Source organism: Nicotiana tomentosiformis, chromosome 2 (assembly GCF_000390325.3).
Source record: "Nicotiana tomentosiformis chromosome 2, ASM39032v3, whole genome shotgun sequence".
In the NCBI taxonomy this organism is placed as follows: Eukaryota; Viridiplantae; Streptophyta; class Magnoliopsida; order Solanales; family Solanaceae; genus Nicotiana; species Nicotiana tomentosiformis.
In genome coordinates this window covers 2239145-2311233 of record NC_090813.1, presented here as the reverse complement: position 1 = coordinate 2311233, position 72089 = coordinate 2239145, and the positions used below count along the sequence as shown (strand labels likewise).

General features: G+C 35.8%; 4 protein-coding genes across 11 annotated transcripts; 2 read left to right on the top strand and 2 right to left on the bottom strand.

Moving 5' to 3' along the window:
• The first annotated feature begins 14894 nt into the window (after positions 1–14894).
• Positions 14895–23607, top strand: LOC104100981 (condensin-1 complex subunit CAP-D2). The gene is made up of 16 exons (XM_009608366.4): positions 14895–15177; positions 15610–15959; positions 16341–16501; positions 16592–17780; positions 17890–18081; positions 19014–19655; positions 19751–19927; positions 20407–20474; positions 20566–20788; positions 20871–20970; positions 21140–21255; positions 21332–21389; positions 22112–22263; positions 22372–22573; positions 23083–23241; positions 23316–23607. Exons 1-16 carry the CDS (start codon positions 15030–15032, stop codon positions 23414–23416), a joined length of 4038 nt encoding a protein of 1345 aa, XP_009606661.1. The 5' UTR covers positions 14895–15029; the 3' UTR covers positions 23417–23607.
• A 1190-nt stretch (positions 23608–24797) lies between these two features.
• LOC104100982 (cystathionine beta-lyase, chloroplastic) lies at positions 24798–33371 on the top strand. 2 transcript variants are annotated; one of them, XM_009608368.4, is made up of 13 exons: positions 24798–24956; positions 25662–25824; positions 25922–26070; positions 26541–26611; positions 26697–26788; positions 27045–27132; positions 27209–27320; positions 27441–27537; positions 27624–27705; positions 28325–28442; positions 29880–29987; positions 30105–30207; positions 32998–33371. In XM_009608368.4, exons 1-13 carry the CDS (start codon positions 24894–24896, stop codon positions 33171–33173), a joined length of 1422 nt encoding a protein of 473 aa, XP_009606663.1. In that variant the 5' UTR covers positions 24798–24893; the 3' UTR covers positions 33174–33371. The 2 variants fall into 2 exon arrangements, with proteins under 2 accessions (XP_009606663.1, XP_009606665.1); XM_009608370.4 differs by having other exon boundaries at positions 24953–25054.
• A 241-nt stretch (positions 33372–33612) lies between these two features.
• Positions 33613–39754, bottom strand: LOC104100983 (uncharacterized). Of its 6 annotated transcripts, none has more exons than XM_009608371.4 (8): positions 39620–39754; positions 38777–38896; positions 36934–37039; positions 36302–36475; positions 34381–34869; positions 34215–34301; positions 34063–34142; positions 33613–33873 (listed from the first exon to the last, which is right to left on the bottom strand). In XM_009608371.4, the coding sequence occupies exons 2-7, from the start codon at positions 38822–38824 to the stop codon at positions 34078–34080; spliced, it is 969 nt and encodes a 322-aa protein (XP_009606666.1). In that variant the 5' UTR covers positions 38825–38896; positions 39620–39754; the 3' UTR covers positions 33613–33873; positions 34063–34077. The 6 variants fall into 6 exon arrangements, with proteins under 6 accessions (XP_009606666.1, XP_009606669.1, XP_009606670.1 ...); XM_009608374.4 differs by having other exon boundaries at positions 34063–34139; XM_009608375.4 differs by having other exon boundaries at positions 34063–34139; positions 34233–34301.
• Positions 39755–44576: 4822 nt separating this feature from the next.
• On the bottom strand, positions 44577–46813 carry LOC104100984 (two-component response regulator ORR9). Of its 2 annotated transcripts, none has more exons than XM_070194900.1 (5): positions 46355–46813; positions 46154–46230; positions 45963–46040; positions 45593–45663; positions 44577–45482 (listed from the first exon to the last, which is right to left on the bottom strand). In XM_070194900.1, the coding sequence occupies exons 1-5, from the start codon at positions 46458–46460 to the stop codon at positions 45158–45160; spliced, it is 657 nt and encodes a 218-aa protein (XP_070051001.1). In that variant the 5' UTR covers positions 46461–46813; the 3' UTR covers positions 44577–45157. The 2 variants fall into 2 exon arrangements, with proteins under 2 accessions (XP_070051001.1, XP_070051000.1); XM_070194899.1 differs by having other exon boundaries at positions 46154–46242; positions 46355–46812.
• Positions 46814–72089: the final 25276 nt, after the last annotated feature.

Here is a 72089-nt window from a genome sequence, read left to right as displayed (position 1 = left end):
ACTTGCCTTACGATAACCCTTATGTACCAGGGATAATTTAATTTCTTACACACAAAGGTGACACCTAGTGTAACTGGCACACTTAGTCCCTTAAGCTTAACTCTGCTCACAATGCTTGTTTTAGGGAAACGTCTTTCTGAATGTCCTTTAAAAGTTATTCTTCTGTTGTCCATTCAATTATCGCCCGGAACGCGATCTCTGAAATTCTCACGATGCCAACTATTATCAAATCCTTCGGTCCCAAATTCATGTTCAGTTTATATTATTCACTCGGCCATACTAATTTCTATTACTACGGGGGTCTAACTTTTCCTTATGGTAATCATGTATGAGTCACCAACTCATTTATCGAAATAGAGACATGACTTTATATCCTATACTCTTTTATTGTATCAAGGCCTGTAACTTCTTGTATTTTACTTCACTTGACTATATAATATATATAGATGTACCGTTATCATCCATTTATCACATCTTAATCATAATGCTTCATTTACTTTCTTCTTATTCTCCTGTTAATATTTCCGTCAATCACCTTATTATGAAAACTTCTTCAAAACATTCTTTCATTTTAGCCCCCTTGATTCAACTCATTGGCTCTTCGGGTCGCCTAACACTCTATCTTTACTAGGGACGAGAGCCATACAAAGGTAAATATTTATCCCTTATAGGATTCCAATGCTAATCTTCTGAAATTTCTGAACATTCTAGTATTCATATCTGATTGTACTATTCTAGAGTGCACCATCTGGGTGTCTCACAAGGAGAACCATTACCACATTTATAGTATTCCTCGAAAATGTAAGCTAATGATAACAATCCATCCACAATTTTAGGTTACTCTAACCCCAGCTGGATGCTGATATCCCATCCTTCTCTTAAATTATATTTGTTAGCTTCCGCAGGGCATAACTGAAATGGGTGTTGTCAAGTCAATATATCTTTGTTATTGTTGAAAGTAACTCAGAATGCTTATATTTCTCTGCCTGAATTGTAAATACAGATAATCTTCACTAACTGGGTACCTCGTATCCTTCTTCACCTAGCTTCTTTTACTTGTTGAAACTTGTATCTACCTTCTGATTCTCTCGTTGCTTTTTACCATAGGGGTAGATAGATATTCATGCCTTAGGGCTCCTTATCAACATGCTCACACGTCGTAGTACACACATATCTACTGAATGCCTTACGTTTACTCATCATAAGTATGACACAAAATCGAGTTCCTCTCACTCAACTCTTCCACAACCACACTCAATCTCTTACCAACTGTCTTTTAGATGTAGATGTAGTTGTATAACAAATAAAATAGAATTAGGAGTTTGAATTTCTTACAACTGAGCTCTATCACACGATATAGAGTAAGAATAAAGAGTGACAGTCCTAAATGCCCTATAGCCTCCTACTTATAAGTGTGGTGCACAACACACCTATAAACAAGACTCTACTAGACACGACTGGTAGACTCCCTAGGATAGAACTGCTCTGATACCACTTCTGTCACGACCCAAACTGATGGGCCATAACGGGCACCCGGTACCTTACTCAACTAAGTACCAGCGTAACGTATCTTTCGTATCATACTATCATAGGTAAAAGAGCCGGAGAGGTTGTCGTGAGATAAGTAGGATAAAACATGAGGAAATACTCAATATAGAGTGACCCAACTTGATATACCGACTTATACATATGATGTACTGGCCTATAAGGCCATACCAGTATCCGTGTACATGACATATGTCTACAAGCCTCTAAGAGTACATAAATATCATAAAGGTTGGGACAGAGCCCCGCCATACCAATCAATACATATTCAAATTATACTAACCAAATAGGCAACTCCGGAGCAAGTGGAGTGCACAAACACCTTTTGCTGAGCTGATAGCCTACTAGGAGAACTATCAACCTATCTATCGGGACCTGCGGGCATGAAACGCAATGTCCCCAGGCAAATACGTCAGTACAAATAAAGTACCGAGTATGTAAGGCATGACACTAGTATATAAAAGACATGAAAGAAACATGGAGTAAAGAACTCAACCTGTAATTCTAATAGCTGTGTGAATCATGAAAATTTATAATGTCATGTATGTGCATACAAATTCCATACCATGCATAGGTATATACGTACATAACATTATCAAGCCTCCGAGGGCATCCCATCATACATCTCAGCCACTGTGGGCAAAATCATCAACGCATACCAGTTGATCAGGTGGTGGTGTGTATATAACGCCATAACCTTTTCCCATATCCCATATACATATAATATACACGTATATAACGCCATCTGGTCAGGGGTCAATGTACATGTGTACATGAATGAAATGCATAAGAAGTACATTAATAAGATTTCTCAAAATGTCATAAGATCATTATGTCTTTGATTAATATCATGAAATAAAATTTATCAACTTGCGTATTTTTATGAGACCTATGAACATATGATAGAATAATAAGACACATGAAGAATCAAGAATATAAACATCCCTAGTATTTCTATGAATAGAGTCATTTATGAAAGTTGCGTATTTGCTCGTTTCGTTTATATCGTACGGATCATGCCAAAAGGAAATAAGGGATAGCCTTAACATACCTTAACTCCGGTGAGTCCTTAATACCTTCCAATAAATTCTTCAAATAACTCAACCCAATATACCACATCATAAGGAGATTCAAAATTAGTGCTGATTAAAGACTAAGTCCGCAACTTAAACTAGTAGCTCGTTCACGTAAATTTGGACAACATCTCCCCCGTAACTAGGCCCTCCTCCAATACCATATACCAACAACAACAATAACAACATGTAAGCATCATTTTCCAACCTTATCTCCATCACAATATACCACAAAACAGCCCACACACCCTAATCACTTCATACATAAAACGACAACTAAAGTAGTGTCAAACAACTAAAAAGAAATGTAATGACGAATGACCAGCCCACCATTCCATCATTATGTGGTGTTTATCCATACCATTTGTCCTCCAAACCTCCATCAAACAGTAGAAAGATATACAGCCCAAAGGCAATACGAAACAACCCACAAAACAGTTCACTACAAGTCAAATAACTCGAACTCACGGTTTTCGATCACCGTCCCGTGAGTTCTAACTATTAGGAAACGAATTTATCAACATTCATTGATATTTAAACACTTAAATACAGAAAGTACACATTTTCTTAACTATGAAGTACCTTCCAAAACTCAAACTACAAAGAAAAAGAGAGGTGATATAGCGATACTTACGTCATAGGGATCGTTTTAATGTTAATGCTTCTTGATTCCGTGCCCGGGATGATAATCTTGTTTGAAGCTCTAACAGAGAGCTTGAGCGTAAAGTTAGGGGTGTTATTTGGGTGTGTTCTCTAGGAAAATGGAGAAAGAGACGAGATGGGATGTAAATATCCCATTTTTTTAAAAAGTCAAAAAGGTGCTACTTGGCATGCTGTGATTGGCCCTTTTTCCAACGCTTATAACCTTTTATCCGAGTGTCGTATGAATGAACGATTAAGAGAGTTGGAAACTACATTCCAAGACATTCAATTTGGTATATAATATGTCCCAAAAATACTTCATATAGCACACAAAATATATTTCTCAAAAAGTTCTGTTACAAGGCAAATCCTTAGTAGGTTTTTCCGCAACTTTAATCCAATTTTTCCTAAACTTCATATTTTCTATCCAAGCATCATATATAGCTATATTATGACTTTAAAATTATTTAAATCATGATTAACAAGTCTCATATTCATTACGTCACCCTGAGACACACAAGGTGTAATAATAGGCAATCTATTAGAACTGTAAAATTGACTAACAACGAGGCCGAGTATGATGCCATGATTGTAGGTCTTGAACTGGCTAAAAGCCTAGTGGCCGATATGGAAAAAGACGCAAATGAGTTCGTGCGAAAATGCGACGAATGTCAGAGGCATGCTCCGATGAATCATTAGTTCGGGGTGCTACTGCATTCGGTCTTGTCACCCTGGCCGTTCATGAAATAGGGAATGAACATCGTTGGTCCCCTGCCCTGGGCGCCCGGTAAGGCTCAATTTATCTTATTTATGACTGATTATTTTCTAGGTGGGTGGAAGCCTAGGTATTTGAGAAAGTCAGGGAGAATAAAGTTACCGATTTCATATGGGACCACATAATATGCCGATTCGGAATGCCGGCCGAGATCGTGCGATAATGGGAAGCAGTTCATCGGAAACAAAGTGAGAAAGTTTTTAGAGGACCATAAGATCAAAAGGATCCTATCAATGCCCTATCACCCTAGTGAAAACGGGCAAACAGAGTCCACGAACAAAAACATACTCTAATACCTCAAAAAGAGGTTGACCGACACCAAAGAGAAATGGAAGAAAATCTTGCCTGAAGTCCTATGGGCATATCGTACGACCTCAAAATCCAGTATCGGGGCCACCCCGTTCTCATTGGTCTACGGAGTTGAAGCTCTTATACCGGTCGAAGTAGGAGAATCGAGTCCTATGTTTCGATATGTGACCGAAGAATCAAACGACAAGACCATGAGTACGAACCTAGAACTGTTAGACGAAAGGCGTGAGGCCTCCCTCGTCCGGTTGACCGCCCAAAAACAACGGATCGAAAGATATTACAATTGGAGAGCCAATCTTCGACACTTTAATATCAGAGACATGGTGTTAAGAAATGTGACATTGAACACCCGAAACCCGAACAAAGGGAATATGGGACTGAATCGGGAAGGTCCATATCGAATTATAGAGATCACCGGAAAAGGATCGTACAAGCTCGAAACAGTGAACGGTGAGCGGCTACCGAATAACTGGAATATAACCCACTTAAAATGATACTACTGCTAAGGTACGACCCCATTCATTACCTTTCTTTAAATATATTACGGATGGGACTAACACTTGCAGGTAACAACCAAGGAATGATGCAACTATTAGACCTAAAAGCACGCGTTACACCCTTTTCCACTTGAACCAATTTTTGTCCTAAATGGGTTTTCCGGCAAGGTTTTTAACGAGACAACAATGGATCGTACTAACTTATAATTGAAGACTAACTATGAACCAGAGTCATGGTTCGCATCAACCATGACTCTCTGTGACCATTGTTCGAGCCTCCGAACAATACCTACTTATTACGTGCTAAGGCATACAAAATCTCTGCGATCGTAAAGAAACAAGCAAAAGAAACAAGCTTGAAATTTGTCGAAGGGAAAAAGCCTTGTATATATACATAAACTTTTACAAAGGCCAAATGGCCTCAAAAAAATACAAAAGTACAAAAGAAAAGAAAAATTTACAAGGCACCTAAGAAGCCTGATCTTCGCCGGAGCCCGCCTCGTCACCGGAACCATCGGGGTCTTACCCGTCCTCGGATCCGCACAAACTCTCGGAATCTTCCTCTTCCTAGGGGTACGCTAACCTTTTGTCCCCGACCTCGAGCCTCTTAACATTTTCAATCTCGACCGATTAGAATCATCGAGAATTATCGAGAATTACCCGGTTCAGTGCCTGTTGTACTTCATTGAACAACTATGACACGTTTACCTCATTCATTTTGGCATGTTCTTCTTCGATTACCAAACACCGGAGGTAACTGGCAATCCCTACGGGGTAAGAAAGGATCCGAGCATTCTCGGGAACGGTGATAATGACAGTCTGCTTCAACTAAGATCCATGCTCGGAGCGGGGAACCAATTGGTTAATCTCGGGCTCGAGCTCGACCCGCCGGCAGCCGAAGGTGGACTTTTCTTCGGCACATCTAAGTCACCCAACCCGGTAAAATCCTCCGGGGCGGATGTGTCTATTTCGTAAAAAAAAACTCGAAATGGATCATCCGCTCTATGGACCTCCTCATGGTATCGCTCCTTCATTAGTCGGGCTTTATCGAACATTGTTTCTGTGAACGAAGGCGATCCCAAAATATTTAGAACTCTTAGTGTGTCAGGACCGACATCTCGAGAGTCGTTTCGCCCTCGGCTGCCACCCATTCCTTGGGGACAGATGGCTCATGGACCAGGAAAATATCATCCTCCTCGGGCTCGTCTCTAAGTCAGATGAGTGATTCCGAGTCAAGCACTCGGGAGCTAGAGGTTTCTTTTGGCTTACGAACCAGCCTCCTTTTCGTTTTCTTTTTCTCCAAGCTCGGTGAACTCGAGACCTTTTTTCTTTTCTTCTCCCCTGTTGTGGCCCCGAGCTATCCCGAAGTAGAAGAATCGATAGGTAAGTCCTCGTCCCCAACCGAGGGCCTAAGTTCGACGGTCTTAGGCAAACCTGCAAAAGAGAAGTAAAGAAAAAATAATAAGAATGTGATGAAAAGAAGCCTAACACAAACTACTCGGGAAAGAAATCTTACCATGGGAACGGGCCTCCCAATGACCCTTCGAAAGTTTGCGCCACGAGCGCTCGGAGTAGGGCATCTGTGAGACAATACCTTCGACCCACTCCTTGAGCCGATGGACATTATTTGGGACTCGAGCAATAGCTGCACCACCATGAATACTAATGAGAAAAAATGAGATGAACATGAAATCAACATTCGAGGGAAAGTTTTACTTACATGATACATTCCACTTCTCGGGGAATGGTCTGAATTTGGCTGGGATCAAATCTGAGGTCCTCGTCAAATCTGACGACCCTACCAGCCTCGATCCCGGTCCTCGTCGATACTCAAAAATAGGGCTTTGTTGGCATGGTGTACAAGCTTTATCAGTCCCCCCCGAAATATTCGGAGACTGTATAAACGGAGCATATGATCGATGGTGAAGGGTGAATTTGGCCGAGGCATACGTTATACCTCTTGCAGAAGTCCAAGATGACCAGATCCACCAAGCTTAATATAAAGGGATAAGTGTAAACACTCAAATATCCCTCGACATGGGTGGTAGTGGCTTTTTCGGAGTCGGGGACCACAATGTCTTTGTCGGCCCAGTTGCAGTCTTTTCGGACCGTAGGGAGGTCCTCTTCGGCGATTGCGCAAATGTATCTCGAGGCATCTTCTCGCCGACCTTGTACCAAATAAGTCTTCTCGACCTTGAAGTCGTCAGCGATCGAATAACCTCCGGGAATGAACATCTTCAAGGAAGGTTCAAGAGTCGGTTCATCGATAGCCACGTTAGCAGCAGGTCTCCCGAGGTCGACCACATCAGAAGTAGTTTCGGAAGTCGTTTGGGAAGTAGAAGTGACCTTTTGGGGAACAAATTTTGAGATTTTTTCCATTGTTACAGGGGAAAGCTTGAAAGAGATAGAGAAAGGTTGAAAGCTGGAAGCTCAGATGTGTTTGCTAAAATGAATGATGAGTAAACATTTCAAAGGAATCTCGAAAAACGAAGGTAAAAATGCTAGAATGTAAAAATGAGTAGTGAAATCCTAAGGGTACGAGGGTAGATGGTTCAATGTAAAGTTAAAAATAAACGAAATATGGGTTATTTATAGTGGTTCCGCGACGCCTCGCCTCCAGGGATAGCCGACCGGTGGATGGAATACATTTAATGCCAATATGACATGAATGACGAGACGTTTCAGGTTTTTTATTGTTTATGAAATGACGTATTGGAGAAGGAATCAGGATTCTCATGTTGTTTCTCGTCAGCTCGCTTTCCGAAAAATGAGGGGACTATCTGTATACGGGTAAAACTCAGGCTCGCACTACACTCCGGTCTCCATTAGGGTAGAACGGGCTAAAAAGTGATTGTGAAGGATCGGGATCTAAGTAAAGGTCTTATCAAGTTAGAATCCGGGGGTACGTTGTCTGCCATCGGAAATACCGGGGTCATGAGTCGAGATCGATCCAAATCCTGGAAGACTTTGGGTAATCGAACACGACCAACAGAAGGCCGTAATATCCACGACCGACCGAATATCACGGCGTGGATCTCGGCTCATAGCGATGAAGAACTGCAATAAGTTAAACAAAAGATTTTTTTACCTTTTATAGAGTTATACTTAGAATAGGATTCCCCTACTATATAAATGGGGTCTGATAATTCATGAGACATGGTAACACGCATTCCAAAGCAATATACTACTATTTTCACTGTTATTGTAAGCTTTTTCTCTCGTTCATCAAAGTTGTCCACTGTGAGCCCGGATCGAGGGTGAATGTTTCACTAAGGCTGGAATCATCATCCTTACATGGTTTGAATTTACTGTATCTTTACTTGTCCATATTAACTTAATTTATCGTTTTATATCAAATTAATCTACATATCCTTAAAATCTGTGATGGCACCTAACATTTTACTTGCTAGGCAAGCCAACGTTAGAATAATATTACCCATTTTTAAAACACTCTTTAAACTTATTAATAACAAAGAACAATTGCGGAAGTAAATTCTGAAATATAGTGAATAATCCATAAAATAACGGTGTCTAAATACCATCCCAAAATTGGTGTCACAAGTCCACGAGTTTCTAGAATAAACACAAATAAAGGTCTGAATAAAATAAAGTTGTCTAGAAACAAACACACAGCTAAAGTAAAATAGATATGGACTTCAAAATTGCGAACGATGTGCAGTTATGCCTCAAGTCTCCTCCGAGTAGCTGAAATCCGAGCAAGTCTATGGTACGCCGCTGGGACCAACTTCGAAATCTGCACAAGAAGTGCTGAGTGTAGTATCAGTACAACCGACCTCATGTACTGGTAAATGCTGAGCCTAACCTCGACGAAATAGTGACGAGGCTAAGGCTGGTCACATACATTAACTTGTACGCAATATTAGTAACAACAACAAATAATAGAAATAAATCAGGTAACTCATTTATAATAATTAAAGTCAACTCATCATTCATAACCAATTATCATTTCTATCAATTTCCGTTGCATCGTGCAACCCGCTCTCACAATATATTCACATTCAATTCTGTTGCGGCGTGCAACCCGCTCCTCCAATATATTCCTTTTAATCAAGTCTATTACGGCGTGCAACCTGATCCCCCATATATATATATATATATATATATATATATATATATAGATCCCCCAATATATATATATATGTATGTCAACTTTTAAATAAGTCTGTTGCGGCGTGCAACCCGATCCTCCAATATGGACTTTTAATAAGTCTGTTGCAGCGTGCAACCCGATCCTCCAATATATCAATTTACCAATTCTTATAGAAGAAATTTCTCCAATAAATGCAACAATTAATATAAAATTATAAGACAACAAGCATACAATGGTTATGGTTTAATTATGAAACAAACAATGACAAATAACAAATTATTATGGAAATCAGGAAGAAAATAGGCAGTTTAATATTTAATATGCTAAATGTCGAATAGCAATTAATACATATAATTCAAATAGCATGTAACAATTAATGCAGGAATTCAAAAATTAATATTTGACAAAGAATAGGAGAGAAATAATTAATTCATGATTTAAAACGATTTATGATTTTTTAAGTAATTATGCAAACAATTAATTTGACGATGTATAGACACTCGTCACCTCGCCTATACGTCGTTCACATATATTTCACATAACAAATAGTTTAAGGGTTCTATTCCCTCAAGTCAAGGTTAACCACGACACTTACCTCACTTTGCAAATTCCAATTAATTATTCGACCACTGCTTTTCCTTTTAAATTTGTCTCCAAAAAGCTTCAAATCTATTCATAAACAATTCAATATTCTCAATATGAATCATAGGAATTAATTCCATCTGAATTTACTAATTTTCCGGATAAAAATCCAAAATTTATTAAAATATTCGACAATGGGACCCACGTCTCAAATCACGGAAAACCTTACGAAATCCGAACACCCGTTCTGATACAAGTTCAACCATACAAAATTTATCCAATTCCGATATCAAATGAACTTTCAAATCTTAAATTTTCGTTTTTGGAAGATTTTATAAAAATTCCTATTTGTTCCATCTAAATCCGAAATAAATGATGAATATAGACTTTGATTTATGAAATACAATCACTATATGATAAAAAACATTTACCCAGTTCGAAATCGTGAAAAACTCCTTTGAAATCGCCCATAAACCGAGTTCTAATTGAGGGTATGTGAAAAATGGGAAAATCCCATTTTGGTTCTGTTTTAAGTCACAGGCGTCAGGCCTTCTTCGTGTTCGCGAATGGCCTGTAGCATTCGCTATGAGTAGCAGCCCGTGACTTTCGCATTAGCGAGTCCTCCTTCGCGTTCGCGAAGGCTTTTTCCCCCTTGGCCTTCACGCTCGCGTAGAAGGACGACTGGCCCCTCCTCCAGGCCTCTAAAGCTTCGCGTTCGTGTTGAGCTGGTCGCGTTCGCGAAGGGTAAAGTCCCCATAACTTCGCTTTCGCGACCCAATCTTCACGTTCGCGAGGAAGGAAAATTCACCCAACCCAGTTTGCTCTTTGCGTTCGCAAGAGTACATTCGCGAACGCGATGGAGGAAATACTAGAAGCTTGAAGTTGCAGAAAATCAGATTTTCTAAGTTCAAAATCATCCCGTATCCTATCCGAAACTCACCCGAGCCCTCGGGGCTCCAAACCAAACATGCACACAAGTCCTAAAAGATCATACGAACTTGCTCGCATGATAAAATTGACAAAATAACACCTAGAACTACGAATCAGACGCCAAATCAAAGAAAAAATTCAAGAAAACTTTAAAACTTATATTTTTACAACCGGACGTCCGAATCACGTCAAATTAACTCTGTTTCTCTCCAAATTAGGCAGACAAGTTATAAATATTATAGTGGACCTATACCGAGTTCCAAAACTAAAATACGGATCCAGTGTCAATAAATCCAACACTAGTAAATTCTTAAAAATCATTAAGCTTTCAACCTTTTAACTTTTCATCAAAATTCCATATCTCGGGTTAGGGACCTCAGAATTTGATTGCGGGCATACATCCAAGTCTCAAATCACGATACGGACCTACCAAAATTTTCAAAATATTGATCCGGGTCCGTTTGCTCAAAATGTTGACCAAAGTCAACTCAATTGAGTTTTAAAGCTATATTTCATATTTTAATCCATTTTTCACATAAGAACTTTCAAAAAATTGTACGGATTGTGCACGCAAGTCGAAAAATGATAAATGATACTTTTCGAGGTCTTAGAACCCAGAATTACTTATTAAATTTAAAGATGACATTTCGGGTCATCACAAAACTACTTACAAATTTAATTGTTATCTGGTTCTAAGGGTAAACATTTTGGACTCATAATTTGAATGAAGTTGTATATCATGCAATATTTGTAATAAAAAGATCAATCGTGGCAATACTATTAGGGCTGTTCATTTGGACCGGATATCCGAAATCTGAATTGATCCGCTCAATTTCGGATATTTGGATTGGATATGGATTATGTTTTATAAAATTTTGGATTTTCGGATTGGTATACTTTTATTCCGATCCGATCCAAAATCCGAAATTATATGGACCTATATACTAAAACTTTAGAGTTAGGGAATGTTTTATTTTTCCACAACCCACTAGTCCAGCCCACTGCCCTCTTGGGTTAGGTTATAACTTATAACTTATAAGTTATATCGAACTACTCTCTCTCAAATTTCTATGTTTCGGCTTCCGCCTCTCTTCTACAAGAACAAGAGTCCAACACTCTCCAACTCCTTGTTCGACTTATGCCTCCAAGAGTCCAACTCCCTGCTCGACTTCCGCCTCCCTTTTTAGTCAAGACCAAACTACTCGGCGCGACGGTAAGACACTCCTTGTTTTGTGTTTTTTTTTATTTTTTTTTTCATGCTGTCTTTTCCAAATTTTCTGTGTATCTGTATGTATCGATTTGGCTTTGCCACTAGTATCTTCGGATCGAGTCTTTGCTTGTCAATGAATTACTTTTTAGCTGTAATTTGCAAAAATTATGGAAAATTTACTATCTTATTTCTTTTATTACTTGTGTTTAATGTATATTTTATTTGTATATTTATTCAGATTACTTCTAAACTAATTTATTGTGTTACTATCTTATTCTACAAAACTTATTAATATGGGAAGAAAGCCTTGCATTGTCGACATATAGTGATTTTTCATTTGTCATGTACAAGCTTAGGTATTTCATTATCTCAAGTACACATGCTTCTTGTTTTGTTGTATGTTTCTAGAATCTGGATAGCTTAAACTCTGTCTTACTTCTTCTTTTTCTGAAATGCTCTTTGAATTGTTTGAAATTGCAGATTCTTAACTGGTTGTCTCACAGTCCTACTGAGATTGAGAGCTACATTAGGTCTGGTTGTGTTGTGTTAATAGTATATCTGCGGCTTCCTGAAAGTTGGAACTTGGAACTCTTTTGTGTAATCTGTTAAAGAATTCTTATTGATTCAGTTTATTAGATAACTGCAGGGATTTTGGTTTGTTTTATTTTGCTATGAAGATTGTGTTTTGTTTATTACAATTAAAGACAATTGTTGCCTTTCAATGTAATTCATATTGTGATTTGAAACGTTAAGCTGCATTTGAAACGATAAGCAGCATTCCTATGCTTTTATTGATAAACACCAATCTTAGAGCCCGTTTGGGCATAAGAAAAATTTCACTTTTTTTCGAAATTAGTGTTTGGTCATAAATTTTGAAATTTTCATTTGAAGATGAATTTTGAATTTTTTTGAAAATTTGAAAAACTCCAAAAAGTTATTTTTCAAAATTTTCACTCAGATCACTCACAAAACTTCAAAAACAACCTAAAATTATATCCATGTCCAAACACAATTATAGTTTTCAAATATTATTTTTATTTTTATTTTTTACTTTTTTCCGGAATTATACAATTCTTATGTCCAAACGCCCACTTAGTGGCAAGAAACAGAGAGCATTACGAAAGAGTGAGTATGATTGGCAATAAGCCATAATAATGCGGACAATCCGATCTGACAATCCAAAATATTTATCCGATTCAAAGTATAAAATTCGATCCGATCCAATGTTAATTCGGATCGTATTCGGATTGCATATTTTAGAATCCGAAATCCAAATTCGAAATGTGCTAAATCCTATCCGTGCACAACCCTATTATACTATCTACTTTTGTAAAGGTTGCAATATAAAATGTAAATATCCAATTGTTAGGTAAAAAATTGTATAAGGTCCATTTGATTGTCGCGGATAAGACATCTTCATTATCATTCATTTTGTTCAATTTGGAAGTGCAAAGATTATTGGCTTCATCTGCTTCTAAATTGCTGAATAAGCAGTCGGGGTGATTAGACAACTCATACAATTGTTTATTTGTTATCTGATTTCGTCAATGAAAAAAATCTGAATGATTCTCCGCCAGCTGATGTAATTGATCAACCATATCTGATTTCGACAACAACAAAGCTAATTAAAAAAAAAGGCGCAATGCTTTGTCGTCCAGAGAAATTTTTAGAAAAAAACAAATAAGAGGACTAACGTCTCTAAATTTATTTATGTGTAATATAGTTATTAACATCTATATATTATATTTGTCTTACTGAATATATTTGTTTTTACCTGCACTCACATTACGTACACATATTTAATGTGATGGAATTTTTTTTGACTTATTATGACCCCAAACGACGTACTTTTGACTAAAAATACGTTGTTTAATCCATTCCTCATCAACCATTTGGTATACACAAATTGAATCGGAAAATTGAACCAAATCGAAAAATCAAACCAAATCGATTAAAAATTCGACTAGGTTTGGCATTGAGTAAAAATATTCAAACCAAACCGACATATAAATAATATATATATATAAGACTTTATATTGAGTTTTCTTTAAAAAATGTAGAAATATTTGGAATTTTCTCATGTGTTAACCTTTAAAGCGTACATTGGCGAAAAATTATTGATAGACGAAAGTAACTATCATGTGTTACTAACAAAATTCTCCAATTGGAATATTTTAATAGATCATATGTTTGTCAATTTTTTTAATATTTACTAAACATATATTCACTTATTAAAAGTTTATCTATAACTTTAACAAAATAAGATTCAAATAATATTCATGTAACAAAAAAATCTGAAAAACCCGACAAAACCGAACCAATCCAAACTGATATAGTTGATTTGGTTTGGTTTTGATAAAATCGAACCAACCCGGTCCATGTACACCCCTGCCAAATTGTATTGAATTTCGGGCCTTCCAATTATAAAACTTGGCCCAATTTCACTTGAACCCTACAAAACAGGCCTATCACCTTAATTTCTCTTCTACCACTAATTAATTCTAAAAATACACAAATAAAAAGAAAAATCTTTTGGTATATTATTACTATTAATTTTAAGATATAAGCTAAAATACATATGTAAAAGAAAACATTTTTTTGGACTTTTTTCAATTAATGATGCAACCAAAATACAATAAGTCAAGAAAAATAGCTAAAATTTGGCAACAAATGTATACTTTAGGAGAAATTAAATATGTTCAAAATTAGATGTTTGCAATATAAATAACCAAACGGCGGATAAATATAATTCTGAATTTATGTAACTGAACGACCCCTAAAGGGTGGGGGAGGGCGAGCATAAAAGACGTAAAATTATTTAGTTATAGACGACTAGACGTAACACTTAGTTAGGAGTATTGTGGGAAAATAGAGATGTTTGGTTTGCGAAAATTATTAATTATAATGTAAACTTATAATTCGAGATTAAATAATAACGAAATTACGTGGTAAATATGCCTCTCTATTTGATTGTTTTGTTCAAAGATAAGTTAATTCAAAAAATATTATTTCATGCTGAATATGATATGAAAATATTAAAAAAATAATTATGGTACAAATAATTTCAAAACTAATTGTATCGAAAAAAAGGCAATATGGTATACTAAACTCTCATTATGCGTGAGGTCCGGAGAAAGGCCGGACCACAAAAAATGAACAAATAATTAGTCCATTTTGAGTAAAAGCTCGAATAATTTTGTGCCTTTCTTCTTCCCGCTCTCATACACTCACATTTTCCATTTCAAACTCCCTCACCCCTCTCTCATCTTTCTGTGAGAACTTTCTCAGTTCAAAAACAGATCAGGAAATCCAACCTTCTTTCTCTACTCAGAAATCTTCAATCCCTCACTCTTAAATGGCTCCATCTTTCATATTTCCCCAAAATTTACATTCTCTGGAAGAGGAAATGGAAGACTCCGACACTGATAGCAATCGCCTCATTGTTCAAAATCCCACTTCACTCACCACTTTCTCTCCTTCTCAATTAGAAGAGTTCGTCAAAGGTCAGTTTTTCTCCATATTGGATACTAAATTTTCGTTCGTTTTTCCAATTTTTCCTATTGTGTTTTTTTTTTTGAATTTTACAATTGAGGGTTCTCATTTCCCACTTCAATTTTTTTTTTTTAATTTCAAATGGGTTCTCATTGGTTTCTCCATTCTTTCAACTCGTTTCTCATTCTTGTTTCAAATTTTCAACTGGATTCTCATCTTTTTTTCAAACTTTTTCAACTGGGTTCTCATGTTTTTTTTTTCTAACTGGGTTCTCATTCTTTTTCTATTTCCCGACTTGTTTCTCTAAATCTTCAATTTTTTTTAAAAAGAAAATCAAATTGTTTTTGACATGACATGAGTTGCGCTTAAATGGAGAAGTTAGGAATTATATAGCTGACCCCAACTTGTTTGGGACTGAGTTGTTGTTGTTTTTGTGTAAACAGACGTCTCCTTCGACCTATCTGACAAAGAGCTATTCTGCGTGGAGGAGCAGGAAGTGTTTGATCGCGTGTATTCATTGGTGAAGGAGTTTGCTTGCCTTACTCCTGGTTGTAAGCTCAATCTGGTGGAGTCTCTTAGGTCCAATCTCAGCGTACTGCTCCCTACTGTGGATTCACTCTTGAGGGTGTCTCAGCAAAAGGATGGAAATGCTAATGAAATTGAGGAGGAGGATGAGCGTTCACTTGCTGATCGAGTGGCATCATATCGAAATGCTTTCAAGATTTACACTTTCTTCCTCATTCATATTTTGCTCATTGAAGAGTCCAACTCTAGTTCTAACAACAAAATAAAAGTAAACTCCTTTCTTTATCTTATTGTGTGTGTATGTTTGATGCATGTAGCATGTTCACGAGGGTGGACTATTTTGATTTAGTTGTGATGAATTTACTGATTTTACAACCGCATGTATGAGTGTTTCTTCTTGCTTGTAATGGAATATTGGAATTTGCATGTGTAGTTGATAGGAGTATAAATGATTGAAGTGAGGCTGTTATATTGATGGTTGTAACTTAGGTGATTTCTCAAGGGACTCTAGTAGAATTTGAGCATAGTTGATTTTGTGATGTCCTGTGTGTATTTATTTCCATTATAGCCCTTCTTTGGAAGTATATGTTCCTTTTTTGTATTATACTGAAATTTGGAGGGCAATTGAGAGTACGGTTGGTTGGTTTAGGTTGTTGCTAGTAGTCGGAAGAAGCAACTTGTCAGTACGTGGAATTGGGAGCCACAAAGGGCAAGGATACTGAATTTGGTTGCAAATTCATTAGAGATCAACCTCTCATTGCTCTTTGGATCATCAGACCCTGATGAAAATTACTTGTCCTTCATTGTGAGGTAAGGGCTTTAGTTTTTGTTTTTGTTTTTTTGTGATTCTCTATTGGTGGATCAAATACTAACCAAATCTGATGATGTGGTTTGCTGTAGAAATGCTTTTTCGATATTTGAGAATGTGGCAGTCTTAAAAGATTCAGATGCAAAAGATGCCTTGACTCGCATAATTGGGACATGTGCTACCAAATACCACTATGCTGCACAATCATGTGCTTCAATTTTGCACCTGGTTCACAAATATGATTTTGCAGTTTCTCATTTGGCTGATGCAGTTGCTTGGGCTGAGAAGAAGTATGCTGATGGTAGCGTGGCTTCTTCTCTTATCAGAGAGATAGGGAGGACAAGCCCGAAAGATTATGTGAAGGATACTGTAGGGTCTGAAAATGTTGGGCGCTTTCTTGTAGAGCTCGCTGATAAAATGCCTAAGTTGGTCTCAACTAATATTGGCTTATTAATCCCACATTTTGGAGGTGAATCTTATAAAATAAGAAATGCTCTTGTTGGGGTGTTGGGTAAGTTGGTCATGAAGGCTTTTGATGACACTGAATTTGAAGTGAGTTCTAAATCCATTCGTCTCCGAACTAAACAGGCCATGTTAGAAATCTTGTTGGAACGTTGCAGGGATGTGTCAGCCTATACAAGGAGTCGAGTGCTTCAGGTCTGGGCTGAATTATGTGAAGAGCATTCAGTTTCGATAGGCATGTGGAATGAGGTTGCAGCAGTAGCTGCTGGGAGGTTAGAGGATAAGAGTGCAATTGTCAGAAAATCTGCACTCAATCTACTTATTATAATGTTGCAGCACAATCCCTTTGGACCCCAGCTTCGAGCAGCATCTTTTGAAGCAACCTTAAAACAATACAAGAAAAAGTTAGATGACCTAGGACCGAAGGCTCAGTCAACAAGTGTTTTGGATGGATTGCCTTCCTTTGATGAAACTAGTAATGGAGATGGCGAGGTCCACAATGTGGATGAAGGGATGAACAAGGAACAGGATAATAGTCTGACCGACAGCTTCTTGCCTCCTGAGGAAGATCTGATAGGCCAGAAGGATGATGATTCTGTCCCAGATGTTGGGAATTTGGAGCAAACGAGGACCTTGGTTGCATCGCTGGAGGCAGGTTTGAGATTTTCCAATTGTGTGTCTGCCACAATGCCAACCCTTGTCCAATTAATGGCCTCATCTTCTGCCACTGATGTGGAGAACACAATTCTTCTGCTGATGAGATGCAGACAGTTCCAAATAGATGGTTCCGAAGCCTGCCTCCAGAAAATGTTGCCACTGGTAATGCTAACTTTGTATGATTGGAGCACGGCCAATTCCAATATCCTTTATTGTATGCTTTTTTAATGAGCTTTATTAAAATATTTGACCTAATAAAGCACACCTGCAGGTTTTTTCACAAGACAAAGCAATTTATGAAGCTGTTGAGAATGCTTTCATTACAATATATGTTAGGAAGCATCCAGAGGAAACTGCTAAGAATCTCTTGAATCTTGCTATAGATTCAAATATCGGAGATCTTGCTGCATTGGAATTCCTAATTGGAGCCTTAATGTCCAAGGGCGACTTAACGACTAGCGCAGTATGTAATCTCAAATCTGTAAAATCATTCCAATCTTTTTCATTTTTTGAATTTCTAAATCAGAAATCTAGTAATGCGTGACTCAAGAAGTTGTAAGATTTGTTTTTTAAATGGTTGCCTTTATTACTTTGAGGAGCTTCTTTGGAGGGAAAATGCCATAATTTAATTCTCTTGATTTTTTTTTTTCTAGGAAATGGAAATCAAAATGTATATTTTACTGGATGATAATTGCTGATTTAGTCGCCTTAGAAATTGTTGTTAAATATAAGCTAGAGAGACATGGGCTAAGTGTTGTAATATGCATTCATGGGCTAAAGAGTATCATTATTTTCCGAAAAGTGTTATTTATCCTTCTATCCAGGTTTAATAGATTTAATCACCTAAACAATGATCTGCTATTGGACTATACGTGGTTATTTCACACATTTAAACCGAAATCATTGCTGACTGGCTGGAACGGTTATGTCTTTTGTGGCAATGTGAGATTATTTGACGGTATAACAAATTAAGGATTTGAGAAGGAATCATCTTTTCATATAATTTGAAACTTGATACTGATAAAGAGCTCGGTTATCTAACAATTTATCATAGACTTGACACAGGCTTTATAATTTATTGTATTAGAAAAATTTGCAACCTGACAAAAATGGCAAGTGAGTCATCTTTTCTCATTCATACAAGGAGTAGTTAATGTCTTAGAAGCTCCTTCATTTACCAACATGGTGCTATAAGCTTAATATCTCTGTGAAGTGTCAACTCTGTTGATTTCAATAAGCTATATTGCCTTTCCTCAACTCACTTTGATTTAATGTGAATTAACCCATCCTCATAATAAATGGATAAGCTTTACTTATCTGATACCTCACCCATTTATTTATTTTTTGCTTAAAGCTTAAGGGAAAAATTTAACAGTGATTCGTTTAATATTGCAGTTGTCAGCATTATGGGATTTCTTCTGTTTCAATATCGCTGGAACAACTGCAGAACAAAGTCGTGGTGCTTTATCTATTTTATGCATGGCAGCAAAAACATCAAATGCTGTTCTCAGTTCTCACTTACAAGACATCATTGACATAGGCTTTGGGCGTTGGGCAAAAGTGGAACCTTTACTTGCTAGGACAGCATGTCTTGCTATTCAGAGGCTGTCTGAAGAGGATAGGACAAAATTGTTATCCACTAACGGAAGTCGCGTATTTAGTATCTTAGAAAGCTTAGTTACTGGCTTTTGGCTTCCTGAACATATATGGTATGCTGCTGCAGATAGAGCAATAGCTTCTATATATACTATCCATCCGTGTCCTGACAAAATGGCTGCTGATCTGGTGAAGAAATCTCTTAGTTCTGTATTTGATTCTAGTGGAGGGGATGAGCTGCAAAATGGTAGCTCCAATATGCTAACCACAGTTCAAGTGACAAAACTCAGTAGGTTTCTTTTTGTCGTAAGCCATGTAGCTATGAACCAATTGGTTTACATTGAGTTTTCGGTCCGCAAGATTCAGAAAGAAAAAGCAAAAAGAGAGAAGATGGCTACTGAGGATAAGAGTGATTGCACAGATAATACTGGTGCACAGAAGGTGAAAAGGATCTTAAGGCACATTGATCTTTTTGATGAAGTCTGCAGCCATTTTCAACTTTAAATACATTATAATATTTCTTCTTCTTGTTGCAGGATAATGGTATCAATGCAGAGTTAGGTTTTGCAGCTTCTGAAGATGCATTCTTCGATACACTATCTGAAAGAGCAGAGAAAGAAATTGTATCTGGTGGTTCCTGTGAAAGAAACTTGATTGGCTATTGCGCACCTTTTCTTTCTAAACTCTGTAGGAATTACAGTATGATGCAGAAGGTGATTGTTACACCTACACTTTCTATGTTTTTATGCTTTCAAACACCGGAACAATATCAACCCTTTTGATTTTTGTTCCTTATTTAACTCACAAGAATCTCCATAATCAGATGGACCAGTATGAATCTTTAAGGTAGTTCGACTGACTGTGAAGCTATGTTGCTCGGAATTCCGCGCAACATAGCTGTGAAGGATGTACTTTTGTTCAGATTAAGTTAATAATCTTTAAGTCGCATTAGAGATCAAATGTGAAATGTTTGTTTCATGTACTATCAATGTGTTACTTGGATGCCCTGGCTTTGGATTTTATATGTTATCAAGCACTTAAAGAGCAGCACAAGTTTCAATAATCTAAGGAAAAAATAGAACCTTCCAAGCTCTATTCATATACCCAAGGACAGTTTACTTCATTGTTTAATCAGTATTCTCAATCCAGCATCATTTAGTGGATACTGATATATCTTCTATATCTCTTCCAGTACCCTGAACTGCAAGCATCCGGAATGCTTGCATTATGTCGATTTATGATAATTGATGCAGCCTTCTGGTTAGCTTTTTTCTCAATTCCTGTTTTCTTGTTTTATTACTTAAGTTTGTGGAAAAGAAATTCTAAAACATGTGTCTATGTAACTTCCTAGTGATGCAAATCTCCAGCTTCTTTTCACTGTTGTGGAGAATGCACCTTCTGAAACTGTTCGATCAAATTGCACTGTTGCTCTTGGAGATCTGGCAGTTCGTTTTCCTAATCTGTTAGAGCCATGGACAGAGCACATGTATGCAAGATTAAGAGATCCATCAGTTTCTGTGAGAAAGAATGCTGTATTGGTTCTTTCTCATCTGATACTGAATGACATGATGAAGGTTTGGCTGGATTATCATACATGTGCATTTAGCTTTCTTGTTATAGTTTTTCAGCGCCTTGATTTGTGCGTATCATCTCTAGGTGAAAGGTTACATAAATGAAATGGCCATCTGTTTGGAAGATGAAGATGAAAGAATTTCAAATCTAGCCAAACTTTTCTTTCATGAGTTGTCAAAGAAAGGTAGTATATCCACCCAACTTTTCTATCATCAGTTGCTAACAAAGAAGTTAATCTATCTAATCTCTTTTCTAGTCTTTCTACTGTTGAGCTTATTTTGCTCTGCTGTAGCATGTTGTGTGTGTACACATCAAATAATACTGTTTTTTTTCCTTTAAACTTCTGTTTACAGGGAACAATCCTATTTATAACCTGCTTCCAGATATCCTTGGCAAGTTATCTAGTCAGAACTTGAAAGAAGAATCATTCTGCAACATTATGCAATTTTTAATTGGTTCAATTAAGAAGGTACCATGAATCTGACTTGCTTCTTTGGGCTCTTTTTCGTAATGGGATTGATTAAAATGTTCATTTGTATTTTTAGGACAAGCAAATGGAAGCTCTTGTCGAAAAGCTTTGCCATAGATTTAGTGGAGTTACGGGTATGTAATCTGAACATTGTTTTGACTTGTCACCAAGAATTTATGTACTTTGATCTGATATAAACTTGTCAATTATAGATCAACCATGTAGAAGAATAGAGAAAATGTAGCGGGTATTTGTATTTTGCAAGAATAGTGTTGTCTGCTCTCTAAATTTACATTGTTTACACTGTGCTAAACTGAAGAAGTTAGTTAGAATTAGTCTACTTCTGCCCTGGGTTTGGTCTGTTCACATATACTTGCTTATATATATATATATATATATATATATATATATATATATATAGTCACGACGCCAGCTTGCACTTGCTATTGCTAGGCAAGTCGTCCCATTGATTGTTAGAATTTACAGACTTTACTCGATAATCCCTGCTTGCTCTGCTTTTCAACGATAAGACGGTTGTCTAGTTTGAGTTGGGTTTCTGCGAGCTTCAAAGAGGCTGATATACTTATTTGAGATTGATTGAGGAGTTGCCAGTCATTCAGTATTTGGTACCACTACTTTGTGGGTGCGTCATTTGATATTTGCCTTCGTAATCAGCTCTCTATGCTGTTACAGCGGGCTTGCTTACTAAATTATGATTGCCTTTACAAGAATTTAAAAGAAAATTATAATTAGGAGAGCCTTAAAATGGAGAGATTTAGTGGATAGATAGCTTTTAATTACTATTTCAATTATCACTTGAGAAACTTTTGCATGCTGACATCCTTTTTTTATGCAGATGTTAGGCTATGCGAATACATCTCCTATTGCCTCTCTCAGCTATCATACACTGACAAGAGCATGCGAAAGCTGATAGAGTTGTTTAAGATGTATGAACATTCCTTATCTGAAGACTCTGTGATGGATAATTTTCGAACTATTATCAGCAAGGTAAGATTTGCTGTAGCATCACAAGGCTTAGACTAGTATTTGGCAGTTATTCGGAATGCATTTCACTGTGTTAAACCATTATTTGCCTGTTTGAATGTGTTCAATTAGGGGAAGAAGTTTGCTAAACCTGAACTCAAATCATGCATTGATGAGTTTGCGGAAAAGCTGAATAAGTTCCACATAGAGAGGAAGGAACAAGAACTTACTGCCAAAAATGCTCAAAGCCATCAACAGAAAGTGGAGAGCTTGGAGAGCATCGTGGTGACTGAAACCAAAGAAGATGAAATCGGTGAATCTGAAATTACTGAAGGTAGACTTCTTCAAATCTATTTCCTGTTCATTCAGTTATTACTTTTTCTTGTTTTATTTACAAGGTTCTTATTTCCAATTCAACTTTTTTACGGAGGAGGGCACCAGAGCTTCATGCTTGTCTCTTTAATTATATACAGGTCATTTATGTTTTTATTCCTCGAAAGAACTTAAAAACAATGTAGAGGAGGTAGTAGCTCTGATACTTTATATAAATAGCTGATCCTTCACTTGTAACTTTTTACAATCTAATTTAAAATTTATGATGAGAGTTTCCAGAATTTGATATATCTATTATGTAGATGCTTGTGAAAAAGCTTTAAAGTAATTTTGGCAAGAAAACTGGAGCTATAGGAGTGGGGAGGGGTATATGTAAAATGAACGAAGCTAACATGGTCCAGGATCGTCGTATCTGTTCCATTTCTGATGATCTATGATGGGAAGGGGCAACAATGCCTTATTTCATTCTCTTGAATTTTCTGTGACTTAGTTTTCTTAATCATGGAACAGATTCTGAAGTCACTGATCCATCAACGGAAGGGCAAACAGAATGTTCACCTTCAGAACCAATATCTGCTGAGTCGGAAGCAAATTCTCATGCTTCCAGTGAGGTGACTGATTCAGCAATTGATGAAAATGAAGTTCAATCTCCTATAAGTCGCCCCCGAGGTCCCTCACATGCCCTATGTCCTTTCACAACTTTTTTTCCGACGTGGTGAAAACTAACACTTGAACATTTGCAGGTGCTTATAGATCCAGGGCCAAAAACAGCAGTAAAAGTGATCAAAACCTTGAAACTTATACTTCCACTAGAAGAATCACGAGGTCCAGCCGTAGGAGCTAATCCACCCTCTTAGAATTAGACTCTTCTGTGCAATTTCATTTTATTCAGGGCAGTTGACATTCCTGACACATGTTCTTATGCTAACTTTGTTGATAGTAAATGTCTTTCTCTTTGCCCTTGTCTGTGAGCCTAACCATATTTTGGATCATTTTCCTGATAAATATGCAATATTCAGTTTGTGGCTTGTGTTCTATGGAGACTCTGAGGCAATTCTATGCATCATATGCAGACTCAATTCTCCATTGTTTGATAACTTGCTTTTCCACATATGTTAGTCATTCTTTTGCTTTCTCACTAAAAGAATAATACTTGCAAGAAATTTCTTGCTCTAGCAAAGCGAAAACTTATTTATATGCGGTGTTTGTACCAAACGATATCAATTTATTATGGCTAGTGATAGAAGTAAGGTGAGAATGCGCATTAATTGAGTTGGTGTAAATATTCGGTGTCCAAATATTTTTTCTTCTGGAACTATGAACTTGAGCTCTGCCAGAAAACTTAAGACATTGAGCACAAAAAGAAATGGTCATTCTAAAGATACCTAATTGACATTTGGAAGACGTGTAGTGTAGTGTATTCATGCTTGAGTTAGATCTATTTAAGTGGAAATTTTAAAGATATTCCTAATAGACCATCAAAAAGGTTAATGTTTACTCATAGAATATGAGAAATTATTTTTCTTTTTATCTTATAGAAAGAATTATGAAACTTGTTCAAAATTTCAATTTAGGGTATCTTTTATCACAAGATAGTCAAGTGTAAAAAAAGAAAAAAATTATTCCTACTAGTCGATCATAGTTAATAAAATAAAATAAAAGATCATTAGCTAAATCATTTATTGTGCCAAATAATATAGCATAGTATGACACAATCATTGAAAAGTATTTATTTTCCATGTATAAATGGAAAAAAAATAGTAGAGAAGTATAATAATTTGTTCAAAATCAGGGCAGTTGCCTAGTATATATCATCATTTATGTTCCGTGTAAAACAAAAGTAACTTAAGATCATGATCATCAATGATAAATTACAATAAATTTAAAACTTAATTGTAAGATCGAAAAATGAGAATCACAATATTTTCTTAAAAAAATAAGTTTCACTAATGTGATTGTACCCTTCTTTATTCGAACTTTTTCTTTGTGTGTGTGGGTGGGTGGGGGGTAGTTTACCACATTGAACAAATAACTTACTACTCTATCTAACTCATTTGACACGAATTTTATCAATATTGAGTCAAACAAAGAAATTTGTTTAAATTTTTAAATGCAAAAAGTATATGATTTATAGTACTTCTCAAGAAAATATTAAATACAAAATTTTCTTTAAAACTAAAAATATTCACACACCGAGAGATCATGAAGAAGAAAAAATAAAGCTCCTGTAATGACTAACAAAAGTTTTGGCATATATATTAGCAAAAGTTACATTTTTTCAGTCCTTAACTCCTTATTGAGAAAGAAGACAATTTTTGAAAATGTCATATTCTGTGTCTCTCAAGCAGCCCTTCACCGCTCTGCCTACCTACCAAAATACCCATGTAAGTGCCTGCCACTGCCCCTGTTACCCAAAATCTTTTTTCCATTTTTGGTGGAAAAATCATTGGCAGAAAGAATAATTAGACAAATCTAGAACTGGGTTGTTTTCTACACTCAATTTAGGCTTCAGAAATTGAATAAAGTTGTTAATTTTATTAAGTTTTTATGCTTCTAGAGCTTCACATAATTGTTTTGCTTATTGGGGATCCATAATTTTCCTCCGGGAAGCATAAACAATGTATAAAGTAGAGAAATTTAAACTTGAGAAATTGAAAAGTTAATATCTTTATGATTCTATGCGCTTCACATAATTTTTTATGCTTATTGGGGCTCTCTAATTTTCTTGTGGGAACATAAAGAAGAGCAATTTTAGCCTGAGAAAGTGAAAAGTTATTATCTTTATGCTTCTATGAGCTTCATACAACTGTTTTGCTTTTTTGGGCCTTTCTAATTTTTCTTCTGGGAAACATAAAGAATGTGTAATATAAAGCAATTTCAAAATATTTTCTTTCTCTTTTTCCTGAGATATTTTTGGGTCAAAGTAAAGCACTTGTTTAAGCTAAGGCATCATCTTCTTGTTGTTTTTGAACCTTTACCCCGCCAAACTTAGATGACGAAATGTAGTAGATTGCTCTTTCTCATATTTGTTGAGCAGCCAAGCAAGTGGCAAAATTTTGCTTCTTATGGAAGGTTGTGCTATTGTGTAGGGTAAATTACCTGGAAATTTTGAAGTGGCATTTGGGTGCAAAGCAATCTTCAATGTGAAGGGAACTCTAATGGAAAAGAAATTCGAATTGAATTGCTCGATAGACAAAGAGATGGATCTCACTGCATCAACTTTGGTTGACAGTGTTGCTGAATGCTTTGATGGTTTGTAACAAATCAATTTGTATACGAGGGTAAATGAGTTTTGTTTATTTGGTTAGTACAATTTTAGAACTAAATTGTGCATATTGATTTATGGCAGAGAATGGGGTAGTGGAACTGCCTCCTCGAGTGGAGGCTAGGGAAGCAAAAGAGCCAAGTGTTTCAACAATGTTGATGAACTTCAGTAACGAGTTTGATCCTTATGGTGCCTTAAGTACCCCCTTGTATCAAACGTCTACGTTTAAGCAAGTAAGTTTGAAGATACCTTGGTAGTGGAATGCAATTTCATACTACATTGTGAAGCTGCATTATTTTGTACAGCAACTTCCTTCGGAAGAATTTTGACAGTGCAATCTTGCTAACAATGTTCCTTAGTTACTTGTTTTAACTATCTTTATCTGATGTGTAATTATCGTCACAACATTTGGTGGTTTTGTCCGATATACTGGATCAAGACATGTAGCAATTTGCAAATATTATCACATGAAAATAAGAATGGAAAGCTAGTATTACATGCTTTGTGTTGCTTCCATTGTGTAGAATATCTGTCGCAAACTTCGTGTTGCTTCAATTGTCTCATCACATTGGTTAGTTGATTCAGCCTTCAGCAAGAGAGTTCAGCCTCTAATCAACAACCTTAAAGTTAAAGTTCTTTGCTTCATAGGCATAGGTAACAAAAAGCTTGTCTCAACCCTAATTATCTCTACATCCTTCTGCAGCCTTCGGCAACTGAAAATGGTCAATATGATTATACTCGGAGTGGAAATCCAACAAGGGATGTATTGGAAAAGTATGTCAAACTGTGTGCATACTGCTATTAATTGGAAGTTAACATTATTGTTATCATTACCATTACCACCTTTAAAAATTTTCAGGCTACTTGCAAAGCTTGAGAAAGCAGATCGAGCATTTTGCTTTACCAGTGGAATGGCCGCCTTGGCTGCTGTAACTCGTCTTCTTCAAACTGGTATACATAAAAATCATACACGCGAAGCATTTGCATAAAAATGACCGAGCATGTGTATGTCAGATAAATTATGCAACAAACTTCATTAGCACCTCTTCTTCTTAGTTTGTTGTACTCATTGGATATGGTTATACTTTCTTGTTGGTTGAGACATTGTATCTTCATTTGTTTCATGCTAGTATTTTCTTTCTTGACATCTCTGCTAGCTAATGATAGTTTGCAAAAGAATATCTTGAAATCTGTTGATGTGTTATAGGTGAGGAGATTGTTGCCGGGGATGACATATATGGTGGTTCGGACCGGCTGCTGTCACAAGTAGTTCCAAGAGCCGGGATTCTGGTCAAGTTGGTATCTCTTTTCTTGAGGTAGCTTAGTTTTCAATTAGGTTGTTATAATTTTGATTGTCACCTTATTGTACAGGCGAGTGGATACAACTAATGTAGATGAGGTTGCCTCTGCAATTAAACCACAGACTAAGCTTGTTTGGCTGGAGAGTCCAACCAATCCCCGTCAACAAATTTGTGATATTCGTGTGGGTAATTGGCAGTGGCATATGTAGATTATGCACGTACAATTCTCTGTTTTTACCATAGCCGATCGATAGTGATATAATGACCTGTCTCATACTTTTCTTTCTTCTGATTATATCCAGAAAATAGCCAAGATAGCTCATGCTCACGGGGCTCTTGTGCTGGTAGATAACAGCATTATGTCCCCAGTATTGTCCCATCCTTTGGAGCTTGGAGCAGGTATCATTCAAATACTTCTTCCGCTAACTGGAACGTTCTCCATCAACATGCATGTGATGCTAGTTTACTTGTCCATGCTTTTGCAGATATTGTGATGCATTCAGCTACTAAGTTCATTTCTGGTCATAGTGATCTCATGGCTGGTGTACTTGCTGTCAGAGGAGAAAGGTTTAAACACTTCATATATGTTTCATATTCTGATTTATTCTTATATTATGGTTGTTTATCCTCAGTGTTCTTCTTCACTCGTTTTTCCTTGGCCAAAACCATTTATCACATTAGGAGCTTGACTGTAGTGAACCTCAGCTCATAAGTATCTATCGCATTAACGGTTTATATTGTGATGAATAAGTTACCCATAGTGAAACTCTAGAATTGTTCTACAATAGGTAGCAAATGCTGATAAATCATGCTTCCTTTTCCTTTCCCTTTATATAAATAAGATTTCTATTCTCTTTGGACTGCTTTAAGAGGATGTAAAGGATAATAGTCTTGCATATTTTCCTTTTTTGAAATGGAATCTTGAAACTTTTCATCCTATACTTTGGACCTGGATTAAGGGCCTTCACTGAGGCCCGAGCGTGAGCCTTCATACTACTATAGGTAGCTGCTGTCCTTATAATTGAACATGAAGTTTAAAAGATTAGTTCTTTGACAAAACTATATCTGCAAATTTACAGTTATATGTATAAAGTATTGAAAGTAAATGATGTCTGATGCCTCGTTTCTCTTAGACATCTCAAGTGTCCCATTCGGTAATGTGCTTATAAATTTTCCTATAAACCAGCTTGGCGAAGAAGATATACTTCCTACAAAATTCTGAAGGTGCAGGGTTAGCACCATTTGATTGTTGGCTTTGTCTAAGAGGGATCAAAACAATGGCTCTTCGCGTTGAAAAACAACAGGTATAATTTTATTTTGCTTTTCTTTCTTTTGTGGTGTAACTAATCGTCCCCCCCACTCTTTCTAGAAACATTCTATGCCTTCCTGTGCTTTCTTAATCTCTTATTACTATGGCATGCACACTATTGCATCTTCAACTTTACATGGTTCAGAGAAGTTATGCTGGTTTGTAAAGTTCAGTTACCGTGTTCTCCTCTCTATTAAATTTAGCCATGATGAGGTGATGCAAACAGTAGTTTATCTTAATCAAGTGCTGAGATTGCAAAAATGGTTATTTCTGAACTTTTGTCAACTGTGAAATTAGAAAGCCTGACAAGTCTTTTTATTTTTCCATTTAGCTTTATTTTGTGTTTAATTGAAGACAGACGAGTAGTATGAGAATTAATTACTTTTCCCCTTCTGTCCCTTTCTTTGCCCAACTTAGTTGCTACCTGTAATTTACTTGTTACGACATAATCAATTGAACAAGAGTATCTCATCTATGGTAGATTAAGCTTTTAAATGTGGCGCTTTACAAAATTAAAAATGGTATCAAAATAGATATAGGTTTTGAGTTCGACTCTTGTCACTTTTTTCTTTTTCACGGGCCTGGCCTACCAAGAGATTTTGGCCTAGACGTGAGATGGCGTGCTATGATGCAATTAAACAAAGAAAAGTGTTACCTCTAATAGCTTAAACTTCTAGATGAGGTGATTCACATTCAGCATGGTATTAGAGGCAGGTACAGTCTCACTCACACCTATCAGAACATACCCAGTGCCTCTCTACCTTCTTAAAGGTAGGGGTAAGGTCTGCGTACACACTACCCTTCCCAGACCTCACTTGTGGGACTACACTGGGTATGTTGTTGTTGTTGTTGTTGTTGGTCAATGGAAAAGAACGACCCACAATGAGGGGCATGTTATGATATATATAAATAGAAGTGCTATTTCTCATCGTTAAACTTTTAGACGAGGTGGTTTATACAATTTCTTTGACGACGACAACTACGTCTTAGTCCCAAGCAAGTTGGGGCCAGCTATATGAATCCTCATTAATCACGTTTCTCCATTTGAATCGTCTCATACCAATATTATGCAAATATAAATAAAAAGTATTTGAAGTACTGTACATTTTTCTAAATGTATAAATCTCATAAAGGCTCAACCTCTCCTAGAAAGCATATTACGTACCGTAAATGTGCTAATGTCTAAAACATACTCTCAACTAATATGCATCTTCTATGTAGATCTATTTCTTCTATTGTGTCCTATCTTTTGCTAAGTTCGTATGGATCCCCAAAAGCAACCACTTGCCGTTAAAAGCAAAATATGCTCAGTTTTTAAAAGATTCTGTTGGCGTTACATATGTATGCTTGGAGGTGCATGTTTGAAATCATCATCATTATTTCCTCAGTTTGGTGGTTTGAGTTCTAATAAAATAATTTCAATATCCGGCAGGAAAATGCTCAGAAAATTGCTGAATTTCTATCTTCCCATCCACGGGTGAAGAAGGTCAACTATGCAGGTCTTCCAGACCATCCGGGGAGATCTTTGCACTTTTCTCAGGTATTTAAACATGTGAATTTTGGGGGAATTTTGAACTGAAGCACTATGGTTGTCAGGTGTCCTGACCTGAAAGCTTCCCTTGAGAGATATATATCTGAAATGTTGATCAACTTACAGGCCAGGGGTGCAGGATCGGTGCTGAGCTTTCTGACAGGTTCTTTGGCGCTCTCTAAGCATGTGGCTGAAGCTACCAAATACTTCAGCATTACTGTCAGTTTCGGTTAGTTTCATCTTATATCAATTACTTCTTTCAATAGTACGATCACTTTTTTCCTATCAAAACATACAATTTCTTAAAGACGTCAGCTTTATGTCTCTTTTCCCTTTGGATAAAAGTATACATGCAAATTGTGTTGGTAAAACAGAAACCATGTTCCATTAGAGGCTGAAAACCTCATCCCAGAAATTGGGTATTCTCTGTTGTGTCTGCTCCTACTGTGTAGAATAGATGGATTAGTGAGAAGTACCAAAACAGTGTTGCCTTTTGACTACCACGTGAAATAATACACCGTAACAATGGGCTAGGTAAAAGTACCAAAACAATGTTCCCGGGTTCGTTTCTCGGAACACCCCCAATTATTTGTTATCAATTATTTTCTTCAAAAAAAAAAAGAAAAAAGAAAAAAGAAAAAAGAATGGGCTAGGCAGAAAGATGGGAACCATGGGTAATATGCCTTAGCACAACAGCAATAAAGGAGACATAATTACCAATAAGAAGCATAGGGAAAGACAAGGAGAAGGTACATTGGACTGCTTGATATCCAATTTGACTCAAGGATTTTTTGCTATCCGTAGAACTCTTCCAATGGAAAGAGAGATAAATGTATGAGAGCTTCAAGAAGAGTGAATTGAATTAGCCGCGGGTGACTGAACTGCAGGGATTTCTATTGTTGAGCCGGGTGAGCTACCTTAACGGCAGCCTAGTATTCCTTATTATTGATAGCAGAGGAAAGAGAACTCTGCCTTCTCAACTAATTAGGTCTTCTGGTTGTCTTTAGGAAAATAAGCTGGGAATCAAAATTCCAGCTTTAATCTGTATAGTCATAATTGTAAATAACTCATGCATGCGAACATCCACATGGAAAACGAAAATGACTTTGTGCGCTTTTCACTCTTGAACCTGCAGTCCACGGGATAATGGTGCAGAGTGACGTCAATGATTCATCAAATTGATGTTGCCTTCATGCTAGAAAAGATCTTTTTGTGTCATTTATAATTCCAGCCTACTTTTATTCATATTTGTCATAATTCCGGGAAAAACAATTCTTCATCAAAAAAATTCCGGGAAAAACAATTTGTTTTTTGTACATTTAACCCACTTGAACTTGCGATTCACAAGACAATGGTACAGAGTGACGCAAATGATTCATCAAATGACCTCTTGTGTTCTTGCTAGTCAAGATCCTTTGCTTCATCTTTAATTCAAAACTATGCGTACATTGATGCCATTTATTATACGGAAAAGGGCCATAAATGCCTCTAAGGTATTGAAAATGGCTCAATTTTGCCCTCCTTCCAGCTATTGCGCCATAATTGCTCTTCACGTTACTTTTTGTCTTAAAAATGCCCTTCACACTAACTGTTGACTTATTGACCATGTGAGGTTTTGTAAAAATAGATATGGCACTATTCTATTGGTTCATATTTAAGGCTAATTTTTCTTAAACCTGTGTTTGCCCTAAATATTTAACCCGCCCCATCAGACATTTATCTTCTTCTCAACAGCTCCAATGTCCAACTATTTCTCCTCCAAATCAACTCGTCGTCTGTATCTCTTTGTTTTTCTCCCAACTCTTTCTCATTAAAGTTTAAACCCATCAATCTCTTTTACCACAATCAACATGTTTAGAACAAATCTTTTTGTTCTTTTGCTTAGTTCCTCCCTAGAACTCCAGAAGTTGATTAGTTATAGACTTGGTATATCAGCCATGGCTAAATTCTTGTTATACATAACGCTTACAAATCAACGGATTAATCAAGCTTTCAAATACATCAACTTAGTTCCTGAATAGTAAACAGGTATATTAACAAACAAAAATTCATCCTTTGATAGAACACCCCACAAAGCTACAAAAAAAAAAAGGAAACTTGAAGCCGAGAACTGATACTTGGAGCAGACCCAAGAAAAAAAAATTCTCAAAACTACAAGTTTTGTATACTTTAATTACACTACAAAACTTATTATTATACCCTCATAAAAATATATTATAAATGGGTTTAGAAAGTGAAGTCTCACTTGACAAATATAAATTAACTAAACTGAAGATAAAGATGAGCTTTGAATCAAGAATTCGAAAGATTGGCTATAGAGGGTTGAATCAGCATACTAATGACATGAAAAAATTTCGACACTTCCTTTAGTGACTTTGCTCTGTTTTTCTTTTTAGTCTACAACTCATATATGGTGCCACCCTTGAAGCTTTAAATTAACCAAGAAAAATTAGCAGGACACTGTAAAAATCCTAATTTTGGTATTCAAATATATTTCCAAGTTCGGAAACTATGAAAAATCTGACGAAATTTGTGTTAAGAAAATCCGCAAAGAATCAATCTTCCTGCAAGGTATTTGTAAAATTGTCTCAAAGGATAATGTCTTTCTTCTTGGCCTTGCCTACGTATGGATTGTGGACAATCTGAGGCTGATGCAAAATTTGTGTTAATAATTAACAAGAGATGAAGATTTCTATCTTAGAAATCTGGGTTAAATCTACGGGACGGATCTAATAAAATTATCCTTAAATACAAACCAATAGAATAGTGCCACATGTATTTTAAAAATCTCACTTGGTCAAAAACTCAGCAGTTAGTGTAAAGGGCATTTCTAAGACAAAAACTAACGTTAAGGGCATTTATGGCCCAATAGGTGGAAGGAGGGCAAAATTGAGCCATTTTCAATACCTTAGGGGCATTTCTGGCCCTTTTCCGTTTATTATATTCCCATTCTTGCATTTGCATTTGCATTTTCCTTTGTCACTACTCAAACGTTGTTGTATTGTCCTCAAATTTGCAGGAAGTGTCAAGTCACTTATAAGCTTGCCTTGTTTCATGTCCCATGCGAGCATACCTGTTGAAGTACGAGAGGCTAGAGGTCTTACTGAGGATCTAGTTCGAATTTCTGTTGGGATTGAAGATGTCAATGATTTGATAGATGATTTAGACTATGCACTCAGGACTGGTCCAGCATAAAAGATTATTTTAAGCTTGTGGAATCAATCCAACCTTAAACTGTACTTTCAATTGTAGTGCCTGTTGCATCAATTCTTCTCATGGATGAATTGCATATTGCAGGTTAGTCAAAATGTCATTGACATCGACCAATCCTGCTACTCGTGTAATCAATTTTGTTACTCTTTGGATTTTTCAAGTTTGATTTTTTGGCCAAAATTAAGAGTTGACAGCTAAAGGTAATGAATTAATGGCATGTTAATCCATTTTGTTGTTTCTACACCTTTGGTTGGCAATTGGTGCAAATCTTGAAGCATACCATCTTTTTCGTCCGAAGGATTCTTTAATTTGAGATGGATAGTACGGACATAAAAATTTTCTTCTCAGATGTTTAAGGAGAAACATAATTCATCCTTAGAGAAGATATTACATCAGACCTTTCTTTTGAAAAAAAAGAAACTAAATACAAACATCAAATCTTATTAATCACGACCATATAAACAAAACTTGCAACAACGTTTTATTTTTAGGATTAAGCAGGAGAACCAACTTCCAAGAGCTTTTTGCTTAACTTATTTCCTGCTTATCCCAGAACAACAGGCATGTCAACCATAATGATTAAATAATTATCTTGAAAGTGACCAACTAATGCATTCAGAAGGGGTCAAATCATTTTCTCTTTTCACAATCCTATTTACATAACCTTTCTAAGCAATTGCACCTGCAACAAACAACCATAAAAAAGAGAAATAATGTCAACAACGAGCGCGTGTTGGAATTGGTAACTGTAAGTATTTAACAACAAATACAGAACAAATCACAAATTTCTCAGCTATTGACATTAAGCTGGTGTAATCCTGCAAACTATACTTCCGAAATGGATAATTTTAAATTCAGGACAAAATAGTACCATCTGAATGTTCGTTCAATCACTGGCAAAATCGTCGAAGCTCAAGCCTTCAGATATAGCATCCAACCTTTTAATGTCTGCTAAAATATGAGGCATTGGTTTAACTACTTGTTTACCAGGTTAATGGAACCAACAGATGCAACACAACTAACCATGATATTCTCTCCGACCTTGTGGATCCAGGAAATTGTTAACATCCGTTGCCAGGTAGGCTGATCCAGAATAGCTCTCCAAAATATCTACAAATAACAGAAATTCAAAGCATTAGAATGTGCATTTGAGACAAATATTAACCCAAAAGAGAGGGCAGGCACAAACCAGAACTGTTAGAAAAGTCAGCTGTTAAGTCCGACAAACTAAAGTTTCGAGGAATCTGCCCCAAGAAACCAAATGAAGATGTATCAGCATCCAATACAGTCTCATTTACTGGTTGTGAATTTGATTCTACACTGCTGAAAGATGAAACAGATGGATCCGTAATTCCAGGATGAGCTTCGAGGATATTTGTCTCAGTACCATACAGGAATGGTAAATTGCCTGAATAACCAGCTTCTGACTTGATCATCTCCCCTCTCACCCCTTGCAGCATTCCCGAATTTGAGCTCTGAGCCAATAGCATGTGTGAGGATGCATCAATTCTTCTTGCATGAGCAGACACATCAGTAGCAGTTTGCATACATGGTTGGAGCGAGGACGCACCGTTAGTATATACATGAGATAAATTGGCATTAACAGTCTGGTGCACATTCTCAGGCTTCACATTAGGTCCAGCATGATCTGTTGTTTGACATGTTGAGTTCTGTGGGACTGTAAATGTGTAATAGCCATCAGATAACCTTCATTTACTTATTCAACAATTCACTAATGAAACGGTTGCATAATCAAGCATGAAACTATTTACTATCAGTGTTGCACCACACTTCAGAGAATAACATATTATAAATATGCAAATTTGTACTACACTTCCTTCTGGCTGAATCCAAACAACATAAGTAGAAAAGCTAATGTAGTACAATCTATGAACTATGGGAAAGCAGGAAGCAGAAGTAAGCAAATAATCAACAAAGAAAATAGGGAACGACGGTTTAACTATTCTAAGAAGTAAGAACCTGAAATTACTAAATAAAGTTGAGGTAGAATGATGTATGCATGCTAGGATCTGCCTCTTCAGCCCCTCCCCCCCCCAAAAAAAAAAAAAAAAAAAAACAGGAACAGAATACAGAAACACTTCACTTGGTACATTTAATATCAGAATGGAATTGGTCCTGTCCACATGAGTACACATCAAATTTCAACGGAATACCACATCCATCACTTACAACATCTCCTTTAAACTTCATAGGAGATTATAATGCTGCTGTTGACCATTTTTCGAAAAGAATAAGATGAACCACAGATTTCAACTTTATACACTTTGTGATCTGTTGGTTAGATTTCTTTGTAATCCATAATTAAAAGATTGAAGCTTGAGGACAAGCTACTCATATCTTTGCCGTGTGTGAAGTGAGGGATTAAAGCCACCTTAAGATCCAGTATTGTTAGAATTGAAGAGGAAAAAAAAAACAATGCTCCTTTAAGCAAGAAGCAAAGCACATAAGGTCCACAGTTCAAAATGAAAACTAGATTTAGCATAAATATATAACTGACCCTGATCAACTGATCAAGGCAAACTTGACTTAAAGAGCCTAATTCTTGTTTGTGTAGGTTTTATGAAATATATGCAGAGGTTTATGACATTGCAAATAAATCCTAAGGCATCAAATGAAAACTTATGCTATGGTGAGGAGAAGCCTGCTTTTCATCTCTTGCTTCCACTATTTCTATCAGATTTCTATGCCATTTACGCATCAAAATCCAGCAATCAACTCCATCACATTTCCATACTCAACGAGTACTCAGTCTCAGAACAAGAAGACGTCCTCTTAGAATTTTCCTTTTTTCATTTGTAATATACACGCCCCACAACCATTTGCAAAATTCACATTTTTCTCAGCCATTTTCATGGCTTAAACCTTTCCCATAGATATTCATTCTAAAACTTAATGAGCCAATTATTTTTCTAAAAATTTAAAGACAGAAATCTAATAGAAAGCAACGCAAATAAAGAATTTAAAAAAAAATATATGTTGGGCTTGGTGGGAATCCATCATGAATTTTATTATGCAATTGAAAAGAAAAAGGCAGTAGAATAATTATCTCTAGGAAGATCAACATGGCAATCTAAGATATTACGCCTTACTTTGTCGAATCTGAGATCCATTAGACATGGGAACTGATCCAGTTGGATACATCTGCATTGCATCAACCTGTCTCTCAAGCAAAACATTGAATCTCTCTATTTGATCCTTCAACATCAACCTTAAATGATATGCCCGGAAAAATTCCGGGTTTTCTTCTTCAAGCTTCTGCCACACTGGAAAAACATCTAGATATCAGATTCATCTCTTCCGCGAGATACACATGGAGAATATAGATAACACACGTTGCTTACACATCTTGAGAAATAAAAGATTGACCAAGTGAATCAAACAAAGGAAATTCAGATATCTCATTTGTATCACACTTCAGCTTGAAAGTTGGTTCCTCTAGTTACTAATTCTTTCTTTGAAATAGAAGTAGGTGAAAGATTGCTTCTCAGTGAAAGAAAGAAATGATCTTCTAACAATTCTGTCATCTTCATTGGATCAATTCTGATAACAGGATGACATTTGTAGTTCTTTTTTTCGTGGTCATTGAATACTAGTTTAAGTATATATCAGGTCAATCTGCACGTCATTGAATACCAAAATTATCTCTGTATAGATATGGTACTCTGCTAGCTTCTTATAGGCAAAACGTAGGAATAAGAAGTTGGGATGAGAAAGGACGAACCAAGCTCGGTGAAACCAGGCTCAATCTTTGCTTGATGTAAGAGGGTTTTGACAACTTCCTCCTGGTTCATGTAAAGCTGTAGACATCTTTCTATCAGATTTTGTACCTGAAATCAAAGAAGCTCAGTATTAGAAGAGACTAAGGCATGCGGAATTCCAGCAATTATACAAGAAGGAACAACAACAACAACAACAACAACAAACCCAACAACAAACCCAGTGCAATTATACAACAAGGAAGAACTTCACAATTGTGCAAGTCCTACTCTTAACCTATAAGAATGAACTTAAGGATGCAAAAGTTATGCCACACCACCAACAGTTAGAGTTCCAAATTTCTAATTATAACAACACAAACCTAATAGCAGAAGATCAGCTAAAAAGCAACCATAATTGCAAGTCATGAATGGTGACGCTGCAAACACAGAACTAGAAACCTATAACAGATTTGGAAGTATTAACTGCATCAGCACCTAACACATAGAACATCTAAGCTAGGCCTCAGAATTCCATCTCTGAGAAGAATTCCGCAAAAAAGTTACAAGCAATTGGCTAGGTCCATCAGAACATTGCAATACTGCTCTTTGATAGATTCCTCTGGAAATTCAAAAAAACGTTAACTAGCACTTGGTGGGTCCATAAGGAGATTACTGTTCTCTATCATAATTTAGCTTACGTGTGGGATTGCACTGGGTTTGTTGTTGTATCATAATTTAGATTACATCTTCAAAAGGGAAGCAAAAGTCCACATTTCTTTACTACCCTTTTAACTGGAATCATGTCTTCTAATTGTTGACTTGTATGATATATTACTTGAAATCATTCCTTTTATTTGGATAAGTTACACGAACATCTTCCTTATTATAACCATTGACAGTTAACAAGTTGTGCACTGAGACTACTGTGTTTTCTGAATCTAAACTCTATATGTTCCAAGGGAGAAAAAAGAAAAGGAGCGGCATCTCCTCTATCGTAACAACTATCTAGAATCATTCATCAACGAGTCATGAATTTACAGGATCACAAACTTCATGATAGGAATCTGGAGCTGACAGAACATTTTATGTTTCTACGGGATTATTAGGACTCCATACAACATCAAGTCCCTCTTGCTGCTCACATCATTAACCACAGTGCTTATCAACAACAACAAAAAAAGGGTCATCAAATACTTCCTTTCAAGCAGATGATTCAGGTTATCATTAACTGATCTAATTGTAGGTTTATCACAACTGACTGAAAGGGCGATGGTATGTGGCTTTTAAACAATAATCACAAGCACAACCTAGCATAGAGGCAGAGCCAGGAATCGAAGTTTATGAGTTTTGAACTTTCCACCGAACCCATAACTCTTTTTAGTACCGGGTATATTCACACATATTTAATAAATTTTCTAATACTAATACAGGATCTAAGCAAAAGCAAATGGGACCCGTACCTGATTTTGTAGCTCCGCCCCTGCCTAGGCATCCACATTAAACTAAGGAAGAAAGTTCCAAATAATAGCCTTGCTTACATATTCTGGCAGTCTCTTCAATTAAGAAGACGCAAGTTTATGGAAATGCACAGTTAGCAAAAGCTTCTCGAGGGATTGAAGTACCTTAATCCGAATTAACTGAAAGAGTTGCTACTACAAAGGGTGTTTCTATCTAAGCACTAAAGTGCAATCAAATACCTAACATATAAGCTCAAACATACAAATGCATGCTATATTTTCTTCCATTGTGTTCTACACTACTTCATCTTAAATCGGAACAACTATTAGTCCTGACTGACCATATTTCTCCATTTAAATGATTTATACAACCAATACTTAAAACCAATGATTTAAGCTCAATGCTTACCAGTTGTATATCTTGACGTGAGACCTTTTTAACCTCCCCCTCAGACATTTTCAATCTTTCAATACTGAAAAAGCTCTGATCCACTTCTTGCTATCAAATATACAAAATAATTGATATCACCTGATAACATAAAGTAAACCAAGTATTAAATACTCAAAATTACCAAATAACCATTTTTTTAATAAAAAAAAGACAGCTTTCCTAATCGCAGAATAATAGCCTGCTTGGTCAAGCTTGTAAAATATACTTATTTTGATAATTGCTTTTTTCAAAAGTGCTTTTCAAAAAAATACTTTTTGTGAGAATCAGCTTGTGTTTGACTAATTAATTTGAAAAGTATTTTTGAGCAGCAATTAGTGTTTGACCAAGCTTTAAAAAAATGCTTCTAAGTGTATTTTTCTAGAGAATCTACATTTTTCTGTTTCTCAAAAAATGATTCTGCTTCTCCTCAAAAATACTTTTTTTTTCTTTCTAAAAGCTTGGCCAAATAACTCAATTTTTTTGGCCAAAAGCACTTTTGGCAAAAAAAAAAAAAAAAACTTTTAACAAAAAAAAAATATATATGAAGCTTTTAAAAGAGTCAAGAAGAAACTTACAAGCTTTTTCCACTATAACTATTTTATGATTTTTGGAATATTTGTTTGTTTCTATTTAGATAATTTCACTAAAAAAGCACAAGGTTTGTTCCAGAAGATTTACAACACAAATAATTTCAAGCAGCTGAAAATTAACTAAATCAATATAATTGAACCAATTCATGTTAATTACGCAGAGAAAAAAAACACAAAAACCTATTTCTTCAAAGAAAATAAATTTAAAAAAAGGAGTTATTGGTCAAATTACCTAAAATATATAATCAGCTCAGCGGTCATTCCATATCGTGCTTCGCAGTTGTCTCCCTCGCTTTTCTCTTTGTTTGAAGAGATCATGGAAAGACCAGAATCTTCAATTATTGTTGTCTTTTAACCCCCATTATTATAAAACATTCCTATTTAATACCCACTTGTTCTATTTTTTCCTTATTTGGTACCAAACTTGTTAAAATTTTCTATTATAAATCGACCCCGATATTCCAAATTATAAACAGTTCCCTTTCTTTTGCAAATAGTAGTTTTCAATTATCAGTTTTAGATCTATTTTTTAATTAATTAAATAAGTTTTACTATGATTTTTTTTTTGAAACAAGGGAACGAAATTTGACAAGAGTGGGTTGCTCTAGCGGTGAGCACTCTCCACTTTCAACCAAGAGGTTGTGAGTTCGAGTCACCCCAAGAGCAAGGTGGGGAATTCTTGGAGGGAGGGAGCCGAGCGTCTATCGGAAACAACTTCTCTATCCCTGGGTAGGGGTAAGGTCTGCGTACAAACTACCCTCCCCAGATCCCACTAGTGGGATAGTACTGGGTTGTTGTTGTTGTGCACAAGGTGCTGCCCCTCCCCAGACCCCACTAGTGGGATAGTACTGGGTTGTTGTTGTTGTTGTTGTTGTAACAAGGGAACGAAACAGAACGAAGTGCTGTCCTGGTCTGCGTACAAACTACTTTCCCCAGACCCCATTAGTGAGATTATACTGGATTGTTGTTGTTGTCGTAACAACGGAACGAAACAGCACAAGGTGCTGCCCCGAAGGGTAGTATGATGTGTTTGTTTCACATTAACTTTATAATTATTACTTTAAAAAAATTCTCATTACTATTTACTAAAGAGCAAGCTTAATTGGAGTATCCCGCTTCAACGGAAACAACTATATACAAGTCAAACAAATACTACTATTTTTTTTTTCTTGAAAATAGCACGGACTAACCAGTTTTTGGACTGGTAATTGAAAAATAGCCAATCGTTTGCAAAGTCATTATTTTGCTGCAATACTGAAAATTCCAGCATAATATACCGGAGATTGGTGCACATGTGTATGAACTTCCAGCATATTATGCTGGAACTCCAATACACGAAAAGTTACAGCATAATATAATGGAGATTGGAGCACATGTGTATGAACTTCCAGCATATTATGTTGGACCAGTATATTGTGTTGGAACTCCAGTATATTATGCTGGAATATTTTCCGGATTTTGAACAGTATTTTCGTTCAGATTTATCTTTACATGAAAAATGGCTAAATTTTGATTACTTTTTAAAACTGTGGCTATTTTTCAATTACCACTTGTAAATCTGACTATTTTTTAATTTTGCCCCTTTTTTCTCAATCAAATATGTGGCATGTAAAAACAGAGAGGTTAATGTCATTTTTTTGTGACCAAAATTCTAGCTTTTAATTTGGTGACGAAATGATCTCATTAAAACTCATTATACCTAGACTTAAAACAAGTTCCAGTTCAATCTAGTTTGATTAGTCCTAATTAAATGGGCAGACTAGAGTAACATGGTAACAAAATAAGTACCCTCGGGGTGTCAATGAATATTTAAAAATCGATTAAATCGATCAAATCATACCGTAGCGAATCGATTTTTAGGCTTCTTTTAATAAAATCGTAGTTTTTATATAAATTTATAGATGTACCGATAATTAGGGTAGGTTTTTATTTTATGGAAATAAACCGAAAAAATACCGAACCGTACCGAATAAATTTATATGTGAAAAATATATTTATATATTAAGTTTAAAAATAATAAATAATTAATTTTTTCTTTGGGTTTGGGAATTATAAAAACAGTTACAAGCCAATAAGTAATTAAACTCAAAATCCTAATTCTCAAACCTATTATGCTACTCTTATTGAAGCTAAATTATTTTCAGTATATTCACTAGCAAGACACAAGATATTGTAACGATTATGAGTAGCAAACTACACTGTATTAAATATGTTTCCTTTCGTATGATTTAGATTTATCTTTTTGAATATCTAATCTTTTATAGATTTTATTCTTGAGTTCCTTCTTGGTTAATATCTTTCCACTCGTGTGATTTATATTTTTTAATATTAATTTGCTTAGTTTCTTTTACGCTGTTATAGAATAGTTGATGGATCTATACTCTAGCCATCTTTCATATTTTCTTAATTCATCGCCCTTTAAAATGTAAAAATATCTAGAGAGTTTTACTAAGTCCTATAAAAATACGTATGCTGCTGAATTCTACTTCTACTAATGACTTTTACATGATATTTTAAAAAAATGCCGAAAATTAACCGAACCGAACCGTACCGATATGATTGGGACGGTGTCAAAAAGTCTAATTTTGGTTATATATAATAGAATAACAATAAAATCAGTATGGTACAAATTTTACAAAATAACTGACCGAACCGAACTGAACCATTCACACCCCTAGTACACCATAAATTTTACCTAGACTTACCTATAAAAACGGTAAATATGTCTAACTAAGAAGAAATGTCTTGAAATATTTGACATGCCTGGATAAATACACCAGTATTCAAATGTTGTAAGCTAGTCAAATAAAATTGGGGTTCTTTCACAATCTAATTAAATTTACAAACATTATATAATTCATTTTAACCAAGTTTAGTGCCAGATAAAATTGTGCTACGCATGGAATAATAAAAGTACCTAATTCAACATGTAACGAAATTGTTCCAAAGAAGATTATCAACGATCAATATATGATAATTCAAAATTATTTTATTACTACTTAGTAATTTTTTTTAATTATCTCTGTCAATTATATAATGTGTGCGAAGACTAGAAGCATTTGGAAGATTTTAAGTTGACATACTCAGATTCAACTTGCTGTAAGATCTATTAATATCTTGCTTTTTTCTACTTTAAAGGCAATAACGACATCAGCAAGCATATAATGACTTTTGTTGATATGCTATAAAGTACTTTTATTTTGTCAAAAAGATAAAGAGAAAACAGAAAAAAGATATAAGTGCACTAAAAAGAAAATAGTGTTTTCTCTATTTTTCTCATCCTTCATCGTTTAATTAAGGATCCTCTAGTAAACTAATTAAATAATGGAAATAACATACTACGGAGTGATTAAGTTATTGTCAAAATACTCACCATAAAAGTCAAGAACTCACTAGAACGAATTCAGAGGACCAAATCCTAATTTTGTATTTTAGTAAACTGACGTTAAATGAAAAATTTAATATGAGGTTTGAATACCAATAGCCACTTCTCCTTCACTATCAATTGTATCTAGCGGGACCCAAAATTGTATATTCAGAAATTTCCTTGCTAAATAAGTTATTATTTCCGTCTCAAATTATCTATTATAGTTTTTAAAAATAAATATCTTAAATTATATATGTCATTTTAGAAGTTCAAGACAACTAATTTTTTTTTCTTCTATTTTACCCTTATTAGTTTGTTCTTGAAGATTGAGATGACACATAAATAGAGTAAATATTCAACAAAGAGAGATTATATCTTAAGGTATAAATAAGGATAAAAAATTCAAAAACCTTAATTAATGCTTTCTTAAGAGGCCTGTAAAAAAAAATACGACAAATAATTTGAGACGGGAGTATAACCGTAGAAGAGAGTATTCTTCAAGGTCAAGCAAACAAATTTGCAATATTGACAAGAAAGATATTTAAAACGTACATTTAGTGTGATAGTGTCCTTCCTTTGAATGATCAGGACAGCAAAATCTGTTCGTTTCATAATTAATAAATTTCAAAAGGTAGATCAGATTCAACCATCTCGAATAAGAGGGAGATATAATTTCATTTATACAAAGTTTCTTAAGTAAACTGATTGGACGTAAGTTCAGTGAGGTGACAATAAGTGATGAGAAGGTTGCTTTAATAGTTGAGTAATTCGAGCACTAGCTCATAGGTTAGTTTAACGTACGTATATTGAATAGAAAAAGTAAACAGCAAATTTGGCCAGCTATTCGCGTAGAGATTCCGAAGAAAAACAAAAGTTTGGAAGATAAGTCATAAAGTAAGGCGAAAAAAAAAATGGAAAATAAATAGGCATTTGGACATCAGAATTGTAAAATTCGAAAAAATGGTGAATTTTTTTTTCAAGTGAAAATGATATTTGAAATTTAGAGTTGTGTTTGGACATAAATTTTAGTTTGGGTTGTTTTTGATGTTTTGTGAGTGATTTGAGTGAAAATTTTGAAAAATAGCTTTTTGGAGTTTTTCAAATTTTTGAAAATTTCCAAAATGTATCTTCAAGTAAAAATTAAAAATTTTATGAACAAACGATGATTTCGAAAAAAATAAATTTATTTTGAAAAAACTTCAACCAAAATTTATGTCCAAACGGGCCCTAAGTCACAAAGTAAGATAAAAATTTCATTCGTGCCAACTTTCCTTAACATTCAGGAAAACAGATTGAAACTTTCTTCTTTAAGGTGAATTGGAGAGTAATAGCCTGTTTAGCCTACGGTTTATTTTGGGCCAAAATTGTTTTTGGCTAAAAATTGAGGTGTTTGGCCAAGTTTTTAGATAGAAAAAAATGATTTTGAGGCGATGCAGAAGCAGTTTTTGAGAAACAGAAAAAAATAGCTTCTCTTCAAAATTACTTTTCTGAGGAGCACTTTTGAAAAAAATATACTTAAAAGTAATTTTCAAAAACTTGATCCAACACTAATTACTGCTACAAATTAATTAGCCAACCAAAACCACTTTTTTGAAAAATACTTTTTCATAAAAGCAAGCGTGGTCAAACACTCACCAATCGGCTGTAAGAAAACATTTACCCAAATCTTTCAATCAAAGAGAAGATTCGGCAAAAAGAACTTTTAAACATAAAGTCATGAAATTAAAAGTCAATCTTGCTCTCATCAAAATTTTCATGAATTCTTGACAACAATGAAAACTGCAGTTCAAAATTGCACTAAAATTGAACTGAGAGAATACCATTTCTAAATTAAATGCTTGTCTATTTACAAGACGTAAATTTCAGCACATTTCTATCTACATTGGCAATACTGGTGTTCCCTTCTTAGATTAGCAAAACAAAACTGTATGAAAACTTTTCCGATGTAAAATTTACATTGAGGTCATTTTAAGATGGATCATTTTCTCTCACTCCTCTACATTTTCTACACTGGATTCATCTAGTATTATCCTAACTCTGTTAACTAAAAAAAAGTGAAGAAAGGAAATAAAAAGGGGTTATCTGAAGTAATTTCCAAATTGGGAAAGAAAAAAAAAAGTTAACATATTTGCACTCCTGATTAGACTGCAGTGAGGCTAAGGGAAGAGGACTGAGACGTGAGACGTGCCACTGAAAGACTCTACTGAGACAAAGATGGGCCGTCAAAAAAATTGAGGCAGGGCCCAAGGCATAAGGAGCATGATGACATCATCCTCAACTTCGTCCGGCTTATCACCGGCAGTCTTTTCAGGGTTTCAAACTCAACGATGGCAACTAAACACGAGGGTTGCACTCGTTGAGGGACTTAACCCAACACCTTATGACACGAGCTGACAATCCTGATTAGACTGCAGTGAGGCTACTGTATCTTTGTCTTGTTCTATCTGGTGATAGATTTTCTTCCATGGCCTTTCTCTTGTTGTTATTATTATTATTATTGGCTTGTGATTTTTGCTGCTGTTGTACTGTCTCTGATTCTGTTTGTGGTGCTTGTGATGGAACATTTGCAATTTCAATTGATTCTTGTTTTGGTTCTGTGACCATTTTCTCAGCTTCTTGTTGGGACAGGCTTTTACATTTGGTTTTCATCATATGGGGTCTAAGCTTATTAACATCTGATAATCTCACTGGCTTCAGGAAAAATTCTTCTGCCCCTTCTTCTAAGCATCTGTAAATCAATTAAAACAATAAAACCATTAGTTTTCATCACTGAAACTTCAAGAATTAAAAATTGATTTGTTTGTGTAAGGAAAGAAAATATTTTTCTTATGTTCTTACCTACTAATTCTTGAAGGAACATTTTCAGATGACATAATGACTACAGGTATATTTCTCAGAGATGAAGATTCCTGTCAGAGAAGAAAAATAAAAATAAAAATAAATTGTAAAACCATAGGGTAAAAGTAAATGCCCTTTCAATATCTATTATGCAGTATATAGATATGCAATATTTTTTAATTAGATTCTCAATTGATCTGAAAATTGAAAGGTGAGAAAAGGACTCCAAGTGGGGGAGAGCATTTGACAGAAATAAAAGATTAAATTTTTATAATGACATAAGCAACTTGATGGGGAAAATTTTGTCCTAAAGTATTTCCCAAGAAAGTAAAGGGGAATATGGCAGCAAAAAATAAAAATAAAAGCACACCTTAATTTTCTTTAGCAAATCATAGCCTGTCATCCCAGGCATACAATAATCTGTGATAATAAGATTAACTTCCACTTCCTGCAATTCCAATGAAAAAAGAAAAGAAAAGAAATTTTGCTGTCAAATTTTCTTGGAAAAATCAGTAGGAAAGTCCAAGAAAAATATATAGAAGGGAAAATCATTATTATTACCTGTTGGTTGCTAGGAGAAACACAAGGCTGATTTTGGTCTTGTAAACCAAGAAATTCCAAAGCTTTACTTCCAGAATCTACAGTGGTGACTGCCATTAACAAATGCAAAATGCCCCACAAAGAAGAAAATTAATACCAAGATAAAAACAACACTTTAAAAGACACAGAAATTGTATGTGAATGAGTTGAATTAAGAGTTACCTTGGCAAGAAGAGATTCTAAAGAGCCTTTCAATAAGCTTCCTATCTATCAAGCTATCATCAACAGCTAAAACATGAAACTGTAGATCTGCAGCTGCCATTCCCATTTCTCAAACTCTTTTTCAACACAAAACAGAGAGTACAGAGGAAAGGAAAAATGGACAAAAGTTGGGTTTATTTTCTTTCTATGGTTTGCCTTAGGAATGAATAAAAACCCAAGAAAATCCACAACCCACAAAGCAAGATCTGACCAAAATCTCTCCAAATTTTTCAAGCTGGTTTTGAGTTATAAGGCAAGCAATAGAAAAGACCAATCAAATAATAGAAAGTGGAAATATATAAAAAGAATTCAGATTACCAAAAAGATTACAAATCTAGAACATGGGGTTGGCTGCTTTTACTATATTGCTTCATAATGATGATGATTCTTGGAGGTTGTGGCTTTTACATGTACATAAAATGAAAAGAGAAAAATATAGACATATATATAACTTTTAATTTATACTACGCTCTTTGTGTATTTTTAGAATATTTCAAATTTTTTGCACTATTCCATTTTTATATAGCTTTCACAATTTCAAGAATTAATATATATTAGATCAATAAACCAATATTTCAATTAAACTTTATTAGTTTCGTTTTATGTGATATTTTTCTTTTAATCCGTTAAAAATATTATCTTTATATATCGAAAGTAAGTTAAGGTTAAATATTTTATTTTACGCTTACTAAATTAAGTTTATAGCCATAAAGTGTCATGACGTATTTAAAATTATACGCACCCACTAGGGGCAAAGCTAAAGGAAGGAAACAGGGTTCAATTCAATGTCTTTAACTTAAAATTATATTGTGCAAATAAGATGATTTTTTTTTAATTATATATTCCTTCCGTTTTAATTTATGTCAACCTATTTGACTGGGCACGGAGTTTAAGAAAAGAGAGAAGACTTTTGAACTTGTGGTATAAAATGAGGTACATATATTTTGTGTGGCTATAAATCATTGCATAAAGGTAAATGATTTCTAAATAGGGGAATGGGTCATTTTTTTGGCACAGACTAAAAAGGAAATATGTTCACATAAATTGAAATGGAGGGAGTATAAACTATCAAATACTTTTGATAGGAAGGTATTCGATACCGAGGACATGACCCTTAATAGGAATATAGGGAGGTCGAGAATTAGGGTAGTAGAGTAGGTAGTTTAGAGTGTTCATAATAGTAGTATTGGCACGCAATCTCGCTTTCTATTGGTAGTAGGTTTTTATGACTAACCATTGTTTTCTTTTATTGTTGATCACCTTACTATCCGGTTGTTTTTATTCTGCTTTTATATGATTTCTTGGTACTGTCCCTTCTTGTCTATATTTTCAATAATGTGATGCTAATGTTTTCCTAAGCCGAAGGTCTATTGGAAACAACATTTCTATCCTCACAAGCTAAGAATAAGGTCTGTGTACACACTACCCTCCCCAAACCCTACGATATGTGATATTACTCGGTATATTGTTGTTGTAAGCTATCGAATACTTTTGACATGAGGGAAGATTTTAGTATAATGGCAAAGCCGTTTAAAAACTAATGATCGTAATTTTTTGGGGGGATTGAAAAGAGCAAGTGGGAGTTGGGTGTTTTGGAGGAAGAAGGGGGGTGGGTGGGTAGTGGGTTGTGGGGACCCACAAAAATCCACCAAGAGATATAGGTTATGTAAGCAGTGGTATGAAATTATCATATCTTGAGCAGGTGAGAGGAGTGGTGCAAAGACATGGCAATTTCTTTTGATCCCTTTTTGAGATTTGTTTCCCATGGCCATTCATTGTGTGCTCCCATACATATATGTTTCTTATGATCCATTGTTTTTTTTATTCGATGTCCGATATTCACGTTAAAATTCGATCAAATTTAAATTTATGTCAAATGTTTTAAATGACTTGAACTCGAAATCTTTAATTAAAAATAAATGAGTGTACCTATGACTGTACCATAATCCTTATTAGTGTGACTCATTGTTATTCATGCATCTATCGTGTTTTACATCATTTAATTACCCACAAAATTTGATATGCTAAATCAATTGATTTGTATATTACATTATTGAGAAATGAAAAATATTAGAGTCGTAATTAAAACACTAATCCAATTAAAAAAAGAGTACGTCAAATATTAAATTTTAGATAGTTAAATGAATTTGAGTTCCTTAATATTGTGAAATCATTAGTATATAGTAATGTATATTAGAAGAATTATGCAAATATTTTGTAACGTCTCAAAATGGAGTTCACACTTATGTTTTCTTTTTGAATTAACACTATTAATCAATAACGTATAACTAATAAGCATTAAATCCTAATTAGCTTAGTTTATTTCATTGAGCTTTATTTATGAGGATGCTGTATTTAATTTGTTATAATGAGATGAAGTGACTGAAGTCACATGACCGGCAGATCATGGAATCTTCCAACAATTTGACTTAAAAGAGAATAAAATTACCACGTTATTTAATTATTCGTCACGTTATATCTTTTACTTCTTCCTTTGAATTTTGATAATACAATAGGAGAAAAAACAGATAAATAACCTCTTCCTTACTGTCTATATCTATCGAGTATTCGAGTTACTAAAACAGGTGCAGTTATTTATCAATACTGAAATGATTTCCGTATTAAGCTAAAATCATATTTAATAAACATACATTAAAACCGAGAAACAAAACATACAAAATGAAACAAACAAAGGTGTATAGGGATTAAGTTTTAATCATGTAATTAGTACGTTTACTTCAGGGGCAATGTTTTTCTAGAAATCTATTAGAATTGTTAGAGATATATATAATGATAGAAAATATAAAGGACTTCTAGTGTTAGAGATAATAATTTATAAAAATATTAAATTGAGACAAGCTTATTTGAAACAACATGGACAATAAAAATTTATATAGTCGACCTTAACTTATATAGAATTAAGAGGTAGCTATATATTGTATTCTGTATTTTTTAATGACATAGTTTCTTTTTAAATCCAAAATAAATATTTGCCTTTCTAGAAATGAAAGAGCATAGCAAGAAAGCATAGGTTATTATGTGGATGTATGTGAATCTATGGCTCCATTTTCACTTCGTTCAACTTGTAGTAATTGGATTGAGAGGACAATTTTCTTGACCTTTACAAACAATAGAATATGTTATATGCTTGTGCAAAAAGATTTTCAAGATAGGAAAAAACGAGAGAAAAAACATCAAATAGGACCCCACAAAGATTCTGTCAAATAAGTAGTTCCATAACTGTCGATATTAACCGTTGCTTATTTCTTCTTTTGAAAACTCTGTAAAAGAAAGACTGTAGAAATTTGAAGGTGATTTACAGACTGTTCTCTACTTTTATAAAAAAAATTATACTCCCTCAAGTGATTTTTTGAATGTTTTCGTTCAGATTAAGAAATTCACCTTTTAGCATTAATTAGCAATAAAATTGATCATATTAATTTTTACTATCTCTTCACATAAACACTCCTAACACATACTCCAACATTATTTACTCCAAGGGTAGTGTAGGAAAAAAATAATTAATTCATTCTTGAAATCTGGAAAAATCTCTTATTTTGAAGGCCAAAAAATCACTTATTGTAGACCAGAAGGAGTAATAATTACTATTGTACCGGATTAGGGAGTCCATTACTCAAATGGTCACTCAAACATCCCAAATTATCTGTTAAAGTCATTTTTCTTTCTTTTGTAACAACAAAGTCACTTAACTATGCTTGTAACACTCAGAATGTCACTCAACTAGATTTTTCAAATTTTGAATTATCAAATACCTATTTTACCCTCCAAACTATAAATATTTATCTTTTTTTTTAACTTTTTAATATTATGATTTTTTCCTTTTTAATTTATATTATGGGCTTACCTATATAATAAATAAATTTTATTTATAAATTAAAAAAATAAAAGTATTTAAGCATATATAATGCTGGAATAAAAAAATAATGAGCATAGTAAAAATATTAATTAGAATAATGTGTTCGTAATAATTTTAGTATTAACAACACAAATTTAAAATTTTATTTACACAATTGAGAATGAAAGAAAATAAAGGTTGTAAAATATATATTCCATGCGCGTAATATAAAAATAATTATTTAAATAAAGGTATTCTTATAATATATATTATATATGGTTGAGATTTATGCTTATATTATTATTCCGTCATTATATGAGCTGAAAACTAATTTTTTATTTTTTATTTTATAAATAAAATATAATTTTCTATAGGTAAGTCCACAATGTAGATTAAAAGAGAAAAAAAACTTATAATATTTAAAAAGTTCAAAAAATTGATAATTTAGAGGGTAAAATAGGTATTTGACAATTAAAATTTTGGAAAAATCTAGTTGAGTGACATTCTGAGTGTTATATGCAGAGTTAAGTGATTTTGTTATTACAAACGAAAGAAAAGTGGCTTTAGCAGATAATTCGTGATAGTTGAGTGACCATTTGAGTAATGAACTCCCGGATTAGGTTACGCATACCTAAACTAATTTCATGTTGATTTCACTTAATTCGATTTTGTTTTTGTTTTTCTTTTCTAAGAGGCGTAATATTTGTAAAGACATTGTTCATAGAAGAAAGATTCCCGACATACTATAATGTCTGGTACAACCTGTCACACTTAATCTACACTCCAAATATTATAAAAATGAATTGTAGGGGGCCAAAATGGATCTAATAGCAGAAATATGTCAAATCGTCTTTCTACTCTACGAAGATCAACAATCGGAACCTTATTTCATATTTACTAATGTTAAGAATTTGAACCAAAAAAACCAACAAAATAACTGAATTTCTTTAATATTGAGAATAAATAATTAAGAATTTAAATTAACCAATTACAAATTAAAATTCATCATATAAGTAAAATTATTTTTAAGTTAGCAGAACTATCAAAATATATAAATTTATTTCTAAATGAATAGCACTGCGGTGAAAGAAATTATATGTAAAGTCACTTATACTATAATATTAAGAGTCAAAATTATTAAAAAGCAAGCTCGAAGAAATGCATAATGGTGCCCCATCGAAGTAATATTGTCTTATTGTTGTGGTTATCATGTTGTGGAAAATTATATTGATTTGATTATTTAGGTATACAATAGTATTTTCTTTACCCTTTAAATCAAACATTCCTTCTCTTACAAAAATGTAAACGCATATTTAAATAATAATATTATAGATATAAATTTTTGATACCTACCACCATTATAATCTCAAAGACAACATTAAATTCTAGAAATATTTTTGAAATGACATGACAATTGCATGTCAAATATATATCATTTAGTTATATTTAAATGATTTTTAAAAGAAAATTATATTTATTGATATAGGTACACGTGCAAAGCGCATACCCTAAAATTAGTAAAATCAATACACATAAAAAAAAACGTAGCTCAACCTTATCTCTCTCTCTATGCTCTCGGCGTAAGGTAGTTAACCTACGCCGGTGTGTCCGTGGCAGGGGCAAGAGGACGCGGAAGAGGACGAGGAAGAGGGCGAGGTCGCCCAAAGAAAGTACCGATCATCACCTTCGGTAGCTCAGTAGGAATACGCAGAACAGAACCCAGGAACACAGATGAGGAACTACCAATCCCCCTCCCCCCTATGCAGCTGAACAAAGGGGATCTAAAGAGGGGAGCCAAGGAGAATCATCAACTGGAGCGGTGAAAAAGCTTCAATTGAGCCCAGCAACACCATAGGAACGAGCAGATCTGGAAGTAGAGAAAGCAAAGAAAACTGTACCTCCACCAGTGAAGCAGACCAATGGAACAGTACCAACAGAAGGGGAGGAGAACAAGCAGACAGAGAAAGAAGGAACTCAGGCGTGGGTTAACCTATTTGCTAAAAATAGGTCTACTAAAAATGGTATGACTCTAAGCTATATCCCACCACAGGTTGTGAATGGTCAAATGATTGTCAAACTGGACAAGGATGAAATAGATAGAGAAATTGAGAAATGAAAAGGGGCCTTAATTGCATATGTAATTGGTAACATGCCGGTGTATAATGCTATAAAGAGGTATATAGAACTTAATTAAAATGCAGTCTCAGAACCATATTTGTATATGCACGAGGAGGTCTACTACATAATCAAATTAAAAACGAGAGATGACATGCAAGAGATTTTATACTAAGGCCCATATATTATTAGTAATAGACCTATTATCCTTAAGCAATGGACAACAAAATTTGATTTTGAGAAGGAGTTTCCAATAGAGATTCCTTTATGGATTAAGTTTCCTAAACTTCCATTAAACTGTTGTGGGAATAATTCACTTAGCAGGATAGCCAACTCAATTGAAATACAAATGTATGCAAATGAATGTATTGCTAAGCAAATTAGAGTGTCATATGCAAGGATGCTAATTGAAGTATATGTGACTAAACCACTGTTGGATGAGATAAATGTGGAGGATCCTAATGGGAGAGTATTTCGACAACCAATCATATATGATTGGAAGCCAATGTTCTGTGAAAAGTGCCAAGTCATTGGGTATAAATGCCAACAGGAAGGAAGAAGACATGCAACAACATAAGGATCAAGTGAAAGACAAGAAGGGACCAAAGAAACAAATACAACAATGGGTTACCAAAGCCAAAGCCAAAGCAAAGAAACAGGAGGCAGAGGATCAGCTAACAAAGCCTAGCCAAAGGTAACCAGCATCAAGAGGAAACAAATAAAATGTCAAGTGTCACAGAAGCATGACAGAATTCAGGGGTGGTAAAGAGCAATATACAAACACAAAAGAAGGATACAACCATTGTGGCAACAGTTATGAATAGGAGTGATGACAGTGCAAGCCCAGAACTAAATTACATTAACTTCCTAGTGCTAGGATCAGTGCCAGTGAAGAATGGATTTGAAGCTTTGAATAGAGGTGGGAAATTGCCTTAGTCAGAACCTCCAGATATAGGAGATAGAACAAAACGAATACTATGACTTGGCTTGTTTGGAACATACGAGGGTTAAATAAGAGATATAAGCAGAAGGAAGTAAGAAATATATTGAAAACCAAAAAATAGGAATAGCTGCACTAATAGAAACCATCAAGGAGCAAAAGGCTGGGCTATAAGTAAGAATATAGCCCAAGGACGGGGATGCATGTATAACTATGCAACAACTAGCAATAATTGAATATGGGTGCTGTGGGACAATAATAGGTATAAAGTGAACAAGAAATCAGAGGGATCACAAATGATACACTGTGAAGTAAGAGAAAGTACTACAGAAATGAAGTGTGATCTTACTGTCATTTATGGCTTTAACACTAATGAGCAGAGAAAAGAGTTATGGGAGTCTCTGAAAATACTAGCTCAAGGCATTACAGTACCTTGGCTAGTGATAGGTGATTTTAATGCATTGCTTTATCCATCGGATAGACTACATGAAAATCAGGTTCATCAATATGATATACAAGATTTTGTTGAATGTATTCAATCAACCAAACTGAGTGAACTACCATAGAGAGGAGATTACTATACTTGGACTAACAAACAACAAGTAGAGGATAAAATTTTCAGTCGAATAGATAAAGCATTTGGCAATTATGAATGGATGATGAAATGGAGCAATGTAACAGTGGAGTATGGCATGACAGGGATATCTGATCATGCTCCTATGTTTATTTCTATGAAATCTGATCAGGTAACTATAAAGTATTCATTTAGATTCTTCAATATCTGGGCAGAACATCAAGATTTTGAGCAACTGGTAGCAGAAACTTGAAAACAAATAAGTGATCCATTGGTGATGAGAAGAATCTGTAAAAATTAAAAGCACTTAGACCAAGACAAAGACAGTTGAACAACAGAGAATTTAGAGTTGTAACTCAGAAGATAGAGGATACAAGGAATGAACTCAATGCAATTCAGAGCAAGCCGCAGTAGACATAAAATAATGATATGCTTGAACATGAAAAGATTACATTGCATAATCTGGAAAAGTGGTCAATGGTGGAAGAAAGTATTGTGAAGCAAAAATCTAGAGCTAAATGGATACAATTGGGAGACGCAAACACAAAATATTTTTCAGCGGTAATGAAGGAAAGAACCTACAGAAAACAGATAAAAAAGCTGATAACTTTAGATGGAAGAAGATTAAGGAGCCAACAGAGATTAAGGAAGAGGTCATCCAGTTTTATAAGAGTTTAATGGGAATAACTATAACAAACCTCCCAGCAGTTAGCAGGACTATAATGAAAAAAGGCGCAATGCTGAATTAACAAAAAAAGGTTGATGCTATGTGTCGAGGTGACTAAAAAGGAAGTAGTAGAAGGATTGCAATCCATAGGGGATGATAAATCTCCAGGAGTTGATGGATATAATGTTGTCTTCTTAAAAAAATATGGCACATCATTGGAGAAGAGGTGACTGAAGCAGTAAGGGATTTTTTCTCAACTGGGAGAATGTATCGAGCCATTAATTGCACAGCCATAACACGGATCCAAAAGAATGAAAATCCAGCAACAATCAAGGAATACATGCTAATAGCATGTTGCACAGTGCTGTACAAATTAATCTCCAAGATACTAGCAACAAGACTACATAAGGTAATTGACAGTATCATTTGTGATTCCCAAGCTCGCTTTATCCCAGGGAGAAAAATTAGAGATAATATCATCACAGCTCATGAATTAATCAAAGCATATAAAAGGAAACATGTGTCACCAAGATGTATGATCAAAATAGACCTACATAAGGCCTATGACTCGGTTGAATGGAGATATTTGGAGCAAATTATGAATTAACTGGGATTCTCTGGTAAGTTCATAGCATGAGTGATGGAATGTGTAAGAACTGTGAACTACACTATAATGGTTAATGGTGAACCAACTGATCCTTTCAATGCTGCAAAAGGATTCAGGCAAGGAGACTCTATTTCTGCCTTTATGTTCACAACTGCAATAGAATATTTGAGTCGCAACTTAAAGGCCATGACTGAGAAGAAAGCATTTCATTACCACTCTAGGTGTGCAAAGTTGGATATAACTCATCTCTATTTTGCTGATGACTTATTGATATTTTCAAGAGGTGATATCTCTTCAATAATTGAACTACAACATGGTTTCAACCAGTTCTCAAAGGCATCAAGATTTTCAGCCAACTTAGGGAGGAACTCCATTTATTTTGGAGGTGTACCAGAGGCTGAACAAGAATTTATATTGCAACAAGTGGGGTTCACAAATGGTGCATTGCCATTTAAATATTTGGGGGTCCCTCTGTCTACAAAGAAGCTGACATTTATACAATGGCAATCCCTCATTGAGAAAATAGTGGCAAGAATTACATCATGGACAACCAAAAAATTATCTTATGCATGAAGAGTTCAATTGATACAAAGTGTGCTATTTGGGGTTCAATCCTATTAGACACAACTGTTTGTACTTCCAGTAAAGGTGATGAAAATAATGGAAGGTTTTTTGCAGAAGTTATTTATGGTCGGGCATCAATGTAATAGCAAGGAAAGCATTGGTCTCTTAGAAAAAACTTTGCACCCCAAAAAGTAGTGGAGGATGGAATATGATAAATACAAGTCTATAGAACAAGCATGCTATGATAAAGTTGTATTGGGACCTTGCAAACAAGAAAGATAAACTTTGGATAAAGTGGATACATACATACTATATAAAAGGGCAACAGATGGAACGTGTAACAGTTCTAAAGCAAGCAAGTTAGATGGTGAGGAAAATCATAGAAGAAAAGAATAACCTAGAGTTGAAAACACTATGTATATGCCCAGGAAAGAGTGTCATTAGCCAAATCTTCCTAAATTTGCTGGGAGAATAATCCAGGATTCCATGGAAATGCAGGAAGACCAAAAGCACGCTTTACACTTTGGCTACAAATGCAAAATAGACTACTAACACCAGATAGATTGATTAGATGAGGTATGTATATAGAAAGAAAATGCAGTCTTTGCAAGCAAGTAGAGGAATCTAGATATCACCTATATGTGAAATGTGAATACATGAAGGCAGTGATGAACAAGCTAATGCAATGGACACACAGACAAAACATAACAGTAAGGGACTGGGAGCAACATGTACATGAGGTGATTAGGAGAGCTAAAGGGAAGTCACGAGAAGCACAACTTTTCAAGATGATATACACAGAAGCAGTACATTGTATATGAATTGAGAGAAACACGAGAATATTTGAGAAGGTAAGCATAGGATGGGAAAAAATAGGAAAGGAAATTGCATGTGTATATTGCGTTCGAGCCCCTCCTAAAATAGGTGAGAGAGTACATAGCTATAGATTCTAGGGGGATTCTTAGAAAGTATTTTTTATCCTGAGATTCAGTTGTAAATATGGTAGCTAGCTGAGGTAGCTAGCTACGACTCTTGTAAAATTATTACTGGTGATTAATACAAAAAGTTAGTTACCAAAAAAAATCAATACACCTAAAGAGCATTTAATACATAGACACCTTCCATGAAGGGTACTATGAGAGTTATGTAAAGGTTCTGCTTCTGGTAAAGTTTATTGTCCATCGTCCTCTTTTTATGCAAGATTTTTAATTTTTCCCACATGTCTTTGGCTGTGGTTTCTGCAGAAACTTCACGTAAAACCTCAATTGAGATATTTAAGATGATTCCTGATTTTTCCCTCTTGTCTATATATGACGAATTCCGCGTCCATCATTTTATCCGATTTCTTCTTCATTCCTTGCAACACCAAGTCTAAGACATTCTGAATTAGGATAGCTTCCATATTTAATTGTCATATTTCGAAATTTGCACTTAGATCAAATTTCTCAACATAAGTCTTTGTTAGTGTAATATTGATTATTGAAACTAACCCTGTTAGATCCGGCTCTGATATCAATATGTTAGGATCATGAATTCAGGTAGTGCGGAAATTAGCTAAATAATTTTATAATAACAATAACAAAGATAATAATAATGACAATTAAAACATATAAAAGAGGCACAATATTTAACGTGGTTCGATCAAGATTACCTACGTCCACAAGCATAAAAGAGCAATTTTTATTATAACAACAAGAGTACAAAATTAAAGATGAAACTTTAATTATCCCAAAATATATCCTCAAAAGAATAACTTCACTACAATCACTCACAAACAAGAGGTTCACTCAAAGTGTTTCCCATCACTAACTCTATGGAATATAACAAAATTCTCTATTACAAGAATACTTAAATGAGTTTCTAATCAAAATTTGGGATTATGCAAATAGAGAAGCAGACTCGTATTTATAAGGCAAAATTCTTGGTCCCCAAGTAAAGAAAAAAGAACAAAAGAAATTGCTTTTATTCTTTGGCTACAACCAAGAATGCTTGAGCTCTAAGTTTGAATACTTTGACTCCAAGTTTGTTTTGATTCCAAGATTAACCATGAATAAATTTAGGCCATGTCTTACATATCCGAACCGATCATCGAAGTTGGCCTAACTAGGTCATCAATGTTTTTCAAATCTGACCCCTATATTTTCTCCTTCAGTTTTCCTCTACTATCACTCTGAAAGCGGATTGCAAGTTCCTCAATCTTAATCTCTAACCCCGGATCTTACTGTTGTTTCTCTTTGGTCGCCCCTCTGATACCCCATGTCGGATAAAATGCAAATTAGCAAGTTTCACCTAACATTAGAGAGAGAGAGAGAGAGAGAGAGAGAGAGAGAGAGAGGGAGGGAGAGAGGTACATTCGAGGCTTTAATGAAGTGAGGGGATGAGAGTTCGAATCTCAAAAAGGTTACATGGTTGGTGGGGATCGAACCAGGGTCACCCATGTGACCGGGGGAAATCTCGATATTAATCCATAGTGAGTTTTATGAATTATCTGGTCTAAAATTTAAATTGTTAAATAGCACATATTTTATATTTATTCTTTTAGTTCTTCAATATATCTATTGGCAAAAAGTTAATCGATGTAATTGAGCAATTGTAAGTAATATTTTACCAATTTTCTCCTAGTTAATTTATTGTGCTTAAATATCTTCTTTAGCACTTCCTTGGGAATTAAAGGGATGCTGATGTTTTCTAGGAAAATAGGGATTAAGGGGTTATTTACACTAACCAACAATAAAATGAACTTGTTCGTCGCTTTTCCTTCTGTTGCATTATGCCTAAAATATTCATAAAGATTAAGGTGAAAATAGCATGGGTTAACCAGTTTTCGTATTGGTAATTGAAAAGTAGCTAGCTTTTGCAAAGTCAATAAAAAATAGCCACTATTTTGCTGAAATACGGAAAGTTCCAGTATAATATGTTGGATTATGGAGCTCCTGCGCTTAAACTTCCAGCATGTTATGTTGGAACTCCAGCACACGGAAAGTTTCAGCATAATATGATAGATTATAAAGCTCCTGCGTATAAACTCCAGAATATTATGTTGAAATTCCAGCACATGAGAATGGTGTTCCCAGGATTTGTATTTTATTTAATGTCACCTGAGAATGGTGTTCTGTGGAAGGGGCATTGTGTATTAATTTGCGGGTTCTTGAATTGCTTTACAGAATAGTACAGTTGGTGGTATGGAAGTGCAAACTTTGCTACCTGGTGCGTAAGGTCGTGGGAGCGTACCCCACGGGGAGATTTGTATAAGTGTGACATTTTAGTCACTTGACTGTTAAAGACTGAAACCAAGTACGAAGATGTTTGGTACTATCGTTAATGTGAGAGTTTATGCCTGGAAGGCACTCTATTCATTGGTTGTGAACTGTGGAAGTTTGGTCAGGAGTGGACGACTGCTCGTGTGTATCATGAATGGATCCATTGTGGATCCTTGAAAGGTTATTGGCCCAATTTATTATGATCAGAATCGGTTTAAGGTACGTTGGTATGTCTAATGTGAGTAAGTGCTCTAGGTCAGGTCAGATGTGTTCGTTCATCATAGCATTGCTTACAGAGGAGTCGTCGGGCATTGGATGTTACTCACGTCGTTAGCTATTTCATGTAATCTCTATTGTGCCACGTGGGTTGTGAGACGGCTTGATTATTCGCACACATATTGAGGTCCTGTGTAGCTTGTGGCGTTATGTGAGCAGGATGGCTCTCGAGATGCATGTCAATAATTGCACCTTAGTTGTGCTTGGGTTCAAAGCGTGTGGCGTTATCCGTCTCCCCAGGATTTGTATTATGCACTTGGTGTGCTTGTGGTCGATATTCGGGCATTTCATAAGTATAAGCGTCGCACCTTGATGTGTGTTTTTTTTCACTACCCAAACCGATGGGCTGTGACGAGTGCCCGAGTTCTACCTATCGAACACCCCTAAGCATTTGTCTAAGATATAAACATGAAATAAGTGTAGGTCATGCATAAAGTCAGGAAATAAACTACTAATTCATATGAACAACCTACGCGAGAAAACATGCCCAAAAGACATATATATTTATATATATAGAATACAGTAGGGCTAGCCGACAAGGCCACATACTATCTAACTATACATGACTGTCTACAGACCTCTATTAGAGTGTACAACTGTATAAAGGACAGGACTGGGCCCCGTCGTACCCATATATATATATATATATATATATATATATGTAAACACATCGTACCAAAACTCAAAGTAGCTTTGGATCAAATGGAGCACACCAACTCTCGCGGATCAAGGATCCTAAGAAGGGGGACCGTCAACTTGTCTACCTGCACTGGCGGGCATGAAACGCAGTGTCCCCAGGCAAAAAGGGACGTCAGTACGAATAATGTACTGAGTATGTAAAGCATGAAAATCAGTACATAAAAGACATAGATGAAACATGGGGTAAAGAATTCCACCTGTGAGTCTAAATAACTTTGTGAATCCTGAAACATTTATAATATCATGCATGTGCATGTAAATATCGTATCATGCATAGGTATAGGTGTACATAACATCATCAAGCCTCTGAGGGCATCCCATCATATCATCTCGGCTATTGTGGGCAAAATCATCAATATATTTCAGCTGATCAGGTGGTGGTGCGTATATAACGCCTTAACCTTTTTCCATATCCCATATACATATAATATACGCGTATATAACGCCTTCTGATCATGGGTCAATGTACATGTATAAATGCATGAAATGCATAAGAAATACTTTAATAAGATTTCTCGAATATCATAAAATCAATATATCTTTCGGACAAACTTTATCAAATACGTATTTTTCTGAGACCCATGAATAGAGAATATAATAATAATTCACATGGAGAATCAAGAATATATACACCTCTAGTATTTCTATGAATATAGTCATTTATGAACGTTGTGTATTTTGCTCGTTTCGTTTGTATCATTTGGATCATGCCAAAGAGAAAAAAAGGGATAGCCTTAACATACCTCAAGTCGTCAATGCAACCAACAACAAGTTTATGACAACTAGCGCGCCAACCCTATAGCAAAGAAATACGTGTACAATTTAGATGGCGGTAGTATATTACGTATCTCAAACGATAACTCGATTCTAAAATAAAACATGCAGTGTTTCCCCTGATTTTACTGCTCCCTCAAGCCTACTATAGGCGAGATACAAACATAATACAATCAGAAACTCAAAACCAACCTAATTACAATCCGGGACCTTCATACAACAAAACTCCCAAATATACCATAATACACCCAATCAACAAATTATCAATTAGCCTGCAACTACAACGGCGAGCGACCAACCTACTACCCTACCATATGTGGAATTTCTCCATGCCATTTTTATCTTTCCAAACTCCATAAATCATCAGCACAATAGACAGCCCAAAAGCAACACAAAACAGCCCACAAAACCGTCCACTACAAATCAAATAACTCGAATTCACGGCTTCCGATCACTGTCCCGTGAGATCTAACTATTAGAAAACGAATTTATCAATTTTTCTTGATATTTTAAAGCTTAAATACATAAATTAGAAATTTTTATTAACTATTAAATACATTCCAAAACTCAAACTACAAAGAAAAAGAGAGGCGATATAGCGATACTTACGTCGTATGGATCGTTTTAATGTTATCACTTCTTGATTTCGTGTCCGAGATGATAGTCTTTTTTGAAGCAATATTAGAGAGCTCAAGGACCGTTTATGGTATCCTCTGGTCATATGCTATGTAAAAATGGAGAGAGAAAGACGAGTTAAAGAAAATATATCAACTTTTGAAAAGTCAAAAGGTGCTAGCTTGGCACCCTCTGATTTGCCAATCTTCCGACGCTTATATCATTTTATCTGGATATCATATGAATGAACGGTTAAGAGAGTTAGAAATTACATTCCAAGACCTTCAATTTGGTATATAATATTTTCCAAAAAGACCTCATATAGTACACGAAATTTATTTCTCAAAAAGCTCTATTATAGGGCAAATTCTTAGTTGGTTTTTCCGCAACTTTAATCCGATTTTTTCCAAACTTTATGTGTTTTATCCAAACATCATATATAGTCATATTATGACTTTAAACTTATTTAAATCATGATTAACAAATCTCATATTCATTATACGTCACCTTGGGACGTACAAGGTGTAACAGTTTTCTTCTTGATTGTTATGTGCGGATCGGGTGGCACGCCGCCACGGGTGTATTGTTTGGATTGGGTCGTACGCCACCATGGGTATATTGTGTGGATCGGGTTGCACACTGCAATAGTGTCTTGTTGGATCGGGTTGCATGCCGTAGCAACGAGATGTTGAGCATAGTTCCTTACACTTATTTCGCGTGCCTTGTTTTTCATCCCTGAGTTGGGTTCACAGCATCTATTCGACCGTTTTATTCATTATGTGGGCTGGGTAATTCTTTTCCAGAGTTCGCTCTTCCTTATGTGTCATATTCAAGTTGTAGCTAGTTAGCGTATTGATGGCTCCTGTTAAATTCTAGGCAGTATTTGAGATGGCTTATTGCCTGAGCAGCTTGTACTGGGCGAGACGAGGTTATTAGACCTGGGATCAGTACGATCGGAGTCATATAGGTTATATTAAAGAGAAACTATCGTTATTCAGTTCAGAATGAGGTAATGGTTCTTGTCAGGAGGATAGACTCCATAAAATGTTGATTCGGCAGGTGGTTATTAGTTTCTACACATCTCTTCCATCGTGGCAGTATTGCGAGAGTTGGGACATGGCTTATATGTGTTATGAGGTGTATTGCGGGAACCTGGTTCGTAAAATTACAGCTATTGTGGTCGAAAGATGATATTATGGTCAAGCGACTTATGTGGTGCAGGGTGAGATTTCAACATAGGTGCATGATGATGTTTTGGTATAGTGTGTGGTGATTGATACGGTGTTCGTGTGTTAGAATAAAGTCTTGTAAAGAAATTTGGAAGTTGGAGTTTGGTTCTAAAGCTTGTTAGCTAAGGTTATAGGGAGGAACTTCAGTCTGGCTCGAGATAATATGCTCAACAGGGTTGTGCTAGCAGGGGTAGGTGCACGAGGTGTTAAACAGTGATTCTGGACAACTCCGGAGCAGTCCTTAGCACATTCGAGGACGTACGTATGCTTAAGTGGGGAAGAATGTAACGACCCGACCGATCGTTTTGAGCTCTAGCACGTCGTTCGGCGGTTTGAGGCCTTGAGTAGCTTCACTTCAGGTATTATGACTTGTACGCGTGGTCGGTATTGAATTTCGGGAAGTTCGAAGTTGATTAGGAAAGAAAATTCTAATTTCGGAAGCTTTAAGTTGAAAGAATTGAGTAAGGTTTGACTTTTGAGTAAACGACCTCGGAGTCGAGATTTGAAGGTTCCAATAGGTTCGTGTCATTTCCCCATGTTTTGCGGCAGCTGATGCTAGTTCTGGTGTCGTTCATCGCGAACACATGATGGTTATCGCGTTCGCGAAGAAGGATTTTTGGGGTTGGTGGAATTTCTCATCGCGAGCGCGACACAGAGGTCACCAACGCGTAGAAGAGCCTGAGGAACCTACGTGAATGCGACAGGGAGGTCGCGAACGCGGAGAAGGATCGAGAGCTGTGCCTGGAGCCATTTAGCCTTCGCGAACGCGACGCTTCCTACGCGAACGTGAAGGGCAGGGGTCAGTAGGCTTCGCGAACGGGACATGGAAGTCGCAAACGCATAGAGTAAATTTGGAGGAAGTGACTTTTTGCCTTCGCGATTGTGAAGAAGGACGGACCTGGGCAGATTGTTTAAAATCAGGATTTTGCTCATTTCACTCATTTCTCCCTTGGTTTGGGCGATTTTTGGAGAGCTTCAAGGGGATACTTTCATCATCTATGGCAAGGTAAGTTATTCCCACCTATTGTAAGTTAAATACATGGATTCTATAAGGATCTAAACATGAAAATTAGTAGAAATTGTGGGATTTTGGTAGAAAAACTAGAATTTGGTATTTTTGAATTTTGACCACGAAATTGAACATGAAATTAGGAATAAATTATGTATTTGAGTTCGTAATGTTATGGGTAATGATTATCTTCGAATATTTTCGGAGTCCGGACACGTGGGCCCGAGGGTTGACTTTATCGATTTTTCAAGCGGAGTTGAAAATTATTATAAATTAATTAATTATGGGTAATGGAGTATATAGTTATGGATTTGCACATTGTTTGACTAGTTTTGAAGAGACGGACACCGGTTTGAGGTGTTAGAGTGGCGTTGGAGCCGGCTATGGAACTTTAAAGCGAGGTAAGTCTCCTGTCTAACCTTGTGAGGGGGAAACTACCCCTTAGGTGGTATTTATTGTTATGTGCAACTAGTTATGGGTGCTACGTACACACTAGGTGACGAGAGTTTGTACGTAGCTAAAGCATGTTTATGTCCGGGTAGACTTAAGACCTTATTATGAAATATTTGGATTATTTGAACTCGTTCTGCTGGCTTAACTAATTGAACTTATAATTAAAATTGATTTAGAAATAAATATATACATGCTAGGCCGGGCCTTATCTCCTTGAGTTGTTGGCTAGTCATTTGAGAAACGATAAAGATTATATTCCCTTTGTGCTCATGTAGTGTATTGTAAGCACGTGTCTCGTAATTCGGTAATTTTCTTCCTTTCTTGTGGAGCGGACCAAATGCCTCGGCAGTATAATAGATGCATCTATGGTTCGTGCCGATCGACTCTCTGCAATGTACACATTATTCTGGATTGGGCCGAACGACCTCGACAGAATCGTGTGCTATATCGCTAGTGGTCAGAATATTTACGAGATAATCTTTCCACTGATGCCCGGTATTTTTTATGGTATTCCTTATTTATTTAATATTGGCACTTGGCATTTTCGAAGCTGTTAAGGTAGAATACGAGATCGAGAAATTTATACTTTAAAAGAAATAATAGAAAAATTATGAAATTACAGATTTACTCCACTATTGTTGTGCACTTCATATCTGTGATGAATTATTATATTATTTTATTGGACCTCTAGTAAGTGTCGATGTAGACCCCTCGTCACTACTTCTCCGGGGATAGGCTAGATACTTACTAGGTACGCGTTGATTTACGTTCTAATGATGCACGTCTGCACTAAATGTGCAGGATATGACAGGTTCATTGGTGATCATCTTGGCGCGTAGGCGCACCTGTTAAGGAGACTTTGTGTGAGCTGTATTCCAGGCTACGCATCGCAGTCAATTGAGTCCCCATCATACTATTTATTTTATCCTGTCTTATTTACATTCTGGATAGATGTTGTATTATTATTGTACTCCTTAGAGAATGCTCATGCACTTGTGACACCGGGTCTTGGGGTTATTGTAACGACCCAACCGGTTGTTTTGACTTTAATAAGCCCCTTTCCCTAAATATAACTTCCAGTATGTTCTTGAAATGATTTATGACTTGTGGGGATGGTTGGTTCAGAATTTGGAAGTGTTTGGGTTGAAATCGAAACACTTGGTTCCTTAAGTTAGCTTTAAAAGGCCAAGTTTGACTTTGGTCAATATTTTGAGTAAACAAATTCGGATAAGTGTTTTGTCAGTTTCAGTAGGTCCGTATCTTGATTTGGGACTTGGGCGTATATCCGGAATCAAATTTCGAGGTCCCTAAACTGAGATATAGAATTTTGATGAAAAATTAAAATGTTTAAGTTCAAATAGTGACCGGATGTCTAATTATGTGACAACAACCCTGGAATAGAATTTTGATGATTCCAACAGCTCCGTATGGTGATTTTGTACTTAGGAGCGTGTTCGGAATTTTATTTAGAAGTCCGTAGTTAAATTAGGCTTGAAATGGCTAAAAATAAGAATTTAAGTTTGGAAATTTAACCGAGGAGTTGACTTTTTGATATCGGAGTCGTAATCCAGTCCGAAATTTTTTTTAGCTCCGTTATGTCATTTATGACTTGTGTGTAAAATTTGAGGTCAATCGGACTTGATTCGATAGGTTTCGGCATCGAATGTAAAAGTTGGAAATTTCATAAGACTAAAGTTTCAAGTGAGTTCGCACAAGACCCAACTTTGAACGAGAATATCTATATATATATATATATATATGGCGTTATGTGATGATCTACCTATCAAATGAAATATCTTCGAGTCTAGTTTCTAACGCTTTTAACCGTTCGTCATTCGGACATTCCTACAAGAAATTATGATCAAATACCCAAAGGCTGTCCTGTAGCTCGCTACAGAGCTCGCAAGGCCAGGTGTAAGGCCAGGCTTTAGCCTGGCGAGGCCAGGTCTGTAGCCTGGTCCGGAATTTTTGGAGTATCCATTCTTCTATTGTTATAACTCGACCCAACTTTGATAAATAAGCCTTGAAGCTCATTTTGGAGAAAAAATCTGATATTTTTAGAGAGAAGGGAGAGTGTTCTAGAGAGAGGAAGAAGCTCAAGTACTTTGTTCATCAAGATCTTGTTCAAGCTTTGAAATCCAACAAGGAAATATCACAAGATCTTCACTCAAGAGGTAAGGTTCTAACCCCTAGTATTCAATTTCGAGTTTGGATAAAGATGGGTGATTAAGAGTATGATTGTTCAGTGTAATAGTATCATTTATACATATCAATAAGGTTTATGGAAAGATTGTTGAGTTTAAATGGGTATAGATTGGGTTGAAAATGGTAGAAATCTTCAAAGACTTTAATTGAAGATTTGAGGGTCGAGTTGATGCCGGAATTTGGTGAAATTTGTATGGTTGTACTCGTAATTGAATGGGTTGTCGGATTTCATAACTTTCACCGGATTTCGAGATGTGGGCCCTACGGACGAATTTTTAATTAATTTCGAGATTTTTTATTTAAAATATAGTATTTTCTTATAGAATTGATTCTTATAATTTTTAGTGATTGTATCAAATTATTTTGGCTAGATTCGAGCCAGACAGAGTTAGATTATCGTGGAAAAGGCCTTATAGTGGATTAAATTGGAGCAAGACGAGGTAAGTCTCTTGTCTAATCTTGTGAGAGGGAAATTACCTCATAGGGATTAAATTGAATAATTATTGATAATTGCGGGGGGCTACGTACGCACGAGGTGACGAGAGTCCGTGTGTAGCTACTATTAATGCTAAAGTCCGTGACGAGAGTCTGTTTAAATTAATTAATTATTAAAAAAAATTATTCTTCCTCCCGAATTTATCTCTTAATAAATATACTCTCCTTCCGGAGGTACATAAGAAAATGTCCTCCTTTCTTGTGGAGCGGGCCGAACGCCTCAGCAGGATAGATGCATCTATGGATCGTATCGCACGTCCCTCGGCAGTGTACACGAAACTCTGGATCGGGCCGTACGTCCTCGGCAGAAATCGTGCATAATAATAGTAATAATTACATGATACTTTGACGGTTTATTGCAGCTTGTAAAGCTATTTGATAAATTGAAAATTCATTGAAATTGAATTGCAGCTTGTAAAGCTATTTGATAAATTGGAATTTTTATTGAAATTGAAGGATTTAATATATATATATATATATTGAGAATTATTGCGTTTTGAAAGAATTTAATTATTTCTGTTGGTGAATTTTGAAAGAATTTTATTATTTCTTTTGGTTAAATAAATTATTGTTATATTCTGTGAATCATGCTGATTTAAATATTCTAGTTTATTTTAATTATTATTATTGACCCATAGTGAGTGTCAAAGTCGGCCATCTCGTCTCTACCACTTCGAGATTAGGCTTGATACTTACTGGGTACACGTTGTTTACGTACTCATACTACACTTGCTGCACTTTTTGTGGAGGATCTGAGATAGGTGCTAGTGGAGGACCTATCATCACATATTCACGCCATCCCGAGGCATAGTGGTGAGCTGCCTTTCTGAGTCGTTCTGCAGCTACCAATGTCTCTTCTTATATTTACATTCTGTCTATTTCATTTCAGACAATATTTGGAGTTTTGTATAATCTACTAGATGCTCATGCACTTGTGACACCGGGTCTTGGCACACACATTGATAGAATTTAGTATTTTATGATTTTCTTGGATTAAAAGTTTAATCAATATATGTTTGATTTATCAGTTGGCTTGCCTAGCTGTAGTGTTGGGCGCCATCATGACCTATAGGTGAAATTGGGTCGTGATAATATGGTATCAGAGCACTAGGTTCACGTAGGTCTCACGAGTCATTATCAAGTCTAGTAGAGTCTTGTGGATCGGTACAGAGACGTCTGTGCTTATCCTCGAGAGGCTACATGGCTGTTAGTAATAATTCCCTTTTTGATTCCTCATCGTCCGATTCGATTCCTTTGAGGCTTATGCCTACATTTCCTTCATATTTAATTTTATGCGACGTGAAGCGCTTGTTATAAATTGGGGATTGAGGAAATTTTTATTGGTACTACAGATGTAGTACAAGATACTTCTCCCTGTGTAATTAATTGGGCTATTGTCGTCGCCTTGCGAAAGGCCGCTCTGTCATTTCAAATTAAGTATCAGTACTACCTAAGGTTTTGAGATTTGGCATTGATTGTTATGACGATTCGTGCATTGTTATCGCACAATGTTTATGAAATGGTAAAATGCCCGTCTATGTGTCGGGACAGTAAACGACTTGAAAGAAGGTTTTCTCAGTACATGATTCAAAGGTTCCTTGTTTTAATTCCAGCGGAGAAAAGGAAATCAGACTATGAATGTTCAGGTTTGGGGTTGATGGAGTAACGAAGCTTGATATTTTCGAGTGTGGTAGAGTTCTCAATTTTGATGTGGTGTCATCGCCTTGTAAAATGCGTTAAGGTTCGCCAGTGTTATGGTTTTATTCAACTCGCCTTCATGACGGGGTGTTAGGAATTAGTATAGGGGAATCAGTTGTTAGAGATCGTGGTGTGCAGTGATTCAAGATCGAAGCATCGTTTCTAGTGTTGATGTCTCAAGAAGGATGATCGTCAGAAAGGTTTAAAACTAACGAGCTATTGGTTCAAGTGCTATAGAGATGGATTTTGAGTTAAAACAACAACTGGGCAGCGAAAGATGAGGAAGGACATGTGGTAGGTGCCTTGCGGTGGTTAGGCTCAGAAAAGGCCAAGTGTAAGAAAATAGAAGCAGAGTAGTTGCTTAAAGGAGATGGTTGACCAAAGTGGGAGAGTGCTAAGGTAGCACATGGGTTACGTGGTAGGATGATTACACGTCTTGAGGAACGTTTGGAGTGATTTGGGATGTAGAATGGACAATGACTAGGTCTATGGACTTAAGTTGCAATATTAGCTGCTATATTGAGGAAGATTGGATACAACATGAGTGAGTTGCTTGATATGAAGAAGGATACAACATGACTTTGGTTTGGAAGGTATTGTCGCACCTCTAGTTGACGTCCGTGAGGCGTGAACGGACTAGTGCAGCTGGTGAATGAGCCTGAACTCAGGATGATCTACTGATTTCGTAGTATTTGCACCCAGTGCAACGGCGTTGGCATATGTCGGCATGTAATTTCCACGGGTGGGTTATCTCCTGTGAGCAGGTTAGCGGTCGCGTGGTGCTAACAAATCTTCTGCGAAGAATTTTACTGGCTACCCGGTAAGAGATTTAATATGTAAATGTGGATAGTGGTTCGGAGTGTTTATTAAAGTTTAATAGAAGGATTCCGAGAAATTTGGCGAGTTGCATGTGCAGGATCATGTCAATGATGAAGAAAGAATCTCGGTGGATTCCAAAATTTTATAATTATAGCTTCAAGATAAGTGGAAAAGCCCCACCGTCTATGATTGGATTGCGTAGTGTCAACTTGTGCGGTTTCTGGTTATCAGTGTATTGGTGGGTCATTGCAACTAAGGAAAGAAAATATCAGTGGTAATTTGAGCAAAGTATTTGAGGAATGCACAGAAAAGTGAAATAGTCGGATGTTTCCTTGATAAAGTGTCCATGTGCTAGTAGGGCCTTGGAATTGATCATGTTTGGGAACAAGTCAGAGCAAGTGACTCTCAATAGCGGTCCATGTGGATTCAAAAACATTTAAAGTGTGGTGTCTAAGGATCTCGAGTCTATAGTATGGTTGAGTATCGAGCTTTTGCAGCAGATTATGAAACGGGGCTTAGAGTACTCTACGTTATCTTTAGGTTGTGGTGTAGCATTGGAAGAACGGAAGAAAATAACTTCGGATTCATAAAAGAAGTATCAGAATGGGTGTACCAGTTGAAGATGTAAAAAGTGCGCATAAGAAGGGATATGAGATAATTAGTGGGTTTTGAAATAGCGTGGTATCGTGAAATAAGGTCACTTGGGATGAGTGCGGATTTGAGTTCGTGATGTAATGAATGAAACTATTATTATTTACAAGGCAAGTTGAGAGTAAATTGAGAAAAGACGGATCAACTCACAATGGTTGAATCGACACGATGGTGGAAATGATCAGTTCCTTCAGCGCATTGAATTATGCATGTGATTTGTGGAGGTACGTGCGAGGCTTGACGGCCGCCGTAATTGATTTTATTTAAAGAAATTCAAGTATTATGACATGTTATGTGTAGAGGGATCCAAAAAGAGTTATGGTGGTTTAGACCACTACTTGAGGCCGGTATTTTCTATGGATATGGGAATTCAGTCACGTGTTGCAATGGTTCTCTTGAAATGAGTTAAGAAGAAGGTTTCTATATGATGAAGTTTTTACCCTATTAGTGGTTCGAGAGTTATGATGGAAATCTTGTACTCCTGTGCATTGGCGTGGTTAAGTGCACTAAGTAGCATGGGATTCGAAAGTTGAGGATTTAAGATTTCGGTTCGGTGTTGACAAGGATGTCATGAGCTCGAATGAGCAGGAAAGGGATTTAGATGTTTAAAGTAAGATGGTATTATTTTTGGCATCATCTAAGGTCGATGTCAGGTGTAAGAAACCTTGTGTATTGATTTGTGGATTCTTGATATGCTTTACAACATTAGTGTAACCGGTAGCATGGATGTGCAGACTTGTTACCTGGTGCGAAAGGTCGTAGGAGCGTGTCTCATAGAAAGATTGTGTAAGAGTGACATATAGTCACTTGATTGAGTGAAGATTGAAACCAAGTATGAAGATTATGGTAATATCGCTGATTCGAGAATTTATGCCTGGAGGGCGCTCTGTTCATTTGGTTGTGGATTGTGGAAGTTGTTCCGATTATGATGGCTATTCTTGTGTGTTATGGGAAAAAGGGTTATTATGGATCCTTGAAAGGTTATTAGCCTAGTACAGTGCGATCAGAATCGTCTTGAGGTATGTGGATGGATTTAAATATGAATACGGGCTCTATATCAGGCCGAATGTGTTCATTTCAGCATAAAAGCTCTCTATGGTGGAGTATTCGGACATTGGATGTCATTTTGTTGTCGGTTATTTCATGTAATACTATATTGTGCCGTGTGAGTTATGAAATGGCTTGATAAATTTCTTATGTGATGAGGTTCCGCGTAGCGATGGTGTTATGTGAGCAGGATGGCTCTCGAGATTCATATCATATATCACACCTTAGTTGTACTTGAGTTTTGTAGCGTATGGCACTGTCGGTCCTTCCAGGGATGATATTATGCACTGAGCGTGCTTGTGTCCGATATTCGGATATTTTGTAGTAATGAGCATTTTAGCTCAGTAAGTATTTTCTTATAAATTCTTTTTGTGCGGATCGGGTGGCACGCCTCCACGGGTATGTTGTTTGGATCGGGTTGCATGTCGCAACAGTGTGATGTTGAGTACAGTCCCCTATATTCTATTTTGTGTGTTTGTGTCCCATTTTCTAAGGAAGGTTCATGACACCTTTTCAGTTGTCTAATTAGTCACGTGGGTTGAGTAATCCTTTCCAGAGTTCGTTTTTTTTTATGTATCGCAATCGAGTCCGTAGCTTATTAGCTCATCGTGGCATCATATGAGGCTTTTTTTTATCGTGTCTGAGGTGGTTTATTGCCTGAGCAGCTTATACTTGGTGACACGAGAGTATTGGATTTTGGATATGTGCGATCAGATTATGTGGAGTGTAATAAAGAGCAAATACCATTATTTGGTTATAATGAGGCAATATTTCTTGTCATAAGGAGAAACTCAATAATTGTTGACTCGGTAGTTGATTATGAATTTCTACACATTTCTTCCATCGTGGAAGAATTTCAAGAGTTGGAACATGACTTATATGTATCATGAGGTGTGTTGTGAACATCAGATTCGTGAAATTTTGGCTATTGTTATCGGAAGATGTTATTATAGTCATGTGAATGATGCGGTGCATGGTCTAAATTCAACAAAGGTATGCAATCCTGTATTAGTACATCGTGTAGTGACTGATACGACATTCATAGGTTGGAGACAAGCATGGTGGAGAATTCTGGATGTTAGAATTGTGCTCTAAGGCTTATTTGCTTAAATAAATGGGAGAATTTTAAGATTTGCTCGAGTT

Bases quoted from the DNA above. Each gene is read 5' to 3' on its own strand.
- LOC104100981 (XM_009608366.4), top strand. From the start codon at position 15,030: ATGGCTCCATCTTTCATATTTCCCCAAAATTTACATTCTCTGGAAGAG. The intron at 15,960-16,340 runs GTAAACTCCTTT...TGGTTGGTTTAG, and splicing joins GTTCTAACAACAAAATAAAA to GTTGTTGCTAGTAGTCGGAA. The intron at 20,475-20,565 runs GTTAGCTTTTTT...GTAACTTCCTAG, and splicing joins ATAATTGATGCAGCCTTCTG to TGATGCAAATCTCCAGCTTC.
- LOC104100982 (XM_009608368.4), top strand. From the start codon at position 24,894: ATGTCATATTCTGTGTCTCTCAAGCAGCCCTTCACCGCTCTGCCTACC. The intron at 26,789-27,044 runs GTATACATAAAA...GATGTGTTATAG, and splicing joins AACTCGTCTTCTTCAAACTG to GTGAGGAGATTGTTGCCGGG. The intron at 29,988-30,104 runs GTATTTAAACAT...ATCAACTTACAG, and splicing joins GATCTTTGCACTTTTCTCAG to GCCAGGGGTGCAGGATCGGT.
- LOC104100983 (XM_009608371.4), bottom strand. From the start codon at position 38,824: ATGTCTGAGGGGGAGGTTAAAAAGGTCTCACGTCAAGATATACAACTG. The intron at 36,476-36,933 runs GTTCGTCCTTTC...ATGTTTTTCCAG, and splicing joins GCCTGGTTTCACCGAGCTTG to TGTGGCAGAAGCTTGAAGAA. The intron at 34,870-36,301 runs GTAAGGCGTAAT...ACACATTTACAG, and splicing joins TGGATCTCAGATTCGACAAA to TCCCACAGAACTCAACATGT.
- LOC104100984 (XM_070194899.1), bottom strand. From the start codon at position 46,460: ATGGGAATGGCAGCTGCAGATCTACAGTTTCATGTTTTAGCTGTTGAT. The intron at 46,243-46,354 runs GTAACTCTTAAT...TGTTAATGGCAG, and splicing joins TAGAATCTCTTCTTGCCAAG to TCACCACTGTAGATTCTGGA. The intron at 45,664-45,962 runs GTGTGCTTTTAT...CTTCTCTGACAG, and splicing joins ATTTGCTAAAGAAAATTAAG to GAATCTTCATCTCTGAGAAA.